The 62,886-nt window shown below is 55.7% G+C and overlaps 5 protein-coding genes across 10 annotated transcripts; 4 read left to right on the top strand and 1 right to left on the bottom strand.

Annotated features, from left to right (window-relative positions):
• Nucleotides 1-11,553: 11,553 nt before the first annotated feature.
• Nucleotides 11,554-20,207, bottom strand: PROM2 (prominin 2). The gene is given in 25 exon segments (XM_069877537.1): nt 11,554-12,064; nt 12,155-12,261; nt 12,450-12,539; nt 12,672-12,740; nt 13,016-13,096; nt 13,905-13,958; nt 14,071-14,163; nt 14,238-14,309; nt 14,398-14,544; nt 15,136-15,220; nt 15,304-15,395; nt 16,349-16,472; nt 16,810-16,962; nt 17,088-17,247; nt 17,348-17,411; nt 17,500-17,574; nt 18,223-18,422; nt 18,528-18,617; nt 18,702-18,765; nt 18,937-19,057; nt 19,173-19,375; nt 19,519-19,568; nt 19,746-19,992; nt 19,994-20,182; nt 20,184-20,207. Coding segments are annotated over 25 exon segments (2,703 nt in total). The 5' UTR covers nt 20,193-20,207; the 3' UTR covers nt 11,554-12,000.
• Nucleotides 20,208-22,079: 1,872 nt separating this feature from the next.
• Nucleotides 22,080-29,198, top strand: DUSP11 (dual specificity phosphatase 11). 4 transcript variants are annotated; one of them, XM_069877432.1, is made up of 9 exons: nt 22,080-22,136; nt 22,536-22,611; nt 24,046-24,177; nt 24,772-24,895; nt 25,408-25,468; nt 25,841-25,887; nt 26,350-26,425; nt 27,152-27,268; nt 28,871-29,198. In XM_069877432.1, the coding sequence occupies exons 1-9, from the start codon at nt 22,087-22,089 to the stop codon at nt 29,085-29,087; spliced, it is 900 nt and encodes a 299-aa protein (XP_069733533.1). In that variant the 5' UTR covers nt 22,080-22,086; the 3' UTR covers nt 29,088-29,198. The 4 variants fall into 4 exon arrangements, with proteins under 4 accessions (XP_069733533.1, XP_069733532.1, XP_069733531.1 ...); XM_069877431.1 differs by having other exon boundaries at nt 27,149-27,268; nt 28,874-29,198; XM_069877430.1 differs by having other exon boundaries at nt 27,149-27,268.
• Nucleotides 29,199-29,538: 340 nt separating this feature from the next.
• STAMBP (STAM binding protein) lies at nt 29,539-47,734 on the top strand. 3 transcript variants are annotated; one of them, XM_069877499.1, is made up of 10 exons: nt 29,539-29,572; nt 31,587-31,827; nt 39,342-39,417; nt 40,720-40,815; nt 41,564-41,897; nt 42,601-42,725; nt 43,719-43,856; nt 45,824-45,936; nt 46,874-46,973; nt 47,416-47,734. In XM_069877499.1, the coding sequence occupies exons 2-10, from the start codon at nt 31,625-31,627 to the stop codon at nt 47,470-47,472; spliced, it is 1,242 nt and encodes a 413-aa protein (XP_069733600.1). In that variant the 5' UTR covers nt 29,539-29,572; nt 31,587-31,624; the 3' UTR covers nt 47,473-47,734. The 3 variants fall into 3 exon arrangements, with proteins under 3 accessions (XP_069733600.1, XP_069733601.1, XP_069733599.1); XM_069877500.1 differs by lacking the exon at nt 29,539-29,572 and adding an exon at nt 30,935-31,149; XM_069877498.1 differs by lacking the exon at nt 29,539-29,572 and having other exon boundaries at nt 31,613-31,827; nt 41,567-41,897.
• A 4,829-nt stretch (nt 47,735-52,563) lies between these two features.
• LOC138731529 (actin, gamma-enteric smooth muscle) lies at nt 52,564-54,992 on the top strand. The gene is made up of 8 exons (XM_069877497.1): nt 52,564-52,761; nt 52,845-52,973; nt 53,058-53,168; nt 53,257-53,341; nt 53,445-53,606; nt 53,700-53,891; nt 54,451-54,632; nt 54,731-54,992. The coding sequence occupies exons 1-8, from the start codon at nt 52,636-52,638 to the stop codon at nt 54,872-54,874; spliced, it is 1,131 nt and encodes a 376-aa protein (XP_069733598.1). The 5' UTR covers nt 52,564-52,635; the 3' UTR covers nt 54,875-54,992.
• A 1,443-nt stretch (nt 54,993-56,435) lies between these two features.
• Nucleotides 56,436-61,189, top strand: DGUOK (deoxyguanosine kinase). Its single transcript, XM_069877439.1, has 7 exons — nt 56,436-56,524; nt 57,801-57,901; nt 57,989-58,170; nt 59,007-59,154; nt 60,091-60,206; nt 60,328-60,427; nt 60,614-61,189. The coding sequence occupies exons 1-7, from the start codon at nt 56,446-56,448 to the stop codon at nt 60,674-60,676; spliced, it is 789 nt and encodes a 262-aa protein (XP_069733540.1). The 5' UTR covers nt 56,436-56,445; the 3' UTR covers nt 60,677-61,189.
• Nucleotides 61,190-62,886: the final 1,697 nt, after the last annotated feature.

Genomic DNA, 62,886 nt, shown 5'->3' with positions numbered 1-62,886 from the left:
AGTGGGAGGTGTCCCTGCCCATGACAGGGGTGGAACTGGATGGGCTTTGAGGTCCCTTCCAACCCCACAGCCATGCCATATAGACAAAACCCTACGGAGGTTTCATTGATCGCAATAGCCAGGCCAGCTCTGACCATCCTGGCCGCGCTCCCACCCCTGAGCTGCAGAGCACATCTGGCCATAAAGAGGATTTCCACCCCGATGCTTCGTATGCTTGTTTATCCATCTGGCCTGAATACATTTTAAAAAACATAATAATTCGTCTGGTAGGGGTTTGCTGGGTGCTTTGGCTGCACTGGGGAGAAATCCGTATTAATTTCTGGAGGAGAAAATTAAATAATGGGGACAGGATTAAGGTCAGTGAGGCTATCAAAACGCTTCAATACACAGGCACATTTTATTTTTTGTGTGAATGTGCAGGTGGCTCTCGATTCCCTGGTTTATGTTCCAGTGGGCTTTCTAAAATCCAAACTCCAGGAAAATAAAGAAACAGAACACTGTGAACAGGTTCATCTGTGGCTTCTAAAAATCACAAGTTTTCCATAAGAGATATTTTATGGAGGAAGTTATAGCTATATTATGGAGGAAGCTTCTAAAAATCACAAGTTTTCCATAATAGATATATTATGGAGGAAGTTCTGGTCTTGTTTGGGGAATATAGAAGCTCCATTGGATGCCAGCTGCAAATCAAGCAGGAGCAGCCTATTGACTATGAATTAATCTTTAATTTATCAGGGAAGTTAGTAGTCCTAAACCCTCCTAAACCAGTTCATCCACAGAGCCGTGTGCCTCACGGTTTCTTTAGCATCTCAGGGTACAATTTTTCTCGGACGCAAGCCAGGAGCTGCATCGATCTCTGCTGGAGGTTTGACCCTTCTCCATCCGCAGAGGTGGGAAACAGAGGAAATAATGCAACGTTAAGTGCAGCGGGGGTTCGAAAGCATTAATGGGATGGGTTTTTCTCATAACAAATGGAAACCACTGCCTTTGGTTCAATGATGAGCTGGGAGAGGACCCAGATTCATCTGACCCTGATTCATTGCTTCTCATTGATTTGATTTAATTTTTTTTTTTTGCTTTAATTCACGCAAAACTCTTTTATTCATGTAACTCTGGACTTGTTTGGAGAATTAGCCACAGCTTGGGAAGGGAGTAAAATGGTTTGTGAGCAATTTATTGGGTTTTGGAGGCAAGCTGGTGGGGTTTGGAGGTAGGATGAAGTCCCACAGCCTGTCTCTGTCCCGATCTCACTCTGGAGCAAACAAAAATTCCGGGCTCAAGCTCACCCCATCTCAACCCACACTTAGCTCTAAACCCTTCAAAGGCAATTTTCATAAGTGGCGAGGGCTTCATTGCATGAATGGACTTGTGGCCCCGCAAACCCAGGATGGGCACCCCTGCTCTGAGAGAAAAGAAATGTTGGGTTTGACCAGTTTTTAGTAGAAAAAACTGTGTAGAAATCTTTCCCTGCCACATTATTCAGTGCAGGAGAGGAAAATGCAGCTCATGGATGGCACCTCTCCTCTGCTCTTGACAACCCTAAGATTTCCTGTAAAAAGTATTAAAAATAAATAAGATAAAAGGGATATATAAATGTTTTGGGGTTTGCCATGGGTGGAAACAGGCCAGGAGGTGAAGCTGGCAGGAGAAGGACATCGATCACGTGCTATTCAAGTGTCATCAGTGTCCAGTTACACAACTTGTGATGGAGGTGAAGAGAAGTCCCAGTAAGTCCTTAATACCGGAGGCACATAAGGGCACGACCAGCGTGCCAGGAGAAGAACCACAGAGAGGAAAAAGCAAGCAACCAACCTTCCCGTGCAAAGTCTTGCGTTGCTTCCGGGAGGGTTTGGGGTTTTATGGCCGGATGCAGCTCTGCAGCGAAGCCAAGGAGTGCAAAGCTAGCATGGAAAATACAAATCAGGTTAGGGCTGCTCCAGCAAATGAGCCTCATTGCAGCTGTGGGGCTGGGCAGGGGTTGCATTCCCCTCGTTGAGCTGCTTTCCTTGCCAGTGATGTCTTTCCACAGCGAGATCTCTGGGTAGATGTGACTCCTGGCCCAAGGGATCCTGCCAGCACATCCCTGCTGGTGGGAGGCTTCAGCGAGGGACTGCTCAGAGGTGGGTTTGCGGGAAGAAAGCAACAAATAAGGCAAGTTTTTTCTTCATAGAATCATCGAATCATAGAATCACCAGGTTGGAAGAGACCCACGGGATCATCGAGTCCAACCATCCCCATCAATCACTAACCCATGTCCCTCAGCACCTCAACCACTCATCCCTTAAACCCCTCCAGGGAAGGTGACTCAACCACCTCCCTGGGCAGCCTCTGCCAGGGACCAATGACCCTTTCCATGAAAAATTGTTTCCTAATGTTCAGCCTTGTGTTTCAAAGATAAAGTTGGATTCTTGAGAAAGCAGATTAGCCAAATTAACTTAACAGGAATTGCTCTTCTGCAGAGGGTGGCAAATTAAATGTAAAATATGGGAGGCTATACGCACCCACCTTCTCTTTACTATTAGACAACTGGCTTTAGAAGCTATAAATGTTCATCCAGCTGCTACAATCTGATTAGGGGTGTAATAACTTCTTCTGGTGTGCTGGCTGCTATTCCAGGCATGGGCACACGTAAGCTCCTTACGGATGGGACCCTCCCTGGCCTCAGGCTGATGCCTTCCCAGTGATGCACAGTGTCTTCAGAAGTTGGGACACAGCTCCTAAAAATGTGCCTCCAGCCTCTCCCGGGGTTAGTGGCATCACCCGGGTGCTAGAAGGTGAAATAACAGCTTTCATTAATAAATAAATAGACAAAATAGTGTTTAAAAAATATTTCTTCATTTTGGAATAAGCACTGATAATGAAAGTGCTCTGAAAGAGGAGAAAACATCAAGCTGGGGGATTTGAGCTTCCCTGCTGCTAACTGGGTTCATTTACAGGAGATGGGAGAAGTGAGAGGAAGATATTTGCTCACTGATCCAGTTTCAGCCCAGCATTTGGTTTAGAAATCATCCACCGCTGTGCCTTGGGAGCAGCCGCTGCGGGACATGCTGGGTTTGTGCCTCTGGGCTGAACAATTCCCTGCTGTGTCTGGGAGAATGAGCGAGGGGAGAGTCATAACCCCGAGCAGAAAGGGTTCGTTATGTTCTTTCCTATCAATAAACCTCCTGTTTTTCAGGGGCAGGACGACAGCCTGGTGTTCGGGCTCTTTTAAAACACGAAGCCCCCTCTGTAAATCTGTAGGAACAAATACTTCCAATGCTCCAATTCAGCTTCCCATAAAATTCTCCCTTTCTGGAAAAGCTGAATGTGAGTATTTTCTCCTCCCCGCAGCAGGACGAGCAATACATGACTCACCGAGAGGCTTTCCTTTGCTTCTCAAGCATTTATATTTAACTTGCAATCCCCTCTGAAGACTCTTTCAAGATAAGAGCAGAGGTATAAGCACATTGCGCGATGTCACGTGCCTGCACTGAGGTCACGTTCTTAAAAATAAGCCAGGGCACACCCGGGATGGGCGAAGGCACTCCCCTTTTCATCGTCTCAGCATCAATCATCCACGCCAGCTTCGGGGAACGGCTCCTGTCCCAAAACACATCAGCTGTGTGCCGACAGCTTGTTGGAGCGTGCCGAAACCCCTGCTGGCTTCTGGAAATGTTGCGTTCCCCAAGCCGAGCCAGGGCATGGAATCATGGAATCATGGAATGGGTTGGGTCGGGTTGGAAGGGACCTCAAAGCCCATCCAGTCCCAAACCTTTCCATGGGCAAGGACACCTCCCACTGGATCAGGGGCTCCAAGCCCCATCCAACCTGCCCTTGAAGCCTCCAGGGATGGGGCAGCCACCACTGCTCTGGGCAACCTGGGGCAGGGCCTCCCCATTCCCAGTGTGAAGAATTTCTTCCTAATGTCCAATCTAAATCTTCCCCCTCCCAATTTAAAGCTATTCCCCTCATCCTGTTACTAAACGCCCTCTTAAAAAGTCTCTCCTCAGCTTGCCTGGAGCCCTCTTCTGGCATGTAAGCTGCTCTAAGGTCTCTCTGGAGCCTTCAGCAAGCCCAACTCTCTCAGCCTGTCCTCACAGAAGAGATGCTCCAGCCCTCAGATCACCTCTGTGGCCTCCTCTGGACCCGTTCCAACAGCTCCATCTCCTTCTAATGTTGAGGATTCCAGAACTGGACACAATACTCCAGATGAGGTCTCACAAGAGAGGAATAGAAGGTGAGAATCTCCTCCCTCCCTGCTGGCCACGCTTCTTGGGATGCAGCCCAGGACACGGTTGGTTTCTGGGCTGCGAGCACACGTTGCTGACTCACGTTGAGTTTCTCATCAACCAGCACCCCAGGTAGTTTTCCTCAGGGCTGCTCCCAATCATGTCATCCCCCATCCTGTATTGGAAACACAAATTGCCCTGACCCGGGTGCAGGACCTTGCACTTGACCTTGCTGAACCTCATGAGGTTCACACAGGATCACTTCTCTGGGTCTTTCTGGATGACATCCCGTCCTTCCGGTGTGGCAACTGCACCGCTCAGCTTGGTGTCATCTGCAAACTCGACCTCGCTGTTAATATCATCAATGAAAAAATTAAACAGCACTAGTCACAATACAGACCCCTGAGGGACACCACTTGTCACGATCTCCATCTGGACATCAAACTGTTGACCGCGACTCTCTGGATGCAACCATCCTATCAATTCCTCCTCCACCACCCGTCCAATCCATCTCTCTCCAATTCAGAGAGCAGGATGTTGTGGGTAACCATGTCAAAGGCTTTGAAGAAGCCCAGATGGACAACATCCATTCCTTTTCCCCTGTCCACTGAGGAGATCCCCCCCATCCTAGAAAGCCACTGGGTTGGTCAGGCAGGACTTGGCTTGGTGAAGCCGTGCTGGCCATCTCAGGTCACCTCTCTGTGCTCCGTGTGCTTTAGCAAAGCTCCCAGGAGGATCTGCTCCATCATCTTCCCAGGAACGGGGTGAGGCTGACAGGTTGGCAATACCCAGATTACTTTCCACCCTTTTTATAAACAGGAACAATAATACCCATCTTCCAGTCACCAGGGGCTTCCCATGCATGATCTTCTTTTGAAGGTGTGATGGGGGAAGGGATAAAGTCGCAGTGCTTGGGACTCCTTGTGGATTCCTGGCTGTGGTGTGTTGGGAAAGGGGTAGGAGAATTGTGTTTTCCCGATGGTGAAAAAAGGTCATGGGGTGAGATGGGGAAACCCGACCCCAGCAACAGTCTGGAAGAAGGACCAAATCGGAGATGGAAAAATACTTGAAAGTACCGCTTTATTTTTCCCTCAGCTCTGTGTTTATAAGGTCTCCTGTTCTGGGAAGACCTTAGAGCAGCTTTCCTGTGCTGGAAGAAGCTCCAAGGAAGCTGGGGAGGGATCAGGGAGTGCAGGAAAAGGACACAGGGGGAACGGTTTTGAGCTGCAAGAGGGGAGATTGAGATGAAATCTTAGGAAGAATTGGTTCACTGTGAGGGTGAGGAGGACCTGCCCCAGGTTGCTCAGAGCAGTGGTGGCTGCCCCATCCCTGGAGGGGTTCAAGGCCAGGCTGGATGGGGCTTGGAGCCCCTGATCCAGTGGGAGGTGTCCCTGCCCATGGCAGGGTTGGAACTGGCTGGGCTTTGAGGTCCCTTCCAACCCAACCCATTCTATGATACTATATTTTCCTTTTATATACATAATTTTGGTCCAGGTCATTGCTTTGTTTATTTACATGAGAATGAATGGAGCTTTCACACCCCATGACCTGGTTTCTAACTCAGTGAGGATGAGAGGATTAAACTCAACTCACTTACAGGAATGGTCGTGCAAAGCCTCTTAGTTGAGCCAGTGAGTACGTTCCCACCCCAATTCTCCCCTCTCCCTCTGCAAAAAGGATTCCCAGGGACAGCGCTGCCCTTACGGGTTTTCATCTCTTTTTTCTCCAGGTGTAAATGAGAATAAGTAAAGATGAATTGGGCCTGGAAAATATGTGCCCACAGAGGAAATCAGGCCAGGTTTTTAGTCATTAAGATTTTTAATCTACTGAAACAGTTTCCCACATGATGTGTAGCTTTCCATCCATTTTGGAGCATCTTCCTGCTGCGACGTTGACCTAAAACCACGCATGACTTAGTCCAAAGCTTTTTGTTCCCCTAAAATAACAAATTAAGGCTGACATTATACACTACAGAGAGATTATATACCAAGTGTTCAGGCATTATATGCCAAATCTGCTCCATATATTTAATTTTATCTTGGAAGGGGAGCTGATGCTGCAGAAAAGCTTGACCATCACCTGTGGTGAGAGCAGCCAAAAATCAGTCTGACACAAGGAAAAGCCTGCGGAGAGACTAGACTGCTCTGAAGATGCTCAAGATGCTCACACAGGGTTGTCATGGGCACAATCTTCTCTGTAGTCATCTCCATGGCTACCTCAGCATCGAGAGAATGGGATGGAAGCGATGTAGGAACAGTGTCATTAGCTTAAATGCTGCTTGCTCGCTCTTGGCTGATGTAAATTGGTGATGCTTGGGCTCACCTCCAAGAGTTTTACCTCCAGGGATGACGGCTGGTTTTGAGCCAGAGCTTGAAGGCAGCTGAGATTGCAAATATTTCTATTTATGAAAAGCTGAGATGGGTAGCATCTCCCCTAAGGTATTTCTATGATGGATGCACTGGGGATGTACTCAGATGAAGCTCAGGTAGCCAAGATGATTGAAAAACCCTGTTAATATTCTTGCTTCTGACCCAAGATTATGCTATGGGAATGACTACCTGAAGAATTAAAGCTGTGTATAAGTAAAGAAGTTGAGTTTTGACCAGGATGTAGAGAAGGAAGCATTTTAAAATGAGTTTTTTCCTCCAGCTAGCAATAGGTTTTGTAAACAACAGCAAAGATCGTGCACAACAGGAACATCGAGCTAATGCACTCTGGAGTCGGGTGTGCTAGTTTTCGATAACAGAGCCAACAACTCCCCTAAAATGATTTCTCCTTCATTTTATCTCCTTTCCAAAGCAGCTCCCAATGGACTGTGAACGTCATTGCTTGCAGCCTTCTCGGAGAAAGCCAGAACAATAAAAGTCATGTTAAGTCTGTGCAGAGGGCTGGAATAAGAAGGGAAGAAGCCCACGGAGTCGCTGAGGGTCGTGGTTTAGTGATTGATGGGAATGGTTGGACTCGATGATCCGATGGGTCTTTTCCAACCTGGTGATTCTATGAATCTATGATTCTATTCTACAACTTTTCAGGGCTTGGGGTTGCCGTGATCTTCACCAAGACCAAAATACAGAGGTGTCAAGCGCAGGCTGCAAAGCATTTTACCCAGCGATGCTTCCAGAGGATGAAGGAAAATGGTTTATTAGATGATGAACCTTGCTATGATCCCACGTGTGGAAGCAGCACCGGAGGACGAACTCCGGCATTTTGCTCCAGTGAAAGGCAAAGAAATTTTATTTCTCTCTCTAATTCTCCCTGAAGCTGTGGCTGGTTGCACCGAGAAGCTCTGGTGACCTTGCCTCCCAGCTAGTTTTTCAGTTCATTTCTCAGCAAACCCAGCGAGGCCCTAGGGAGGGAAATAATGATCAAAGTACAGGAAGCGGAGGAAATTAGTTTTGCATTTATGGTGGCAGGTTGAGACCCGCTGTTTACCCTGAGCTGGGAGGCACCAAGCAAATAATTCACACTGGACTCAGAGCAAGGAGGCAAAGCCCCATCCACAGCCCTTAAACAGCAAATAATAAGCAGTGTTAATACTGCAACACAGCTTATTTCTCCCAAGGCGTTTTCTGGTCCTGAAATATCTGTGCTGTCCCAAATATTTTTGTGGTATTAATAATCCAAGGAGTTTGATGTGTCAAAAACAAAGGAAGCTGGAGCAAAGCCTCTGGGACTTGATTTCTCACAGAGCTGAGGCTCTGTGGAGCTTGGGTTATTCTGCAAAGGCTTCATTGGTTCATCTGCTGCTTGAGAAGAAAGGAAAATCTGATATAATTACGTCAACTCCTTGGCTGAGATTAAATTAAACAAAGCTGAGAATTGGGGTTTTGTTGCTCCCTCACCAACTGCTGGAGCATTAATGCAGAAATAGCTTTAAAATGAGCATCTTTGGGATGGGAACGAAGGTTTGAGCAACTCTTCGTGGCAGCTGGTTTGGATCTAGGCTTTCTGCTTCCAGGGAATGATGAGAAAAACAGATGGAAGAGGTCAGTGATCCTTTTTCTGGAGAAAAAAAAAGGAGGCTGGCATTCCTTGATAAAAGGAAGCAAAAAAAAATAAAAGGATAATGAAATAACAATAGTTACTGGAGACTAATTTAATTCCAGGAATAGGCTGATTCTGGCAGCATTGTAAGTGCTTTTCCCGTATTTCTCTTTAGTTTCGGGAATAGAGAAGAGCAATTTATGTCTTGAAGCAGCTGTTGGTGGGGAATCTGGGCTGAGCGGAGCTCCTGGCTCTCCGCCGCGGAGCCAGCCCAGCGAGGGAGAGGCGACAACGCCGCTGCCCCCCAGCCTTTGAATTATTGATCCTCTGAATATTAATTATAGACGCTCCTCGGGGTCAGGAGGTAGAGCCTGAGGCGTGGGTGCCGGGGAGGTGCTGCAAGAGTTGAATTTCAAGAGAAGAGGATACGAGAAGGGAAGCGATTTAATCAACAGCAGTTTAGTCCAGTCCTTATAAGTGCACAGAACACGGGTGCCAGGCAAGCTGAGGCAGAAAAAATCCCCTTTGATGGAGGAGATATCTACTTTTCATAGAAAAACACCACACCCAGGAGCTGGAAATGAGCTAGTTTCGGTCTTTAATTTATCAAAACAAGTAATCAAGCAGAGGGAAGGGTTGCCAGCCTCTGCATGGGGGAGGGATTGGGGGTTAATCATAAACCCTGACCCTGATTTAGGCAAAGAATCATTACCCAGCACATCTTCTCTTTGTATTATTATAAAAAATAAAGTGAACGCTGGTTTAGGACAATTTTCTGGATTATTCGTTGGTGATATACTATGAACTCAGAGATGCAACAGCTCAGATTTTAAATCCTTCGCCCCCCCCCAGGGATATGGCAGTGTTGAGCACACACTTTTGTAATTCACATCTGGTTTGGGGTGAAATCCTTTGTTATTCATTGCTTATCTCATGTGCTGGTCTGTTATTTATCGTGATCCAGCTATGAGAAATGACCTTAGGAAGAAGAGCCATCTGTATTATTTTTTAATCAATGTATCAGGTAAACATACATCACATATATAGAATTATAGAATCATGGAATCACCAGGTTGGAAGAGACCCACTGGATCATCGAGTCCAACCATATGTCACTGACCCTTTAAAGGAGATAATCCCTTTGCTCTTCTGCACCACATAGAGGGTGTGATTTTAATTAAAATGTAATGTTGAGAGGGGCTTATAAAAATGATGCAGACCTTTCCCTTTTAATTACCTCAGAATTTAATGATTAGACCCCTGCAAAACAAACCCAGCTGGGAGCAGAAGACTTGAGGATGTGTTTTCTACTTGAATCCCCAGTACCAACATCACTTTTCCCCACCACCAACCTTGCCTTGACTACAAACCACTCCATTTTTAAAGCTGGTTTTTGCAGATGACGCCATGGGAAAGTTTCCAGATGGGCTGAGGATATTCTTGGGCACTGGGGGTTCCTGCAAAAATCCCTCTTTGGCCCTCAGCTCCCCAAATCTCTTTTGCAAAAAGCCTTAATGATGCTGACATCTGCAGGCAAAGAGCATAAAAGCAGCTGTCTCTCGGCAGCGATAACTTAAATAATGCATAAAACAGGTATTTTCTGCGTTATTGCTGGCTGTGAGCAGGAACAGACTTTTAATAATGCATAAGAACGGGGCATTTCTCTGTCGGCTGGCAAACAGGGAGCGTTTCGGCGAGGGAAATACTGGGAAATCCTTGTTTGCTTTGAAGGGGCTGATCTGTGAACGCCTGTGTGCCTTCGTAAATTATTTGCTAGCAGGACGAAGCTCTTCGGAGTCAGGGGGTGAAATATATGAATGAAAAGCAGGGTTTCACGCTGTAAACCCATCAGTGCTACAAACAGGGAGCCAAAAGCCTTGCCTGCACATCCTGGGGCGGGGGGACAAGCAGAAGCCACCTGCAGCATCCTCTCTGTAATGTGCAGTTTTGCTTCTGAGAACTTGCCCCTAATTAGGCTTTAATTATCGTAGAATCATGGAATCAACAGGTTGGAAAAGACGCACTGGATCATCAAGTCCAACCATTCCCATCAATCACTAACCCATGTCCCTCAGCACCTCATCCACCCGGCCCTTAAACCCCTCCAGGGAAGGGGACTCAACCCCCTCCCTGGGCAGCCTCTGCCAGGGACCAATGACCCTTTCCGTGAAAAATTCTTTCCTGATGTCCAGCCTGACCCTCCCCTGGTGGAGCTTGAGGCCATTCCCTCTCATCCTGTCCCCTGTCCCTTGGGAGAAGAGCCCAGCTCCCTCCTCTCCACAACCTCCTCTCAGGGAGTTGCAGAGAGCAATGAGGTCTCCCCTCAGCCTCCTCTTCTCCAGGCTAAACACCCCCAGCTCTCTCAGACGCTCCTTGCAATCCTTGTTCTCCAGCCCCTTCCCCAGCTTCGTTGCTCTTCTCTGGACTCACTCCAGAGCCTCAACATCCTTCTTGTGGGGAGGGGCCAGAACTGACCCCAGGATTCGAGGAGCGGTCTCCCCAGGGCCGAGTCCAGAGGGAGAAGAACCTCCCTGGCCCTGCTGGCCACGCCGGGTCTGATCCAAGCCAAGATGCCCTTGGCCTTCTTGGCCCCCTGGGCCCCTGCTGGCTCCTGTTCAACCAACACCCCCAGGTCCTTCTCCTCCAGGCAGTTTCCAGCCAGACTTCTCCTAGTCTGGAGCTGCTCAGGGTTGTTGTGCCCCAAGGGCAGGACCCGCCATTTGGCCTTGTTAAACCTCATCCCGTTGGTCTCAGCCCATGGATCCAGCCTGTTCAGATCCCTTTGGAGCCTCCCGACCCTCCAGCAGATCCAGCTTCCACCCAGCTTAGTGTCATCCGCAAACTTGCTCAGGGTGCACTCGGTGCCTTCATCCAGGTCATTGATAAAGACACTGAACAGGGCTCGACCCAGCACTGAGCCCTGGGGAACATCACGAGGTGTTAACAGCACCACAAGGAGTTGGGTTATGTGTGCAGGTTATGTGAAACCCCCCAGCCATGTCCTCCCCTCTACCCCTGCAGGGCTGGACAACCCCCAGCCATCTCCACCCCACCACCCCAATGGGGTTGGACCCCCCCTAGCCATGTCCTCCCCTTTTTCCCTACAGGGCTGGAGACCCCCAGACCCCTCTGCTCCTGTGAGGCTGTAGCCCACCCAGCCATGGTGGCCCCTGAGCTGCACCCTGGGGCTTCCTCTGACCCTAGACCCGCTTGGCTATGGCATCTTCAAGGTCTCCTGCAAGAGCAGGTGGTCCAATCTCCCCTTTAGGGCTACCACCCACCCCCTTAACTGGTTCCCTGTGGAAAACAGGGGATGGTGGCCATGAAACAAAGCAGGTGATGCTCAGTTTGGATGGGAAGGATTTTAATGTCCCTGATGGGTGCTCAGAGCTCAAAGGCATCTGAGGAAGAGAAATTGGACTCTGTGCACAGGAAGGATGCTCAGGTACCAGGGAAGGGACATCAGAAGGACCCACAGCGCTACGAGACATCAGAGGGACCTGGAGCCCTGTGAGACGTCAAAGGGACCCAGAGTCCTGTGAGATGTCAGGAGGACCCAGAGCCCTGAGAGATACCAGAGGGACCTGGAATCCTACAAGAGGTCAAGGAGACCTGGAGCCATGTGAGACATTGGAAAGACCCAGAGCCCTGTGAGACATCAGAGGGACCTGGAGTCCTACAAAACGTTGGAGGGACCTGGAGCCCTACAAGATATCAGAGGGACCCAGAGCTCTGCAATTCCTGGATTCAAGTTTGATGGGAGCTCCTGGGGTGCAGGACACCTTGTCACACCCAGCAGACCCTCATCTCAGAGCTTCAGTGCTGTGACACGGGGGATGTGGAAGGGACAGGTCTCCTCTGACCCTGTAGAGCTGCAGGAGAAGGAGAAAACATCAGGGGGTCAAGGAGGAGCCCGCATCTTCCCTCCCTGTGTCCTCCCACCCACTCTGCCCATCGCTTACATGAGCCGGTTGCGGATGGGGCGGAAATGTTTGGTGAGCCTGATGGCAAAGATGATGTTGGGGATGAGAAAGAATGTGCAACAGCCCAGGCTGAACCAGAAAGCGTTCTGCAAGGAGAGAGCACGGGGTCCCCACTGAGATGCGCTGGGGGAGGCATCTCCCAGGCTCTGGAGAGGTTTGGGGAGCTGCTGTTGGCCCTGGCTGCTCTGATTTCATGCTCCTTGGTGGTGGGATGCTGCATGACGAAGGTCCTCACTGGACCTCCTCCCCAGAGGGACAAGGATGTGATTCTTACCCAGGGGTCAGCGATGCGGTCGCACAAGATGACGCGCCCGTTGTCCAGGGCGGTGGCAAGTGGCTGACATGAAGCCACGTCCTCCCTTAGCTGGAACAAGAAGTTGGGTTGAGGCATAAACACCTTCCTGACTGGAGGGATGTATTTTGCTGCCTCTGCCCAGCGAGGGGCTTGTGTGCAGCATCCGTGGGAGCTCCAAGGAATCCAAAGGGGAGCACCTACCGTCTGCCCGACCCAGTTCAGGTACTGAGCGAAGTATCGTAGCTCCTTCCTCGTGAAGCAGCCAATCTCCTGGGTAGAGGGAAGGCGGCATGAAGAGTAGTCACCACGCTTCCCATCATGGCTCCAGCCCCACTCCAGCCATCTCTGAGCTAAGGTTGGGCTTGGAAAGAAGGGCTGGAGGCTTCTAGGTACCCCTCTTCCTCTTGCAGCACCCCCTCATCACTCATAGAATCATAGAATCACCAGGTTGGAAGAGACCCACCGGATCATCGAGTCCAACCATTCCTCTTGTTCTGGCTGTGGGGAATTTTATACCTTTGAGGACTAACCTAGCCCCAGCTCACCTGCCGGAGGATCTGCTGGGCTTGCACGGGCAGACGGGCTTCCACCGAGGCCGTGGTGGCCAGTGTCTTCTTCACCAGCTCCTGGAGAAGCACAGGAAAGGCAGAGCATCCTTAGAGCACTGAGCAGCAGGACAGGTACCCAGGGGATGTCGGGAGTGGGGTTTGCAGCGCTGTGCACGTGCTGAGCTTCCAGTTGCTGGAGTGCAGAGAAAGAGCGACCTGCACGGAGCTGAGAAACCTCCTGGCAGGGAGGTGACACCCTGAAGTGGCTCTGCTGGCGACACCGAACACCCTGAGCGCTGCGGGAGCGATTTCTGATCTGCAGCAGCAAATCTCATCACTAAAGGAGACCAATCCTCCCCAGAGGGCATTTTTCCTGGCTCTCCCACCACCCTGTAACTGGCTTCCTGGGGCACTGGAAGGCAGGATCCAGAGAAGATCCAGAGAAGAGCAACGAAGCTGGGGAGGGGGCTGGAGAACAAGGATTGTGAGGAGCGTCTGAGAGAGCTGGGGGTGTTTAGCCTGGAGAAGAGGAGGCTGAGGGGAGACCTCATTGCTCTCTGCAACTCCCTGAGAGGAGGTTGTGGAGAGGAGGGAGCTGGGCTCTTCTCCCAAGGGACTGGGGACAGGACGAGAGGGAACGGCCTCAAGCTCCACCAGGGGCGGGTCAGGCTGGACAGCAGGAAAAAATATTTCATGGAAAGGGTCATTGGGCAGTGTCCGAGGCTGCCCAGGGAGGGGGTTGAGTCCCCTTCCCTGGAGGGGTTTAAGGGACGGGTGGACGAGGTGCTGAGGGACATGGGTTAGTGATTGATGGGAATGGTTGGACTCGATGATCCAGTGGGTCTTTTCCAACCTGGTGATTCCATGATTCTATGATTCTAAGTACCTGTAGGTGCGGTGCCAAGCGGGAGAGGAACTGGACGCTTTCCCCCAGCTTCGCCTGCGGGACAGAGAGAGTGAGAAGACCGTAAAGCCCCGTACTCCCTTTTCACGTGGACACCACCAGGCACATGCTGGCAGTTGCACGAGCCACCAGCCCAGCGCACACTCACCACCAAAGCCTCCTGCGCTTGCACCGTGGAGTTTTGCATGTCCCAGAGGGCCTGGGCTTCAGCGGCCAGCCGCTCTGCCACTGTGCTGTTCCTCTGTGAGGGGACAGTGGGGTGAGAACATCCCCACGGGCGAGTACACAGCCCCCACTGCCCACCCCACTGCTCACCTGCATTTTCTGCAGCCCCTCGAGGCTCCTCGCCAAGCCGGGGAGGCTGGTCTGCACCACAGGGTTTTTCATCTGGAGGGAGTTGGAATTAGCCACTGCGCAAAATCCAAACTTGGGAGCCTCCTGCAGCGGGATCCGGCTCCCCCGAGCATCTTCTCACCTCCTCCTGGAAGCGCCCATAGTCCACCTCATCCACACCGCTGCGGGCGAAGGTCTCCAGGTCCTGCCTGCCCTCGCTGCGGAGGAGCCGCACGTCCCCCAGGTGCGTCGTGAAGTCTCCCAGGCGTTTTTGGAAGTCGGCTGTGTACTGGGGGATGAGACACAGCGGATGCTGCAGGGTTGGGGCCAGGCATCTCCATCCCAGTAACCCCAGTAAAGCTCAGAGCTTGAGGCTCTGGAGCGAGTCCAGAGAAGAGCAACGAAGCTGAGGAAGGGGCTGAAGAACAAGGATTCTGAGGAGTGGCTGAGAGAGCTGGGGGTGTTTAGGCTGGAGAAGAGGAGGCTGAGGGGAGACCTCATTGCTCTCTGCAACTCCCTGAGAGGAGGTTGTGGAGAGGAGGGAGCTGGGCTCTTCTCCCAAGGGACAGGGGACAGGACGAGAGGGAATGGCCTCAAGCTCCACCAGGGGAGGGTCAGGCTGGACATTAGGAAAAAATATTTCATGGAAAGGGTCATTGGGCAGTGTCCGAGGCTGCCCAGGGAGGGGGTTGAGTCCCCTTCCCTGGAGGGGTTTAAGGGACGGGTGGACGAGGTGCTGAGGGACATGGGTTAGTGATTGATGGGAATGGTTGGACTCGATGATCCAGTGGGTCTTTTCCAACCTGGTGATTCTGTGATTCTATGATTCTATGGTTCATGCATCCTTGCACCATAACCAGAAGCTATAGCCAGCCCTCACCTTGGGGGTTTTCAGGTGCTCATCCAGGTCATAGGACCTGTTGAGCTGCAGCACCTCCCAGAGCCCCGCGCCATTCTTGCATTCCCTGAAAAGCAAAGGGACGTTGGTGCTGGTGTGACCCTGAATGTCCGTTGTCTAGAAGCAGAGGTGGACGCCTGTGGCACGCACCGGTACGTGGCACTGAGATTGGAGTCCCTCCTGAGGTTGAGGTGGTTGGTGAGGTTCATGGCTGGTGGGAGGTTCCCAGGAGTGTCGATGAACTGCGCCGGCCGGGAGGGAAAAGAGGGTCAGGGTCGGGCACAAACATTCCCACCAGCAACTTAACAGGCTGAGAGAGTTGGGGTTGTTCAGCCTGGAGAAGAGAAGGCTCAAGGGACACCTTAGAGCAGCTTCCAGGGCTGAAAGGGGCTCCAGGAAAGCTGGGGAGGGACTTTTTACAAAGGCTTGGAGTGATAGGATTGGGGGAATGGCTTTAAATTGGAGAGGGGAGGATTTCGACTAAATATAAGGAGGAAATTCTTCACAATGAAGGTTGGGAGGCCCTGGAACAGGTTGCCCAGAGCCGTGGTGGCTGCCCCATCCCTGGAGGGGTTCAAGGCCAGGATGGATGGGGCTTGGAGCCCCTGATCCAGTGGGAGGTGTCCCTGCCCATGGCAGGGGGTGGAACTGGATGATCTTTATAGTCCCTTCCAACCCAAACCATTCCATGATTCTATGATTCTATGACTTTTGGGGGTGTTCTGCCCTCTCAGGAGAATCCTGGGATAACTGATCCCAGCCAGAGCTCATTTATTTGTCTGATCCCCACTGCAGAGCCTCACCAGGTGGTGTTGGGAGGGAAAGCAGGGGACAGCCCCATGTGGGGACCTGCCCACGCATGCATGGCCATGGGACAAGCCCTGATGCCAATCCTAACCCTGCTCCCATCCCCATCACAGGTGCCACCAGCCCCAACCCCTCCAGGGATCCCCAAACAACCAGAGGATGAGGGGACCTGCAGGTGGGAGCATCATCACCTTGAGCAAATTAACAGCACAAGGTCAATCCCCCAATTCTCCCTTCCGATACAAATCCAAGAACCTGATCCTAAACTTAATCTTCTGGTTCAGGGTGAGGCTTTTCTTCACGGGTTTTGGATGCGGAGCGTTTGTAGGGATTTAAGTGCATACAAGAAGACATTTATGGAGTAATATGTGGACGCGTGGCCACCCACCTTATAAATCTCCTGGTTGATCCAATTCCTGCAAATCAGCGTCTGGATGTTGCCCCCGACCAGGAAAGTAGCGAAAACCAGGAGGATGAGGAGCCAGGAGAACAAGAAAGACAAGCCCACGCCGCTGAAAGAGAGAGAGGAGGCGCTGGTGGCGGCTTCGTAGACCCGAGTGGGCAGAAGGGCTTGTGGGGACGTGCCGGGGCAGCTGCAGCCCTGCGGCTCCATCGCGGGCACGCCGGGCATGCCCATGGGAGTGCAGGGTGTGCCGGGCAGAGGGGTTGAGTTGCGGGAGCTGCTGGGTCCACGGGAGGAGTCGCATCTCCCAAAGCCGCCGGCACAGGCGGTGGCTTCAAAAGACTTTCCGCTCAGCCAGCTCCCAGCTCCTCCCTTGGCTTCGCCCCGCTGTTCGGGGGTGGTGGGTGAGATGGCACCACCCCTCCAGCACCCCAAGACATGCTTACACCAGGAGGAACTTGGCACCGGCTTCTCCTCGGCACTCGTAGTCGCTCGGATCCTCCCTCTTGGAGAGCCCGTAAGCCCCCAGGGCCATCCCGGCCACGTTGCAGGTGAGGATGAGGAGGATGATGGAGCACAGCACGGTGCCCGTGATCCACCTGGAGGGGAGAGCAGCAGGACACAACCTCGAGATAGGGAGCTGACGAACCAGCTGGGGCTCGAGAAGGGCTCAGCACCCACCACTGCTGTTGCCCCTACACCCCTTCGCGCTCCCCAGCGTCACCTGTAGAGCTCGAAGCGCTGCACCTCCTGGAGGTACGGCCGGCTCCTGTCCTCCGCCTTCATCAAGGCTTCGCTGGTGGGACGGGTGTAGTCATGGAGGGGGAACCCGTCGGCAATGGACTGCACCTTCTCTGCTATTCGGGACATCTCATCCTCCAGATCTGTGGAACCGAAGACGTACTGGGGGGCTGCATGGTGCCAGCACCCCACCCTGTGTCCCTAGGTTGGGATTTGACCCACGGAGAGTGTCTCCTCACTCACCCTGGATGACCTGTGCCATCCTCTCCACGGCCAGCTCCGGGATGGAGTTGAAGGTGCCGTTGCCCTGTGAGGAAGGAGAAGGTGCTGAGCTAGCTCGGCCGGAGCTGCCCATGGGTGCCAAACCACCTTGTGTCACCCAAACCCCCCTCAACCTGACGAATCATCTCTGCAAAGTCACTTCGGGGCAGACCAGCCAGTGCCTTCAAAACCTTCTCCACCGATGGCACCTTGGAGTGGAAGAAACAAAACACTGTGAGCCTCAAGGCTGCAGGAGAATCATAGAATCACCAGGTTGGGAAGGACCCACAAGATCGCTGAGTCCAACCATTCCCATCAATCACTAAACCATGTCCCTCAGCACAGGGGTGATGATTGATGGATGTTGAGGCTCTGGAGCGAGTCCAGAGAAGAGCAATGAAGCTGGGGAAGGGGCTGGAGAACAAGGATTGCGAGGAGCATCTGAGAGAGCTGCGGGTGTTTAGCCTGGAGAAGAGGAGGCTGAGGGGAGACCTCATTGCTCTCTACTAGTACCTGAAAGGAGGTTGTGGAGAGGAGGGAGCTGGGCTCTTCTCCCAAGGGACAGGGGACAGGACGAGAGGGAATGGCCTTAAGCTCCACCAGGGAAGGTTCAGGCTGGACATTAGGAAAAAATATTTCGTGGAAAGGGTGATTGGTCCCTGTCCGAGGCTGCCCAGGGAGGGGGTTGAGTCCCCTTCCCTGGAGGGGTTTAAGGGACGGGTGGACGAGGTGCTGAGGGACATGGGTTAGTGATTGATGGGAATGGTTGGACTCAATGATCCAGTGGGTCTCTTCCAACCTGGTGATTCTATGATTCTACGATTCTGTGATGGTGGAGGACCAACACCCCGTCCCACCTTGCCGTAGTCGGCACCCAGCTCCAGGCTCTGTGCTCTGCCCAAGACGCTGGCACAGGACGTGCAACGCGGGTCGTCCAGCAGCGCGACCACGCGCCGTCGCCGTTCCCGCAGCAGCGGCTCCAGCTCGGCCCGTGCCGATGCCAGCGCCCGCGCCGTCTTGTTGAGAATCTGTAAATGGTGCAGCGAGGTCTGTAGGTCTTAAAGAGAAAGCCCAGGGCTAGTTCGCGCTGCTCCACTCGGCAGCCCCGGCTCTCTAACGAGGCTTCGGCACCGACCTCGGGGAGAAGCGTGCTCGGCCATACCTCCAGACCTGTCCTGCAGGTCTGCCAGTGCCGTGTAGGTCATGGCCTTGAGCTGCGCGTGGATGGAGAGCCCCACGCTCCGGCTGAGCCCTGCAAAGCATCGCGTTCCCCGTCAGTGCCTCATCCTGATGGGAAGCTCAGGATGGTGCCCCCAGCACCCAGCACGGTGCTTACCCCCGAGATCGCAGATGATGCGCTGGCGGGGCACCTCAAACTGGTCCACCACCATCTGCACCCCCTGTCAGGAGAGAAGAGCCGGTTGGTCATGGGTTGAAGCCATCAGAGGGAGCTCCGTGTCGCCATTCAAAATCCATTTTTAATGCAGCCGAGCCACCTCGCCTCCCAGGGAGACGCAGCCCTACCTGGGCTGCACCCCGCGCCGCGGGGAGGACACACCTGGGGGACGTACCTGGGGGACGTTGGCGATGTGCTGCCGTAGGGTGCTCAGAGTGCCCGGCACGACCAGCAGCCCCAGCTCCATCTGTCCCTTCACCCTCTGGCTGGTGACGAAGGCGCAGACGACGCTGATCCTGCCACGGATGAGCGGACGGTGACGGGGCTGCCCTGGTAGAGCCTCCCAACCCTGTCCCCGTGGGACACGGTGTCCCCATGGGATGGTTGAGGGGGTTTTGAGGGACTACTCACAGGATGACGAGGGAGGTGAGGGACAGGGAGACCAGGAGGCAGTGGCGGCGACAGCCCAGCGAGCGCCGGTGGGCACGCAGGCGGCCCCCGCACCGCCGGCGGCTCCGGCAGTAGCAGAAGCACATGCCGGCCACCGGCACGGCCACGGTGAAGAGCAGAGCCACCGCGGCACAGACCACGTAGCCCAGCTCATACTGCACCACCTGCGCGACGAGAGAAGCTGGTTGGCACCAATGCATGGAGGGGTTGGTTGGCACCAACGGACCCAGCTTTTGGGGGGCTCTGGGTGCCCCTTTCTGGGTGGGCACCGTCCCCGTGGGGTCCCCAGCTCCACGTCACGACTCACCTGCGATGTCCGCACCGAGCGAGGGTCGTTCAGGGCTGCCCGGAGCAGCTCTGCAGAAGAAACCGCGGCACCAATAAAAGAGGTTCCATCCCAGGAGCCCCCAAACTTCTATGGTCAATGGGGCCAGGATGGAGGCAGCATCCCCTTCAGACCACACGGAGCAGCTCTGGAGATGGGGACCCAGCATCCCGGCTCACCTGGCAGCGGGATCCTGGCTCGGGACTCACCTGTGGGCAGCGGGTTCTGCTGGATGAGGTCCAGGCAGCGCCGGACGAGGCCGTAGAGGGGATCGAGCGAGCTGGGTACCCGGTGCAGCGCCGGCACCCGGATCTCGGCGTGCGTGTCGGTGAAGAGGAGGACGCCCGCGGGCTTGGCGAGGTGGCATTGCTGGGTGCCGGCGGGACGCAGCAGCACCCAAACCAGCAGCAAGCCAACCGCTCGCATGGCTTCGTTGACAAGGAGCGAGCCGGGAGGGCTCCGTCAGCCTGCGAGCAGGCGGAGGGGCATGCCTGGCGCTGGATGATTCTCTCCGGCTCGGTTCCTTGCTCTGGGAAACCTGCCTGACGGGTCGGCCGCTGCGCAAAGCCCAGACTCTGCCTTGGCTTGTTCCCCCAACGGGCTCCCCGGGGCGGCTGGGCTTGGCGAGGCTGCACGGAGGCGTCTCCCCAAACCATCCCAGGCCTGTTTCGCAACGCCCAGCATCCCTGAGTCACCGCCGTGGGGTCCCCACGGTCCACGATTTTCCCATGCAAAGAGTTCTAGGGAAAGGGGCCAAGTGGCAACCCCCGTGTCCTCGGGCTGGAGCTCGTGAACCCTTCAGCTGGTGCTCATCCTCCCCGCGGCCACCTTGGAAGGAGGGATCCGGGCTTTGGGCGCCGCTCGGGGGGTGCTAAAGCCCTTGGGGGTCTCCGTGGGGCAAAATTACCCTTTGCAAAAGCATCCTAGACACAATGAGCTGAGAAAGAGAAGGGAGAACAGGGGGAGCACATGGGAGACGGGTGGCGAGTCCCACCCGGCGATGCCAGCTCACTGGCCACGTGTGACATGAGTTTTCCGGGCTCAGCTGGTCCCTGTCTCACACCCCGAGGCTGCCTCGGCTCCTTCCCAGGGACGGATCCTGCTCGCCGGCATGGGCCGAGCGCTAATTACAGGGTTGGCTGGAAACGAAGGAGGTTCGACCTGATTTCCCCTGCGCGGGGGGAGCAGCCCCCGTGCGCCCAGACACCTGCGGGGCTCCCCGAGAGCCGGGACCCTGCTCAGCGGGGCGAGTCGAGCCAGAATTTCCCCACCACCTGCTGCCGACACCTCAGCCCTCCCGGCATCGATGCTAATCCAGGTGGTTTCCTCGCTCTGGAAAAAGGGGCTTTGCTCCCAGCTGGAGGTGGCAGGAGCATCTTTCCACAAAGTGCCCCACTGTCTTCTTGGGAATGAGATCCACACACTGGAAAATTCTGCTCTGGGTTGGCTGAGACCCCATCCCGGAGCCAAACTCCGGAGAACAAGGATTGCGAGGAGCGTCTGAGAGAGCTGGGGGTATTTAGCCTGGAGAAGAGGAGGCTGAGGGGAGACCTCATTGCTCTCTGCAACTCCCTGAGAGGAGGTTGTGGAGAGGAGGGAGCTGGGCTCTTCTCCCAAGGGACAGGGGACAGGACGAGAGGGAATGGCCTCAAGCTCCACCAGGGGAGGGTCAGGCTGGACATTAGGAAATAATTCTTCACAGAAAGGGTGATTGGTCCCTGTCAGAGGCTGCCCAGGGAGGGGGTTGAGTCCCCTTCCCTGGAGGGGTTTAAGGGACGGGTGGACGAGGTGCTGAGGGACATGGGTTAGTGATTGATGGGAATGGTTGGACTCGATGATCCGGTGGGTCTCTTCCAACCTGGTGATTCTGTGATTCTATGATCCCACCCCAGTGAGGGGGAGAGCAAGGATTTTGGGGTACTTTGGGGCAGGTTTGGTCCTCCTCCAAGGGGCAACCGCTGCTCCCCGCTGTGGTTGAACCATCCCAGTTCTGTGTCACCATTTCCATGGCCCAAGGAGGGGCCCCGAGGTGGTGTTTTGGAGGGGGTGGTTGCTCCTACTGGGACCGTGATGCTGATACTGGGACCGTGATGCTGGTACCGGGACAGTGATGCTGGCACTGGGATGATGATGCTGGCACTGGGATGATGATGCTGGCACTGGGACGGTGTTGCTGGTACTGGGACAGTGATGCTGCTACTGGGACGGTGATGCTGGTACTGGGATGGTGTTGCTGGTACTGGGACAGTGATGCTGCTACTGGGACGGTGATGCTGATACTGGGATGTTGATGCTGATACTGGGACGGTGATGCTGCTGCTGGGACGGTGATGCTGGTACTGGGATGGTGATGCTGATACTGGGACGGTGATGCTGGTACTGGGATGTTGATGCTGGTACTGGGATGTTGATGCTGGTACTGGGTCTGCAGTACCGCTCATCGCCGCCAGGGGGCGGGGCTGCCCCGGCGCTGTGGGGCGGGGGCGTGGCCTATAGGGGGCGTGGCCTCGGGGCGCCTTCGCCTGCGCTGGCGGAACCGGAACCGGAAGCATGGGCGGAACCGGAAGCGGCGCCGCGTTTGCGGTGGAGGCGCCATCATGGTGGGCAAAGGGGCCTCCCGCGTACCGGAGCGGTCAGTGCGGTTCCCTCCCCACCCTGATCCCAGCCCGGGGCCTCCCCGGAGCTGCCGGCAGCAGCGGGGCCCGGGAACCCGCGGCGCTGCCCGGCCGGGGGTCACGGGACAAGAGGGGGATGAGGGTCCCGGAGCGGCCGGGGTGGGGGGGTCCCCCAAACCGGGAGAGGGATGCGGGTTCCCCGAGTGGGGAGGCTGCGAGGGCCTCGAGGGTTGGAGGGTGCTGGGGAGTCCCTGGGGGAGGGGGAATGGGGTCCCCGCGGCAGCGGGGGAAGGAACGAGGGTCCCCGGGGCAGTGGGGGAAGGACGAGGGTCCTGGGGCGGGGGCCTTGGTTACCGATTAACGCCCCCGCGCTGTCGGGTGCAGGTGGACTGACTACATCCCGCTGGGTAGGAGGATATGGGGCACCCGCTTCATCGCCTTCAAGGTCCCCCTGAAGGAGGTAAGTGCGTGCCGAGGGGCTGGGGGAGGCTGGGGGAAAGGGTGGGTTTGTGGGAAGTCGTGGAGTGAATTCCACCCACTGTGGAGCAGTGTGATAGCAGGACTTATTGCTGTTTGTGTCTGGGAAGCGGGTTATAACCCTGCTGTTTGTGCAGAGCTGTGACAGAGTTTCACGCCAGGGGGGCCCAGGAGCAGCGTCTGGGGCCTGTTGGCAGTACTGGGTGCTAGAATCATAGAATAGGGTGGAAAAGACGCACTGGATCATCGAGTCCAACCATTCCCATTAATCACTAAACCATGTCGCTCAACACCTCATCCACTCATCCTTTGAACACCTTCAGGGAGGTGTCTCTGCCGCTCTGTGCTGGGGCTGAGCTCTGCTCCAGAGGGTTTGAGCACAGCAGTTACGCCTAAAACAAACACTGTGAGTCACAGCCATGGCTTGTGGAGCTTGTGACAGGGAACAGTGCTGTTGGTTCATCTCCATTCAAGCTGGAATCACAGAATCACCAGGTTGGAAAAGACCCATGGGATCATCAAGTCCAACCATTCCCATCAATCACTAACCCATGTCCCTCAGCACCTCATCCACCCGGCCCTTAAACCCCTCCAGGGAAGGGGACTCAACCCCCTCCCTGGGCAGCCTCGGACAGGGACCAATCACCCTTTCCCTGAAATATTTTTTCCTGCTGTCCAGCCTGACCCTCCCCTGGTGGAGCTTGAGGCCATTCCCTCTCGTCCTGTTCCCTGTCCCTTGGGAGAAGAGCCCAGCTCCCTCCTCTCCACAACCTCCTCTCAGGGAGTTGGAGAGAGCAATGAGGTCTCCCCTCAGCCTCCTCTTCTCCAGCCTAAACACCCCCAGCTCTCTCAGATGCTCCTCGCAATCCTTGTTCTCCAGCCCCCTCCCCAGCTTCGTTGCTCTTCTCTGGACTCGCTCCAGAGCCTCAACATCCTTCTTGTGGGGAGGGGCCAGGACTGACCCCAGGATTCGAGGAGCGGTCTCCCCAGGGCCGAGTCCAGAGGGAGAAGAACCTCCCTGGCCCTGCTGGCCACACTGTTTCTGATCCAAGCCAAGATGCCACTGGCCTTCTTGGCCCCCTGGGCCCCTGCTGGCTCCTGTTCAACCAACACCCCCAGGTCCTTCTCCTCCAGGCAGCCTATTTTACAGCTTTCCCCAAATGAAGACTGTGGTTTCTGGGGATGTTTGTCCGGCTGCAGAGTGTTGTCACAGTATGGAGTCTTCAGTCACTCCTGGAAACCCCTAGCGGGGCAGTCCCAGAACACTGAGGGTCTGAATGTCATCAGGGTTGACTCCGGGTAATTTGCGTGCCTACATCTTTCAATTTTGAAGGGACAGTCTGCAGAACGGGCCTTCTCCCACCAGTCACAGTGCACCAGGTCTTAATGTCTGTTCTTTAACGCTATCTCCCCTCAGAGCTTTGATCTGAACCTTCGTCCGGAAGAGAGATTTTCGCCTCGCGACCTCATTAGGAAAATCAGGGAGCAGAAAGAAGAGCTGGGCCTGATCATTGACCTGACACACACAACTCGCTACTACAGGCCAGAGGTCAGTCCTGGCCTCGCTGCCAGGGAAGTGAAGCTCTGTGTAAGCTCTGATGTTGCTGATAAAGTAGATGTTTCTTACAAGGAGATAATTCTAAAGAGCGTGAGGCACTCGAACCCTCTGGGAGAGTGAAGCATGGTAGGTCCATCGTGGTGCAGTCTTCATCCTTGATTAAGTATAAACCCAAGGTCTTCAAACCCCAATCGTGCAGATCCTCTCGGTTCCAGCCAGCAGGAGGTTTGGGATGCCCCAAGAGAGGATCCTGTGGGCTCTCCTGGGTGAGGAGCTGATCAAAACCAGCTTTTGCTTGTGGTAGCAAACAGGTGGATGTTGGCTTGGGAGGGCGTTACGTGCTCTGCGTGTTCTTCCTCTTCCCCTGGGAGGAGGGAGCACAGGCGCAAGAAATAAAACCACAGACAGGCTGCACGGGGATTTTGAGGCTTTGTTGAGGGAATGAAGTGGAAGTTTTTTCACCTGAAACTGTGTTGCTGCTCCTTTGGGCTGAGTTGCAAAGCTTGGCTTCTTCTGACTTGTCTACGGTTCCCTACTGATAAGAATCCTGCTATTCCTGGAAATTACTGACTTTCTTTCTTGTAGGAACTCCCAGCCACACTCTCCTACTCAAAGATCTCAACGGTGGGACATGAAATTCCGAACAGACACACCATTTTTCAGTTCAGATGTGTTGTAAAGAAGTTTTTGAGAGACAACAAAGATAACGGTAGGTGCGGATTTCCCTTTCACTGCAGACTTGGAGGGCGGTGATGTTTTAATGAACAGCAGGAATTTCTTTCCCTTCTCTTGGCACGTGAATGTCAAGGCAATAATATCGATTTGTTAAAGTAAAGGGAATCACACTGGCGCTCTGATAATTTGGCAGCGAGTAGAATTTTCCTTGAGTTTGGGATTCCATCTTCACGCTGGCTGTAAATATCGATTGCATCTTGGTAGCAGCGTGAGCAGCAAGCTGGTAGCGCTGGGGAAACGCGGGGTGGGTGGTCATGGAGCTTTGAAAACCCTCTTCCCTGCAGGGATTTGTGTGAATGTGCAGGTCACCTCACAGGTGAAGTGAGTTGATGAGTTGAGTCAGTGGCGCCGAGCAGATTTAAATACGATGGTGATGTTTTATGGTCATTTCTGGTGTTGCTGTTCGAGGACGAATGCAAACGGGCTCGTTCTGGTTGGATTTGGGGAAAGAGCGCTTAAAGAGAAACGGATTCTCCTGTGTTACAGATAAACTCATCGGAGTTCATTGCACCCATGGCTTAAACAGGACCGGCTACCTGGTCTGTCGGTGAGTTGAAGCTCTGGCACTGCCTGCTGCTGCAGGAGGAAACTGTGCTGCACGCTAAAACCCGTGTGACCTGCATAATCCCAGCCTCGCAAGGATTTAAAGCTGTTTGGCTTTGAGAAGTAGTTGTTAGAGGCACTTTTTATTCCCAGCTTCAGCAGACCACGTGCTGATTTTCCATTCTGGCCTGTAAAGAGAAGCTCTCAAAACTTCCCGGTGACTCTTTTCTTTTTTGAATCGTCACTAACCTCTCCGTGTTCCCATAGTTAATGGTCTAATTGGAGCTTTCTTGCTGATTAGTGATTGATGGGGATGGTTGGACTCAATGATCCAGTGGGTCTTTTCCAACTTAATGATTCTGTGATTTTTTTTAAGGTACTTGATCGATGTTGAAGGCATGGAGCCAAACGCTGCCATCGAGTGTACGTATGCAAACATTCTCCTTGGACAGATGTGAAATGTTTTCCTTGACCTCGAGGCTTTCGACGTTCAGGGGTCTGGGTTGGCTCTGGGGAACTGACTGTGTTTGCTTTCCTGCTGGATGGAATGGGAGGTGGAGATGTTGCGCGGGCTCTGAGAAGCAAATAGGAAGAAGGAATTAAGTTTCTGGCCCGGCTTTGGAGCCAAGCAGGGCTGGGTGAGCCTGGGGGCAGCGCATGCAGGTCAGAAAGGGCTGCGCTGCCTGCGTCTCACGTGTCACGGGCTGCATGTGAAGGGCAGGACGCTGTGTGGAGTTTCCACCGTGACCGAGTCTGGGCCTGGTGGCTGAAGGGGTTAAAATCCTTCTGAAGGGGTTAAAATCCTTCTGAAGGGTTTCACTGCTCTGCAGCTCCAAAGGCTCTGCGTGCAGGGTGTTGTTTTAACTGGGACCTGTCTCTCTCCAGTGTTCAACAGGGCCCGAGGGCATCCCATAGAGAGAATCAACTACATCCAAGATCTTCAGAGGAGGTCTCCCCAAAAGTAAGTCTGAGCGTGGTGAGGGAGCATGCGTGTCAGGTTAAAAACAACGGGCACGGGGGAGGGGGGCAGCTGGAAGTCCTGGGTTTAACACTCACAGCCTTGCTGTGCTCCACTTTTCGTAGAATCATGGAATGGTTTGGGTTGCAAGCGACCTCAAAGCCCCTTCAATTCCACCCACTGCCGTGGGCAGGGACACCTCCCACTGGATCGGGGGCTCCAAGCTCCATCCAGCCTGGCCTTGAACCCCTCCAGGGATGGGGCAGCCACCCCTGCTCTGGGCAACCTGGGCCAGGGCCTCCCCACCCTCACAGCAAAACATTTCTCCCTGAAATCTCATCTCAATCTCCGCTCTTTCAGCTAAAAACCGTTCCCCCTCATCTTATCCCTGCATTCCCTGATCAAGAGCCCCTTCCCAGCTTTCCTGGAGCCCCTTTCAGCACTGGAAGCTGCTCTAAGGTCTCCCTGGAGCCTTCTCCAGGCTGAACAACCCCAACTCTCTCAGCCCATCCTCATATGGGAGGTTCTCCAGCCCTCGGATCATCTCCGTGGCCACCTGTGGATTCACTCCAATAGCTCCATGTCCTTCCCAGCCATGGAACCAAATGCTGGACATGGATTTTTGGAGTGATGCAAAGTAGGGAGGAGTTTAAATGTAAAAGAGCTCTTGTATCAGTTGGTGAATGGTTTGTGGACACGATTGAGACGTACAGCATTCTTTTTAAGCAGCTGCGGACAAAATAATTTGGGCTCAGATCCCTTCAGAGAAAGAGCCGGTGCTACACCAAACCTTATGGCCAGACTTCACCCTCATCGATGGGATCCGGCCCCCTTTGCGATGTCCAGGTGGGTGTTTGCCATGTGTCTTGCAGCCAAACAGACAGAGAAAGAGCGGCTTAAAAACATGAAACTTGTTTTTTTACAAGCAGCAGCTCGGCGGGGGTGGAAAGTCTCCCTGAAACTTGTCTGGAGCCTGCACGTTAGTGTTGAAGCATTCCCTGTGTCTGCGGCACAGAGCTCTTTTCCCCCTTAATGACACATTTGTGCCTGTGGATGTGGAATACAGCAACCAGCACTGCTGGTGCTAGTTCCCAGCAGGGCTGAAAGTCCCAAAGCTGTCCGAGGGGTTTCAGGGACAAGAGGAGTTTGAATCAGGTGCCCAGCGAGGCAGCTCTTCCCTGAGCGAGGCGAGAGCTCTCTGTTCCTAGGCTGCTTTCGTCTCCGCAGGATGGTGGGGAGCAACGTATGCAGAGCCTCCTTTTGACCCAGAGCTAACGTCTGCTGTGGGGAGACAACCACAGGCAGCTCTGAGCTCCCAAACTGTCCCAGGAGCAGAGGCCTGGTAGCCAGCACCTGCTTCTGCTGGAGCAACGGCTCCTTCAGCCCCGTTCCTCAGGGACATACAAACTGTCTCCTGCTGGGAACTTCCTGTGCTGTAAGAAATCAGCACATAGGGAACAAACTGCTGGGCAGGCGCTCTCCCCAGGTGTCACATCGATGCGGCTGCAGCAACAGGGACGCAGTGAACGTGGAGGGGATTCACAGCCAGCCCTCCGGAGCTCTGCGTGTTGGGAGGCTGGACAGGGCTGTGACTTCTGGCACTGACTTAGAATCACAGAATCACCAGGTTGGAAAAGACCCACCGAATCATCGAGTCCAACCATTCCCATCAATCACTAACCCATGTCCCTCAGCACCTCATCCACCAGCCCCTTAAACCCCTCCAGGGAAGGTGACTCAACCCCCTCCCTGAGCAGCCTCGGACAGGGACCAATGACCCTTTCCGTGAAACATTTTTTCCTGCTGTCCAGCCTGAACCTCCCCTGGTGGAGCTTGAGGCCATTCCCTCTCGTCCTGTCCCTTGGGAGAAGAGCCCAGCTCCCTCCTCTCCACAACCTCCTCTCAGGGAGTTGGAGGTTGGACTCGATGATCCGGTGGGTCTCTTCCAACCTGGTTATTCTATGATTCTATGAGAGAGCAATGCGGTCTCCCCTCAGCCTCCTCTTCTCCAGGCTAAACACCCCCAGCTCTCTCAGACGCTCCTCGCAATCCTTGTTCTCCAGCCCCCTCCCCAGCTTCGTTGCTCTTCTCTGGACTCGCTCCAGAGCCTCAACATCCTTCTTGTGGTGAGGGGCCAGGACTGACCCCAGGATTCGGGGAGCGGTCTCCCCAGGGCCGAGTCCAGAGGGAGAAGAACCTCCCTGGCCCTGCTGGCCACGCCGGGTCTGATCCAAGCCAAGATGCCCTTGGCCTTCTTGGCCCCCTGGGCCCCTGCTGGCTCCTGTTCAACCAACACCCCCAGGTCCTTCTCCTCCAGGCAGTTTCCAGCCAGACTTCTCCTAGTCTGGAGCTGCTCGGGGTTGTTGTGGCCCAAGACATCGAACAGGGCTGGACCCAGCACTGAGCTCTGGGGCACCACTTGGCACTGGCCTCTGTGTTTTCTCCCAGCAGGCGAGGCAGTTGGGCGCAGACGCAGCCCCCGGCGATGATGGCTGAGGAACGGTGGCCCCACGGTCTGGCAGCCAGGAGCTGTTGGCTCTCCTCGCCTGCTCCCGAGTGGCGCACTGGACTCTCCTGTCCCCCCCACAGCCCCCGGCTCTGCCTGCCCCACGAAACCCCCGTGACCCACAGACGCCGGCGCCGGAAACCTGCTGGGACGGAGTAGGGAACGCTGTGTGGGGCTAGGATTGCCCTAAGGAACATCCTCAGGAGCAGCCTCCGCTAAAAAAGGGCTTTTCTCTGATTTACTTAATACAGAAGCAGAAATAGGACTCGATCCTGATCGTTTCCCTTCTTTACTCCACCTGCTAGTGCTGTGGGAGCCCAGAGTCTCGCAGAAGACATCTATCGTGATGGGTCCTGGGGGATCCGAGCTGGTGCTGGGGGGCACGCAGGGTTGTTTTTGGGGAGTGGAAAGAGCCAGGGGGCTGGAGTTGGGGCTCTGGGGGGTTTGGAGCTGACGGCAGGGCAGGGATGGGGCGCGGCCCCTTTAAGAGGCGCGCGGCCCCCAGATGGCGTCACGCTAGAGGCAGTGGGGGCGGTGGGCGGGGCTTGCGTGGTGCCCGGATGTTGCGGCGCCTCCCGATTGGCTGCGGGGCGGGGGGCGGGGCCTGCGCTTGGGGAGGAACACGGAAGCGGCGGCGGGAGGCGGTGAGCGGGGATCCCTGGGGGGGGCTGCGGGAATCGCCCCTCGGGGAGGGCCCGGGGCGGGGCTGCCCGGGAAGGGCTCTGCCTGGGGTCCCTCTGCGCTGTTCGGGGGGGCTGGAGGTCTGGGAGCGGGGGCGTGGATCTGCTGGAGGGTCGGGAGGCTCCAAAGGGATCTGAACGGGCTGGATCCATGGGCTGAGACCAACCGCAGGAGGTTTAATGAGGCCAAATGGCGGGTCCTGCACTTGGGGCACAACAACCCTGAGCAGCTCCAGACTAGGAGAAGGCTGGCTGGAAACTGCCTGGAGGAGAAGGACCTGGGAGGGTTGGTTGAACAGGAGCCAGCAGGGGCCCAGGGGGCCAAGAAGGCCAAGGGCATCTTGGCTTGGATCAGACACGGCGTGGCCAGCAGGGCCAGGGAGGTTCTTCTCCCTCTGGCCTCGGCCCTGGGGAGACCGCTCCTCGAATCCTGGGGTCAGTTCTGGCCCCTCCCCACAAGAAGGATGTTGAGGCTCTGGAGCGAGTCCAGAGAAGAGCAACGAAGCTGGGGAGGGGGCTGGAGAACAAGGATTGCGAGGAGCGTCTGAGAGAGCTGGGGGTGTTTAGCCTGGAGAAGAGGCTGAGGGGAGACCATATTGCTCTCTGCAACTCCCTGAGAGGAGGTTGTGGAGAGGAGGGAGCTGGGCTCTTCTCCCAAGGGCCAGGGGACAGGACGAGAGGGAATGGCCTCAAGCTCCACCAGGGGAGGGTCAGGCTGGACAGCAGGAAAAAATTTTTCACAGAAAGGGTGATTGGTCCCTGGCAGAGGCTGCCCAGGGAGGGGGTTGAGTCCCCTTCCCTGGAGGGGTTTAAGGGACGGGTGGACGAGGTGCTGAGGGACATGGGTTAGTGATTGATGGGAATGGTTGGACTCGATGATCCAGTGGGTCTTTTCCAACCTTGTGATTCTGTGAAATCCCACAGCCCTTATTTCAGGCAAGAGGCCCATGAAAGCTCCTCCAGGATGCAGGCTGGGTGGTGGGGCCCCGCCTGCCTCAAACAGTGGCTTCAGCTCTGAGCTGACTCCAGAAAGGCAGCTCCTGTGCTGCTCGGGATCCTCGAGCCGTGCTTTGCTCTGCTCAGGATCTTTCCCCTGTTTAGGGAGGTTCCACAGTGAATCATGACGTCGAGTGTGTGAGTGTCACGTTGCTGCAAGGCTCATGAGGTGTTCTGGAGTCACAGGGAGTTTAATCCGTCTGCTGCTCCGGGGTGGCTTTTCCAGGGAAAACTGCTTTTGCTGTTGAGGAAGAACATTGTGGAGGCTTTCTGGGCTCCCTGCCACTCAAACCACTTCAGCTTTGAGTTAAGCAGCTTGTACCCTGGGTTTGTGGGTGAGAAGGGGTTTGTTTGCAGTCACCTGGATTGAGTTTCAGTGCATTCCTGGGGCGATGGGTGTGCCTCCCGCAGCACCGGGGAGAGAGACACTGCGACCACGCTCGGGCAAGAGCAATTTGGGTTCAAGCTTGTTGGGTGCAGGTGGATCTGCTGAGCAGCAGCAGCTGGAAGGGTGGCCCTCGGCTCCATCCTCGTCGCGTCGCTGTGTAAGCAAAATAGTGAAGGCTGCAGCGATGAAACCTTATGTGAAGACGCTCCTGCTCGAGCCTGAGTGAAACGCTTCGGGTAGCTCACCCCAGACTGGTGACCGGAGCTAGTTTTGCATGTGGAAACAGTTGGGAAGGAAGTGTGACTTGGGGTGGGATGAGGATGGGTCAAACTCTCATTTGAAATCAATTCAGAAGGATGGGTCTTGAATTTGTCGTTGTGTTTCAAGTCACAAAGAGAAATATCCAAGCTCTGTGCTTTAAGAGAGATGGATTTCTCCCAAGTTCCTACCTCAGGACCTAGCTTGGCCCACTTATTTAATACTTTTTCTCTGAGGGGGGGATGATTTCTGTCAAGGAAAGCCATTCCTGAGGAAACCGGAGGAGTTACCTGGTTCACACTGACTTTGATGCGCTTGACTTTTCTCCTCCCACAGAGTTCGTCGGCCTCACGGTAGCTTTGATGTGATTTGTTATGCCCGACCACGCCAACATCAGCCTCCCGCCGGAGGAGCGAGTCCGGAGACTGATCCAGGTGGGAAGCGCTGTGGAAGTGAACGAGGACATCCCGCCGCGACGCTACTACCGCTCCGGAGTGGAAATCCTCCGCATGGCGACCATTTACTTGGAGGAAGGCAACATCGAGCATGCCTTTATCCTCTACAACAAATACATCACGTAAGAGCAGCGTTGCTTTGTTTGCAAGTAACCTGCGTCTCCACAGGGGGTTGTGGGTTTGGCATTGTGTGTGTTGAGCATGTTTAGACACCGTAAGGCCTTGCTGAGCTGGAAGAACTGGGTTCTGTGCAGAGCTTTTGGGTTTCGGCCACCTCAGAGGTGAGAATACGACTGGTTGGACTGACCAGGACATTTTTTTATAGGCGAGAGGCACCCGTCCATAAATTTTGTTCACTTCTTTGCGGGTTTGTAGAATTATAGAATCACCAGCTTGGAAGAGACCCAGTGGATCATCGAGTCCAACCATTCCCATCAATCACTGACCCATGTCCCTCAGCACCTCGTCCACCCGTCCCTTAAACCCCTCCAGGGAAGGGGACTCAACCCCTCCCTGGGCAGCCTCTGCCAGGGACCAATGACCCTTTCCCTGAAATATTTTTTCTTGATGTCCAGCCTGAACCTCCCCTGGCGGAGCTTGAGGCCCTTCCCCATCGTCCTGTCCCCTGTCCCTTGGGAGAAGAGCCCAGCTCCCTCCTCTCCACAACCTCCTTTCAGGGAGTTGGAGAGAGTTGTAAAAATTCTTCTGGAAACCAGGCTCATCTTGTATCCTGTCAGCAAAAGGGAGACTTTGTCTCTCTGTCTGAGCGTCTTGGTATTTTGTCACTGCAGAGTGGCTAGATTAGTCTTGATTGTCACATGGACTGACAAGGATCCATGCTTAAGGATCTCAGTATCGGGTGTCTGCCTGGAACGGATCTGGGCTGGTTGGTGGCTTCTCTAATGACCCACATTCACAGGAGAAGTGTGCTGTACACTTAAGTTACTGTGGCAGCGAGGGCCTGCTTCAGGTGCAAGGGCCAGCTGTAGGTTTAGTTTGACCTCTCAGAAAGATTATAATCCCCCCCACCTCAAAATACACACGTGTACACCCAAGCCCTTCTCAGGAGACGTGCAGGGGAGAGTCCTAGGTCCAAAGAGCTTGACTCCAATCAACTGGTGGGACCCAGAGAGTGGTGCTAAATGGTGTTAAATCCAGCTAGAGGCCAGTTCCAAGAGGTGTCCCCAGGGCTCAGTGGTGGCTCCAGCCCTGGTCAGTGTTTTTATCAATGACCCAGATGAAGTCATCAAGTGCACCTTGAGCAAGTTTGCGGATGACACTGAGCTGGGTGGAAGTGTGGATCTGCTGGAGGGTCGGGAGGCTCCAAAGGGATCTGAACAGGCGGGATCCATGGGCTGAGACCAACGGGATGAGGTTTAACAAGGCCAAGTGCCGGGTCCTGCACTTGGGGCACAACAACCCTGAGGAGCTCCAGACTAGGAGAAGTCTGGCTGGAAAGTGCCTGGAGGAGAAGGACCTGGGGGTGTTGGTTGAACAGGAGCCAGCAGGGGCCCAGGGGGCCAAGAAGGCCAAGGGCATCTTGGCTTGGATCAGACACAGCGTGGCCAGCAGGGCCAGGGAGGTTCTTCTCCCTCTGGACTCGGCCCTGGGGAGACCGCTCCTCGAATCCTGGGGTCAGTTCTGGGCCCCTCCCCACAAGAAGGATGTTGAGGCTCTGGAGCGAGTCCAGAGAAGAGCAACGAAGCTGGGGAAGGGGCTGGAGAACAAGGATTGCGAGGAGCGTCTGAGAGAGCTGGGGGTGTTTAGCCTGGAGAAGAGGAGGCTGAGGGGAGACCTCATTGCTCTCTGCAACTCCCTGAGAGGAGGTTGTGGAGAGGAGGGAGCTGGGCTCTTCTCCCAAGGGACAGGGGACAGGACAAGAGGGAATGGCCTCAAGCTCCACCAGGGGAGGTTTGGACTGGACATCAGGAAAAATTTTTTCATGGAAAGGGTCACTGGGACCTGGCAGAGGCTGCCCAGGGAGGGGGTTGAGTCCCCTTCCCTGGAGGGGTTTAAGGGACAGGTGGATGAGGCGCTGAGGGACATGGGTTAGTGATTGATGGGAATGGTTGGACTCGATGATCCAGTGGGTCTTTTCCAACCTGGTGATTCTATGATTCTATGACTTTCTTGGGTGCTGAGCACCTTTCCAGAAAGTCCTGGGTCATGTATAAACCCAGCCAACACCCTATTGGGTGTTTCGGCCGCTGGGTCTCCAGCTGCAGAGTCAACATTCCATATAGAAAAGTGCAGAGCCGTGTATTCTTGTCATCATCTCTGCAGCTGCCCCGAGTCGAGCCATCTTGGGTCTGAAACCCCCTTGCCGAGCTGGAGCGTGCACTGCGCTGACGTGGTGACGTGGTGGCAGGTCTGGATTGTGTCTGAGCATCACGGAGTACGCACGGAGCCAACATCTGCCTCGGCGTAGCTGTGCCCATTGGTGTTTAAAGGGCTGAAATCTGTGATCCTCAGAAATCATCCCGATGGCACAGTGACCCATTCCTGTAGGTTTTCAGGCCAAAAGCCTGTCGCTCCCACTTTCACCTGGTGCCACTCGGATATGGCCTTTGCTGAGCCCACGTTACCCGCTTATCCAGAATGTGGTTGGCATCTCCATGGGCATTTTCTGTTCCTGCCCCTTAAATCCAACGCATTTTTCTCTGATTAGCTTTTCTTCCCGCTTTGCACTTCCTGAGCTTTTATGGGCATCTTAGCGAGTGCCCTTGGAGGCTCACGGGGAGCTGGGAAGTGTAAAACCCTTGGGAAGGTTTCCAGGCTGGTTACGTAGCTGGGTCGAAGGAGAAACTCTTCGACTAAACAAAGGAACTAAGAGCACCTTCGCTGTTCCGTGTGGTGCTGGTGTGTTTTCTCTTGTGGCGTTTACGTTAGCTGGCTTGCCAGGAAGGTGAAGGTGAAGGAACTTGTCCTCCGTGGTGTGATTTCTCCAGTGCTGGTAAATACAAGCTGTCGAGCTGGATTATCTGAAGACGCGAGCTGAATGTCACCATCTCATTTCTTTAAATGCAGATATGAAGTTGTAGCTGAAATGACAGGCTTGAAGTGTTTCCCTCCCCAAGGGCCTGATCCAGGAGGCAGGAGCAGGGCACTGGTAACTGGAGCCTTCCGTGGGCCTTGCGCTGCTCCCCTCTTTCTGAAAATGGGACCCAAATTCTTCCTGCGATGTTTCAGCCCACGTCTGCAGTCAGGGCTGCCCTTTCCCAGAGCCCAGCTCCCTCCCAGAGCGTATGGCCCAGCGCAGGCACTTGCCATGTCAGGATGCGCCTTCAGGAGCAGGAGGATTCCAGCCCCAAGAAGGATGCGAGAGGTTTTTAGGTGGGCTTGTTTGGTAGGAGTGAGTACATCGTCCTCGGGAGGGCGGCATGGTCTGTGTGGCTCCAGGAAGCTGGATTTCTCTTTATTTCCCTATACAGCTCTTCTTCTGGCTGATCTTCAGGCCTGAATTATGCGATGAGGTCTGTGATCATAGAATCACAGAATCACCAGGTTGGAAGAGACCTGCTGGATCATTGAGTCCAACGATTCCTATAAATCACTAACCCATGTCCCTCAGCACCTCGTCCACCCGTCCCTTAAACCCCTCCAGGGAAGGGGACTCAACCCCCTCCCTGGGCAGCCTCGGACAGGGACCAATAACCCTTTCCCTGAAAAATCTTTTTCCTGATGTCCATCCTGACCCTCCCCTGGTGGAGCTTGAGGCCATTCCCTCTCGTCCTGTCCCCTGTCCCTTGGGAGAAGAGCCCAGCTCCCTCCTCTCCACAACCTCCTTTCAGGGAGTTGCAGAGAGCAATGAGGTCTCCCCTCAGCCTCCTCTTCTCCAGGCTAAACACCCCCAGCTCTCTCAGACGCTCCTCGCAATCCTTGTTCTCCAGCCCCCTCCCCAGCTTCATTGCTCTTCTCTGGACTCGCTCCAGAGCCTCAACATCCTTCTTGTGGTGAGGGGCCAGAAATGATGTCGAGAGCCATTGGTTTGGGGAAAATCCTGACTAGACACAGGGTGATCTCCAGACTGAGGTTCCCATTGAAGCAGCGGGTACCTTCCTTGGCCTTCAGCTAAGCTCCATCTCCTTCTCCCTCCCCCCTGTAGAGGTGAAGCTCGATGGGCAGCGTGGGCATCTCTTGAGAATAACCAGGCTGGACTTGCCTGTGTCTTGATGCTTTGTAAGGGCATCTGCTTGCTTGTCGTCTTGAACAGCTGCTTGGAGAACAAATCTTACAAGGAGCTGCTGAGAGAGCTGGGAGTGTTTAGCCTGGAGAAAAGGAGAATGAGGGGAGAACTTATCACTCTCTACATCTACCTAAAAGGAGGTTGTAGAGAGGTGGGTGTTGGGCTCTTCTCCCAAGTGACAGGCAATAGGATGAGAGGAAATGGCCTCAAGCTGCATCAGGGCAAGTTTAGATTGGACATGAGGAAAAATTTGTTCACAGAAAGGGTTCTCGGGCACGGGAACGGCTGCCCAGGGAGGTGGTGGAGTCCCCATCCCTGGAGGGGTTTAAAAGGTGGGTAGATGAGATGCCTGAGACGATTTAGTAGTGGACAGGTACAGTTGGAGTTGATGATCTCAAAGGTCTTTTCCAACCTTATGATTCTATGATTCTGCATCAAGTGGAGTGGATGCTTTCCTTCAATCACCATCAGGCCCACTAGCCTTGATTTTGCTGGAGAGAAATAAGAAGGAGCGAGAGAGACGTGACTTTCCCGTGGTGTTTGGGCTCCTGGTTTGCCTGCTAGGATTGGCTGCAGGGGTTTGCGGGCGGCGTTGCAAGGGACTCGAGAGATGCCGGCTTGGCGTGCGAGCCGTAGCAGAGCTTAAAAATAGTCTGTGCTGTGGTTGCTCAGTGCCAAGCAGCTGCTGCCGTAGTGGACTTGGGAGCAGGCGGAGGTTTGGACAAGCCCAGAACTCCTGCAGGGCTCAGTCTTGCCAAGCCTCAGCTGGGCCCTTGATAGGAACCACAGACTGTTTCTGCTTGTCCTCTGCCTCATCCCTAGCCTCCCGCTGCTTGGTCTTGTCCCAGAGTTTTCCTCTGGCTGCCCAAGTCCTCCTTGCACCCCGCTTCCCACTTTTCCCCCTTTCTTGACTTGTGGAAACCCAGCTGTCTCTGCTGTTTTTTCCATCCTCCCCAGGCCAGCATCTGCTCTTAATCCTTCTTAATTAATCCCTTCCGTTTTCATCTGCTAGCTGTTGGCAATGATCACAACCTTGTTTTGTCTTCTCGACACAGTGACCTACTTTGCAACCACCAGCCGGGAGCGGGGACCTTGCTGGGTGTTTTGGATGGAGTGATGGCTTCTCCGTGGCTCCAGGCTGTGGCGCAGTTATTCTGATCCTGTGGTTTCTGGCGAGAGCATCTTCGCGCTCTCCATGGCAACCAGAAGCATTTGGGGTTGCAAAAAGTCCTTTCTTTTCCAAGAGGACTGAGGGTTTGAAGCAGCTGGATTTATTTACTACACACACTAGGGCTTCTCAGCCTGAAGAGCAGTCTCTCTGTCCTCCTTGGGTTTCACCCGCTTGGCTCTTCTTGGCTGGTTTGTGCTGCTCCTTGGGACACAGTTCCGTGCTGTCTTAGTACCCTTCCTTGTGACTGGGCACGAGGCTCTCTCCAAAGGGGCTGAAGAGCATAAAATCATAGAATCACCAGGTTGGAAGAGACCCACCGGATCATCGAGTCCAACCATTCCCATCAATCACTAACCCATGTCCCTCAGCACCTCGTCCACCCGGCCCTTAAACCCCTCCAGGGAAGGGAACTCAACCCCCTCCCTGGGCAGCCTCGGACAGGGCCCAGTGACCCTTTCCGTGAAAAATTTTTTCCTGCTGTCCAGCCTGACCCTCCCCTGGTGGAGCTTGAGGCCATTCCCTCTCGTCCTGTCCCCTGTCCCTTGGGAGAAAAGCCCAGCTCCCTCCTCTCCACAACCTCCTCTCAGGGAGTTGCAGAGAGCAATGAGGTCTCCCCTCAGCCTCCTCTTCTCCAGCCTAAACACCCCCAGCTCTCTCAGACGCTCCTCGCAATCCTTGTTCTCCAGCCCCCTCCCCAGCTTCGTTGCTCTTCTCTGGACTCACTCCAGAGCCTCAACATCCTTCTTGTGGTGAGGGGCCAGGACTGACCCCAGGATTCGAGGAGCGGTCTCCCCAGGGCCGAGTCCAGAGGGAGAAGAACCTCCCTGGCCCTGCTGGCCACGCCGGGTCTGATCCAAGCCAAGATGCCCTTGGCCTTCTTGGCCCCCTGGGCCCCTGCTGGCTTCTGTTCAACCAACACCCCCAGGTCCTTCTCCTCCAGGCAGTTTCCAGCCAGACTTCTCCTAGTCTGGAGCTGCTCAGGGTTGTTGTGCCCCAAGTGCAGGACCCAGCATTTGGCCTTGTTAAACCTCATCCGTTGGTCTCAGCCCATGAATCCAGCCTGTTCAGATCCCTTTGGAGCCTCCCGACCCTCCAGCAGATCCACACTTCCACCCAGCTTAGTGTCGTCCGCAAACTTGCTCAGGGTGCCCTCGATGCCTTCACCCAGGTCATTGATAAAGACACTGACCAGGGCTGGAGCCACCACTGAGCCCTGGGGACACCACTTGGAACTGGCCTCCAGCTGGAGTTCACTCCATTTCCCACCACTCTGGTTCCTCCTTCGGATGCTGAAGTGCTATAGCCAAGAGCCAAGAAGGAGGGCAGGTTTTTTGTGTTATGCCCACAGGCTTTGTGGGTGCTCAGAGCAAGCTCAGCTCCTTTGCAGGATACTAGGACCTAGTTAAGCTCCCTGTGAGCTCACCTTGAGTGTGCGGTCTGCTAGGGCACCACTGAGGACTGGGTTGCAGTGCTATCAGGGGACACCTCAAGCCTGGGGAGGAGCCTCACTGGGTCAAAAGCCCGTGTCTTCAGGCTTTTTTGCCTTGTTCTAGTGCTCTCTCTGCGTCCTCACCCCTGCATCCTACAGGGCTCCCTGGAAGGTGGGGACGTTTATTCTGTCAGCAGAGATGGACCTGTTCATAGTTGTGCTGGGAGTGGGGTGATGTTGAGCCCAGTTTTGATTTCCTTCCTAGAAATCTGCTTAGAAACAACCCTGTGGCCTGAAATCTTGTCCTGATCTTCTAGAGAGCCGTCGGGCCATGGAACCAGAAGGCTTCTGATGATGCAGCTGGGGATGCTGGGAACTTGCTTTTAGCTTACCTCTGAGTTTTCTTTTTCAAGGTCTGAGTTAGTTTCCTCGTCTCTTGCAGCTCTTTATTCCCCGATGTGAGCACTGAGTCAGCCGAGTCCTTGAGCTCGTCTGTCGTCCCCTTGGATGCTCACAGAGGTGCCTGCAGGTGCCCAAAGAACGTTCTGAATCGCTGCCAGCATCCTTGGCGGTTTAGACCGGCTTATTGATATTTCTGTTCAGAACAAATGTATTTATCCTTCAGGATCATCTTCAAAGTCCAGATGGAATAAAATCCTCCTGTGTGCAGTACTCTCCTGGGACTGAGTGAGAACTCCTGTGTGCCGTGGACTGCTCAGGGCCCCGGGAGGCGGTGGAGCAAGGGGACAGTGCTGGATGATCCATACCCCCAAAATGCTACTTACTGTCCCCTGCTTGTCCTCCCTTTCTGCTGTGATTCTGAAACACAGTTCCTTTCCTGTGCTTATAGGCTCTTCATCGAGAAGCTGCCACAGCACCGCGATTACAAAACTGCTGTCATACCTGAAAAGAGGGAGACGGTGAAAGTAAGTAGTGACATTGCCGAGTCATTAATGGCTGTTGTCAGAAGCGTTTTGGGGTTATCAGCCTTGGCTTTTTATGGCTCTGGGATGAGATACACACTGAGAAGCATTGGCTTGACCAGGCAGTCCTGACCCCCTGGGAGTTGTAGTTTGGGTTCATAGAATCATAGAATCACCAGGTTGGAAGAGACCCACTGGATCATCTTGTCCAACCATTCCCATCCATCACTAACCCATGTTCCTCAGCACCTTGTCCACCCATCCCTTAAACCCCTCCAGGGAAGGGGACTCAACTCCCTCCCTGGGCAGCCTCTGACAGGGACCAATGACCCTTTCCGTGAAATATTTTTTCCTAATGTCCAGCCTGACCCTCCCCTGGTGGAGCTTGAGGCCATTCCCTCTCGTCCTGTCCCCTGTCCCTTGGGAGAAGAGCCCAGCTCCCTCCTCTCTACAACCTCCTTTCAGGGAGTTGGAGAGAGCAATGAGGTCTCCCCTCAGCCTCCTCTTCTCCAGGCTAAACGCCCCCAGCTCTCTCAGATGCTCCTCGCAATCCTTGTTCTCCAGCCCCTTCCCCAGCTTCGTTGCTCTTCTCTGGACTCGCTCCAGAGCCTCAACATCCTTCTTGTGGTGAGGGGCCAGAACTGACCCCAGGATTCGAGGAGCGGTCTCCCCAGGGCCGAGGCCAGAGGGAGAAGAACCTCCCTGGCCCTGCTGGCCATGCCGTGTCTGATCCAAGCCAGATGCCCTTGGCCTTCTTGGCCCCCTGGGCCCCTGCTGGCTCCTGTTCAACCAACGCCCCCAGGTCTTTCTCCTCCAGGCAGCTCTCCAGCCAGACTTCTCCTAGTCTGTAGCACTGCACAGGGTTCTTATCCTGGTGGCTGTGGTTGTCCAATTTCCTTTCCATTGAGTGCTGGGGTGTGCTTTGTTTCCCATTAAACTCCTTGCTTTTTAAATACCACCTGGCTTTTCCATCTGTGGTAGCTGGATGCCCAACGTGGTGGTCCTCAAGGGATTTGGAGATTGCTCACAGTTATAAGCTACCGCTGCTCTGCTCCAAAACAGAGCAAAGGACAATGCTGCCAAAGCCCTTGCTCAGTGTTGTTTGCGATGCTGTCTGTGCCACCCGGTTACAACGTCCACACGTGATCGTGGAGCTTCTTGGCCCTTCCAGCATCGGGAACAAGTGGATGTCTGGCTTATAGTCTCTAGGTCCTTCCTACACATCCATTCAGTCTCCCATCTGTTCAAGTCTTGTTTTTCTTGCCGTGGGGGCAGACGTTCTCATGACTGTTTTTTCTCCTTCAGAAACTCAAAGAAGTAGCCTTCCCCAGAGCTGAGGAGCTCAAGGAGGAGCTGCTAAAGAGGTACGCCAAGGACTATGCGAAGCACAAGGAGCAGGAGGTGAGTGCGAGGAGGCTTGGAGGCCTGTGCTCCCCTCAAGATCCTCAGACCCAAAGGGTTTGGAAGAGGGCAGGTCTCCAGGGCTTTACCTGGGGGCTCTGAAACGTGAGGTCTGGGTCGCCTCAGCTTGCAGGGTGCAGCCTCGTCACCTCACACGGGCCTGTCCCGACTGTGTCTGCTGCCAAAAGTAGGTGAATCTGTCACAGGCATCCTTGCGATTCTTTTCATTGCGCATCCTGGATGCAGCTGAGCTGGGACTGTTATTTGTTTGGTTTTTCCCTTTGTCTCAGCATGAGCTGTAGGTTTTAAGATCCAGAAACTCGGCACGCAGCTGGTGACGGTGCGGGTGGGGATCTGGGGTTCTCTTGGCAAAGCAGAGAACTCTGCAGTCAGTTTTGCTGCAGATAAGTGTGATTTTGGAGATAGGATAAAGGGAAATCAACCTGGAATGACATATCTCTGAGGGAAGGAGGGCAAGGCAGCAGTTTTACTGCCCTGGTCTAGCTGGCTCTTCTTATGGAAATGCAGGTCTCTATTTTGCAAGCTGAAGCTTCCTTGCAGGGAGTGGTGGTTGCTAATTACCTTTTCAGACCCTTTAGAGGAAGCCTGGGGATTGCAGAGGGTCTGCAGTTTGTAGGCTTTGTATTCTGCCTCAGGCTTGTGTTCCCCTCTTTGCTGGTGTCCCGTGGCATTTTATTCCTTGGAGAAGGAGGAGAAAGAATAATTTGCACACAATTTGGCTTTGCAGCAGCAGCTGGAAGAGGAGAGGAACCGGGTAGCCCTGATGAAACAGCAGCAGGCAGAGCAAGAGCAGTTTCATGCCTTCGAGGAGATGATTCGACGGCAGGAGCTGGAAAAGGAACGTCTGAGAATAGTGCAGGAATTTGGAAAACCGGAGCAGAATCTCGAGTCTCTGGACGGACCTCTCGTTCCTGGTGTGGAAAAGCCCCCAACTGATTTGATCCCAAAGGTTCCCGTCTCTCCAGTTCGCCCTGCAAGTCCGTCAGCAGGGACTGTCTCATCCAAACCTCCTGTTGTGGACAGGTCCTTGAAACCTAGTGCTTTGGGGAGCACGGAAAACAGTTAGTACCTTCTCCCTTGCTGGGGCTGAGCCTAACGCAGCTGAGGAGCTGATAGGTCTGAGGCTCTTGGAAGTATCTGCTCATGGCTGGATCCCTTCCGAGGGGTTTGGCCTTCCAAGTCACTGGATGTTCTCCCTGTTGTCCAGTAAAGGTTTGCAGGGCTGGGGAGAACTGCCTCCTCTTGGGAATCAGTCACACGCGCTTCTCCAGCCCAGTCTGTCTGCTGAGCTAGAGTCTCCAGCCTGTTTGGTTTTTGATCTTCCAAGATCCAAATACTTGTTGCTGATCAAGGTTTAGTTCCTGGCTGGGCTGACCCAGTTCTCCTCTTCTGCTCAATATGGCTCCAAAACACCAATCTGGACATTTCCAAATGGCTGGTTCTTTGCCAGTGACACATTGTGCTTTAAGTGGCATTTTCTAATTGTTTGTGGTTTCATTTTAATTAACAAAATACCAGGTTTTGGCAAACCGCTAAAGGTACCTTTCTCTCTGTCTCCCTGTTTTGAAAGAGGTAGTGACTGTGCTTTGAGTGTCACAGTGACCTCGTCTATCTGTGACTGACATGGGGAGGGGAGGCATTGGAGAGGAATTAATGTTTCCAGGCTGGATTTTTTTCAGTCTAACCCATTCAGATACCCACCTGAGGGAACATTTCTCCCGTCTCCTCAACTGTCGCCGCTCATTGCGCTCCCGTTCTCCGCAGATGCGAGCACAGAAATCCTGCGTCAGGTCATCGTTCCTAGGGAGCTGTGCCAGAAATTCCTCCAGCTGGCTGATGCCAACACAGTCCGGGCTGTGGAGACGTGTGGGATCCTCTGCGGTAAGCTGGTAAGGTGATAATCCTAGTTAACTCCCTGGAAGTGGCGCAGGGACCTTTTGTCAAGGTGCAAGAGCTCTGGAAATGGCTAGAGGATTCCGATTTCTCTCGCAGAAGTGCTGTCTCACTGATGACTAGGATTTCATAGAATCATGGAGTGGTTTGGGTTTGAGGGGACCCCAAAGCCCATCCAGTTACACTCATGCCATGGGCAGGGACACCTCCCGCTGGATCAGGGGCTCCAAGCCCCATCCAACCTGGCCTTGAACCCCTCCAGGGATGGGGCAGCCACCCCTGCTCTGGGCAACCTGTTCCAGGGCTTCCCCATCCTTATGGTGAAGAATTTCTTCCTAATGTCCAATCTAAATCTTCCTCCTTCCAATTTAAAGCCATTCCCCCTCATCCTATCGCTGCCCAGGGAGGGGGTTGAGTCCCCTTCCCTGGAGGGGTTTAAGGGACAGGTGGACGAGGTGCTGAGGGACATGGATTAGTGATTGATGGGAATGGTTGGACTGGATGATCTGGTGGGTCTTTTCCAACCTGGTGATTCTGTGATCCTGTGATTCTGTGAAATGAAGTTGTTTGATGTAGCAGCTTTCTGCAAACCAGCTGCTTCCAGAGACTTGGTGACTAATTATGTTGCATCATCTCCTAGTGAGTGAAGAGATTCACTTTGATGGGTGTCCAGGAGTTCTCTGAGCTTTTGTGGGTGTTCTGCACGGCAGGGTAGTGAAATAGGAAGCTGTGGATCATGCTTGTACTCAATCCTGCAACTCTTCCATCAATAACTCGCAGTTACCATTTCTATGACTTGTAAATGGATGGTTGATGCATCCATGGTTTGTTTCCAGAGCTGCTGCTCTGCTGACTGAGCCTCTGAGTGGTGAATGCTTCTGTACTGCTTTCCCAAAGCTTAGAAAATCACCTTTGTGCCAGTGGGCAGCAGGATTGCCTCCTACCTGGGGGTGCCCGGTGGGTAACAGCCTCCCTGTGCCTCCTTGCAGATGAGGAACGAGTTCACGATAACCCACGTCATCGTTCCCAAGCAGCACGGAGGCCCCGATTATTGCAACACGGAGAATGAAGAGGAGCTCTTTATGATCCAGGATCAGCACGGCCTTGTTACGCTCGGCTGGATCCATGTGAGTCTCATTATTTTTCACTTCCCAACTAGTTGTGCATTCAGGCAGGAGGGCAAGGGGTGCATGGAGCAAGGCTGGCGGAAGGGAATTTACTGGAGGAGGTGACATGGAGCAGAGAGCACACCCTGGTTAGATTTCTACCTCTGGTACAGTCTCAGTCATTACTTTCAGCGCTGGAGAAATCCGTGTCCGTTCTAAGTTTGGTTCCCTTAAAGCATCAGGCCCTTTAAAAGTGGGATATTGGGTGTGTTACTCGTTTAGTCCAGCTAAAAGCTGACTCCAGGAGCACTGTCAGGGCATCCCCAGCTCCTGCTGCCAGCGCAGGGTGTCTCCCACCATGCGTCCCTGTAGTAGTGCTGCTTTTTGCAGCCAGCCGCACGCTGCTCCGCGCGGGATGTGCCAGTTCCAGATTCCTCCGCTGGCTTTAGCGCTGCCCTGCTGTCCCCGCGGAGCCTTTGGCACTCGGATCGGTGCCAAGCAAAACGTTTCGGTGCTGCTGAGTAATCTCTCGAAAGCAGCAGCTGCCTGCAAGCTTTGAGAAATCAATGCCTGCTGCGTGTGCCTGATGTGTTCGGGTGTCTGCTCCGGGTGTTAACTCTTCAGTGGCGGCCCTGACACAGCCAGGGACGTTCAGAATCATAGAATCACCAGGTTGGAAGAGACCCACTGGATCATCGAGTCCAACCATTCCCATCAATCACTAACCCGTGTCCCTCAGCACCTCGTCCACCCGTCCCTTAAACCCCTCCAGGGAAGGGGACTCAACCCCCTCCCTGGGCAGCCTCTGCCAGGGACCAATGACCCTTTCCATGAAATATTTTTTCCTGATGTCCAGCCTGACCCTCCCCTGGTGGAGCTTGAGGCCATTCCCTCTCGTCCTGTCCCCTGTCCCTTGGGAGAAGAGCCCAGCTCCCTCCTCTCCACAACCTCCTCTCAGGGAGTTGCAGAGAGCAATGAGGTCTCCCCTCAGCCTCCTCTTCTCCAGGCTAAACACCCCCAGCTCTCTCAGACGCTCCTCGCAATCCTTGTTCTCCAGCCCCTTCCCCAGCTTCGTTGCTCTTCTCTGGACTCGCTCCAGAGCCTCAACATCCTTCTTGTGGTGAGGGGCCAGGACTGACCCCAGGATTCGAGGAGCGGTCTCCCCAGTGCCGAGTCCAGAGGGAGAAGAACCTCCCTGGCCCTGCTGGCCACGCCGGGTCTGATCCAAGCCAAGATGCCCTTGGCCTTCTTGGCCCCCTGGGCCCCTGCTGGCTCCTGTTCAACCAACACCCCCAGGTCCTTCTCCTCCAGGCAGTTTCCAGCCAGACTTCTCCTAGTCTGGAGCTGCTCAGGGTTGTTGTGCCCCGAGTGCAGGACCCGGCCTTTGGCCTTGTTAAACCTCATCCCGTTGGTCTCAGCCCATGGATCCCGCCTGTTCAGATCCCTTTGGAGCCTCCCGACCCTGCAGCAGATCCACACTTCCACCCAGCTTAGTGTCATCCGCATTCAGGAATCCCTTTGACCTTTCTGCTGGTCTGGGCAACAAAAACCTAGTGAGCAAAAAAGGAAAGACCTTCCAGCAAGGGTTAGGCTGTGAAACCTGATGGTCAACGGGGCTGGGGAAGGTCTGTGACCACACAGCCCTTGGCTGTTGTGTTGGAGGGTGGGATTTTGAGGTGTCTTGGGAACTTCAGGAATGTGTGCATGGAGACACACATGAAAGCAAGGACAGCATTGAACCTTAAAATGTGACTTTCCCTGGGGTATGGGCAGGAACGTAGAGCTCCTTCTGTACTTGCTCTGAACGGAAAAGAGAAGCCCATGTTTTGGGGCCATCCAAAACCGCTTTCAGTGTGTTTCTGTGATCTCTGTGCCATCCAAGGAGCTGCATCTCTTCCCTGTTGCAACTTCTCTGAGTGGTTGGAGTCTCTTTGGCTAATCCTGGCCCTGCTGTGGCTTCCTCTCTTGTATTCTGCTCTGTGTTTCAGACTCACCCCACACAGACGGCGTTCCTCTCCAGCGTCGACTTGCACACACACTGCTCCTACCAGATGATGTTGCCAGAGTCCATTGCCATTGTGTGTTCTCCAAAATACCAGGAGTAAGTATGAATTTGGGGCAGGGAAGGCCTTTCTGGCTCTGGCTCTGCCTGTGCTGCTACCCAAAAAAGTGAACAGCAGGTCTAGCCTCTCCAGAAGGGCTGTTAACCACCACCCCTTCCTCTGTCGGATTCCTGGGGTGGGAATGAAAGTCAAAAAAGAGAAGTTTTACAAAAGAAGGCAGGAGGGTCATGTGTGATTTGACAGCTTTCCTGAGCTGGAGCAGGGCTTGTGTCTGGACAGTGGTTCTCAGACCAGTCTGCAGCCACAGGGCTGGTGAGAGGAGGGTCCTGTACAGAGGAGTTTGCATCTGCACTGGGGAGCCCGCTCCTCGAATCCTGGGGTCAGTTCTGGCCCCTCACCACACGAAGGATGTTGAGGCTCTGGAGCGAGTCCAGAGAAGAGCAACAAAGCTGGGGAGGGGCTGGAGAACAAGGATTGTGAGGAGCGTCTGAGAGAGCTGGGGGTGTTTAGCCTGGAGAAGAGGAGGCTGAGGGGAGACCTCATTGCTCTCTGCAACTCCCTGAGAGGAGGTTGTGGAGAGGAGGGAGCTGGGCTCTTCTCCCAAGGGACAGGGGACAGGACGAGAGGGAATGGCCTCAAGCTCCACCAGGGGAGGGTCAGGCTGGACATCAGGAAAAAATATTTCATGGAAAGGGTCACTGGGCACTGTCCGAGGCTGCCCAGGGAGGGGGTTGAGTCCCCTTCCCTGGAGGGGTTTAAGGGACGGGTGGATGAGGTGTGAAGGGACATGGTTTAGTGTTTGATAGGAATGGTTGGACTCGATGATCCAGTGGGTCTCTTCCATCTGGTTATTCTATGATTCTATGATCTCTGCTTGCTCAAGATGAGCAGACTCAAGCGTGCTCCTTGATACACAGGAGGTGCTTCTATCTGCAGAGGCTTCAGCTACACAGAGCTTGTGTTTATTTGCTCTAGGACGGGTTTTTTCAAGCTGACAGAGCATGGCCTGGAGGAGATCTCTTTGTGCCGACAGAAAGGATTCCACCCGCACTCCAAAGACCCCCCTCTCTTCACTGTAAGTCCCCCCAGGAGGCAGCAGGGGCTGTAGGAGCGCGAGTCAGCATCTTAGACGCTTCACTTGGATTTATACCGATGTCGAGGTGTGAGGCTGTGACCCAGGACAGGAGGAGGAGGGTCAGCCTGGCAGGGGCTTCTCCCTCCTAGAGTTGAGGTGCAGAAGCTTTCTGACTTCTTGACATGTGTTGGAGGTTCAGTGTAGGACACTTGTCTGCAGAAACGGGTCAAGACAGCAGCAAAAGTTTATATTTGAGAGAGAGGGGGATTTGTCTGTGTGTCCTGCTATGGCCTCTGCGTGGCAGGGCCCTGGTTCCTGCTCCGAGGGGCCTGTTTGGTGAAGGACGCTGAGTGCAGGTTGTGTCAGGAGGCAGACACTCACCCGAGCTGTGGGAACATCTGAATAACCCCCTGTCCCCTCTTTCTCTTCTCTTTTCTTCCAGACCTGCAATCACGTGTCGGTAGTCGAGAGAGACGTGGTCCTGCTGGATCTCCGATAGGCCTCTTGCCTTAACCATTTACACAAAACCATCTACCTTCCCTCTAGGCCTAGGGAATTTGTTGTCCTCCTGTAGCAGATGATTTCTACCGTGTAGTGATCCTTCCCCTTTCTCCTCCAATAATCGCGGTGGAATCGGTACCCTGACCTCAGCGGGAGCTCGTGAAACCTCAGTGCCAGCTGCGGGGCTGGTGAAGCGGTGCTGGGGTTCACGGTGTGGGGAAAAGCTAACTGGAAACTCAAAGCCAGGAGTTAACACTGAAGCAATTGTTTAATACTCTAATCTGTAGCTTGAACAGCTTGAGAGGGTTCCCCGTGATTTGCTGCAACCGTGGGGTATGGAAACCTCTTCAAGTGCTTTCCAAAGCGGGGCTTGCGCAGATTAACACATGTTTTGGTTTGCCTCTCTCTCTGGGCTGCTGGGTGTTCCCTAGAGCTGCTGGCTGGAGTAGACGAGTCTTTAAGACTAAACCTTCTTAACCTCTCTTATCCCGTGCAAGAGTTACCGCCGCTGAGCCGGGCTGAGGCCTGCTTGCTGGTGTTGGGGTGGAGGCCTGGTGAGGTGAGAAAGGGCCCAGCCTCCTTTGGGAACCCCTTTTTCAGCGGAGAAGGTCCTCGATGTGACGCTGCTTTGCACAAGCTGCTTCGTCCCAGAAGTGGTGAGGGGCACGTCTGGTTCTTTCATGCCTTTTTCTGGATGGGGGATTCGCTCCGGCCCAGCGAGGGTTTGGGTTTTGCTTGTTGCTGCTGTTAGCGTGGAGGAGACTCTTGGTCTCTTGGCTGCAGCGCTGCCCCGTGAAGGCTCTGCGAGGCCTCTCTGAGACAGGATTCCAGCACCTTGCGCCGCTTCCATCCGATCATCCCCACCCCTGATTTCCTCCGCGCTTCTCGAAGCGATGTGAAGCCTTTCCTTGCCAAAACCAAGCACTCTTGACGTTGCCGTTATGCAATATAACCGGGAACGTCCTCCAAAATCCTCTCATGGGACACCAAGCAGTGGTTTTCCTTCCCTGTGTTTTCCATGTCAAGCATCCTTCCTCGCCTCTGCCGGCGTTGAGAGGGAAGGAGCCGAGTGGAAAGGTGGAAGGTGTCTGGTCTCCGTGGGCTGAGCGTGACCCACCAGCTCCATCTCCTCTCTTGGGACGCTGTGATGATCCCCACGTGGCCGTGCAAGGAAGGAGTTGGAGCTGCCCTCTGCCCCCACATGTGTACATGCATGTTCTGTGTTCTACACACAAAATCCCTTGGTGTCCACTTAACACCGGGGGATTATATCACCTTGGCTAGGTTTCTTCTCCACTTGTGTTCTTCAAGCTGGCTCAGGGGGTCGGAGTGGTCCAGCGTGGCCGAGAGCGGGGTGGGAATCGTTTCATTTTTGGGGGTGTGTTTGTTTCTAACAGCCACCTCCTTGACTCCTGCCTGCGAAACTGCTGCTGCCATCGTTTTGGTGCTCGGTTTGGGAAACCAGCCTGGTCCTGGTAGGGCAGCGAGGGCACCTCGGGGCGGCTGCAGGAATTAAATCCTAATGGATTTAAACCATGCAGGGGGTCTAGGGGTGTTCATCCCCCAAATGGAGCAGTCTGCATATGTGGGGACATAAAGGATAAAAACCTGTCTGGCAAAGCAGCAATTCCTTTATTTTAGGGGTGAATATCACAACGGTTTCTCTGCTCCCCATCGTGCAGGGAGAGGAGCTGATGGCAAAGTCTGTGAGTTGGCCTAGTGACCAATAAACCCTCGAGGGGAATTTTCCAGCTGCCTCCCCGCGTGGCCGTATGGAAGGGCTGTTTCTCATGCCAGTGTCCAGCTGCTGCCCTGCTCTCCGAGGTGGCACCTTTTTATTCATATTTTTTTCCCTTAAAGTCTCTGTGTCACCAGTTTGTGAGTGGGGAGAACGCTGCTACCCTGCCTGTGTCCCACTAACCCAGCCCTCTCTCCAGCTGCACCAGATGTGACTCTTTTTTTTTACCTTAAAACCACTCGAAACAGGGTTCGTTGTTCAGGGTTAGCTCGTGCCACAGACACTACGCTTTGCAGGAAGAGTTTTATTTTCCGCAGCGATGCAGGGTGTGTGTTTGAGGGGGCGTGGTGGGGTTTTCACGGGCAGCGAGTGATGCTTCGTTCTGCTTTAGGGATGGGAACAGCCCCAAACCCCTACCAGTTCGCCCATCCTCAGCGGCAGCCCGAGAGGTTTAAAGTGCGAATGTTACCCTTATAGGGAGGTGCCGGTGCACGAGGAGGTTTGAAATCCATAGCAAAACTGGGATTGCTCCCCTCCTCGTCCCACGTTCAGTCCAGCCCCAGCCTGCCTTGCCTAGACCATGGGATGCTTGGCGTTCCTGCAGCATCTCAGGCCATCGGCCACGCTCCGAGCGCTGGCAGAGCCGGCAGCTGGATTGGCTGTGGTGGCCAAACCTTTCCTTTTTAGGCTGCACGCCTGCTCGGGCTCCAGGCTTTGCTGCTGTGGTCCCAGCTTCAAACCACCCGTGCCCGAGCATCGCCACCCGGCCGGCTGCGGGGTCGAGGGGAGCTTGGAGCCAGCCCAGCTTTGCAGAGCTGTCAAAGCTCTGGATCTGGGGCTGCGGCGCGAGGTTTTGCACCAGCTCAGGGCTCGAGGTGGCTCTGGGTTCACCCCACGCTGGGCTGGGACAAGCTCCTGGGCAGCTCCACGCTCTGCTCTCTCCACCCAGGGTTCTCCCAGCACCGACACGAGCCGCTGCCTCCATCCAATCCCTTCTGTTTTGCCCCGTTCTGGGGTTGGGGTTATGTTTTTTTCTTTCGCAGCATGTCATATATGGCAACCTTTATGCCTCGGTGACCTCATGGTTGGCGGCGGCCCAAGGGAACCGGGATAGGACGCGAGGCAGCAGCGTCCCCAGGGCTTGGGGTGTGTGGTGGGGACACCAACAAGTGCACAGCCAGGGGCCAAATCCAGTTCCCGGGCGCTGAGGTTTCTCCAGAGGGAATGGGAGGGTTGGGAAGAGCCTGGAGACCTTGCTGGAGGTGCAAGCAGGCTGGGGACACCGTGTCCCTGACCGGCCACATGGGGTGACACTGGGATTCGAGTCCCTTCTGGTGACAGGTGGGTTCCCTGCAGCTTTTGATCCTCATTGCTGCGCCAACGTCTTGATGTAGGACAGTCATGCACCCCGTGCCTCAGTTTCCCTCTCTGCACCGCAGTCCTCATAGCTCTGAGGGGCAGCTCCAGCTCATCGCTCCTGCCAACCCCTGACCTGGCGCTTGGGAGGGTCCACGCTGCAGGATCGCTTCCTTTAAAAAGTACTTGGCACTGGGGAGACCGCTCCTCGAATCCTGGGGTCAGTTCTGGCCCCTCACCACAAGAAGGATGTTGAGGCTCTGGAGCGAGTCCAGAGAAGAGCAATGAAGCTGGGGAAGGGGCTGGAGAACAAGGATTGCGAGGAGCGTCTGAGAGAGCTGGGGGTGTTTATCCTGGAGAAGAGGAGGCTGAGGGGAGACCTCATTGCTCTCTGCAACTCCCTGAGAGGAGGTTGTGGAGAGGAGGGAGCTGGGCTCTTCTCCCAAGGGCCAGGGGACAGGACGAGAGGGAATGGCCTCAAGCTCCACCAGGGGAGGGTCAGGCTGGACAGCAGGAAAAAATATTTCACGGAAAGGGTGATTGGTCCCTGTCCGAGGCTGCCCAGGGAGGGGGTTGAGTCCCCTTCCCTGGAGGGGTTTAAGGGACGGGTGGACGAGGTGCTGAGGGACATGGGTTAGTGATTGATGGGAATGGTTGGACTCGATGATCCGGTGGGTCCTTTCCAACCTGGTGATTCTGATTCTATGAAAAAGGCAGCTGGGCAGTTGGCAGCCGCCAGTTGGCCTCTGCGAGGGCCACGAGCCCTGTGGCTCCACTGCAGCCATGGGGCTGGGGGGTCTCCAACCCCCATCGCTGTGCTCAGGTTGGGGTCCTGGGGGCATCACCCACATGGACCTGGGCTCCTGCCTCCAAAATCCTCCTGGGGAGATGGCGAGAGCTGCGTGCTACCCTGGAGAAGGGAGGCTGGGAGGAAGCGATGCGCCAACCCAGTGCCTTCCCAACATCTCCAGGCTCTGGGGTGTCCCCCCCGGCACAGCCTGACCCCCACGCTCTCCCCAGGACCCGGAGATGCTTCCACCTCATATTCCCCGAGATCGTCACTTATAAGGACTTGTGTCTCACTTGTTTATTGGAGCGTAAAAGGAACAGAGTCATAACTGGGGTGTTGCCTCCCAAGCATCCTCACAGAGATTTTTTCTTACAATAATTAACCGTGCTGGGTCCTACCATCAGTCCAAGGTCAATTTAATGAAATAAAACACCTTATATGGCCATATGGCCACCACACCATCACTTAGCCTATTTAGGGTCTTTGTTTAGAGAGGATCCGCCTCTGAGGTTTCACGGGCTCGCTGGTATTTATACCAAAGGCGCATCGGGACTCGGTCCCAGAGGAAAGGAGCCCTCGCCGCTGCGGTGAGTACTGCCCAGCCCGGCTTTCCCTATTTTTTTTTTCTTTTTTGCAGGACAGCGGGAAGGAAAAACACCCCAGGGGGGATTTGGGGTGACCCAGAGCTTATGGGGCGGCTCAGGGTGGGCGCCAAGCCCATCGTGACCTCGCAGCCAGGAGCTTCCGCGGCGGCGACGCGAGCTGGGTTGCAGCCAAAGCGGGTCCTGCTTTTCCAGAAATCCCCGCGATTTAGGGGTTTCTTCTTTTTTTGGGCTCCTGCGAGGTTTCTTTCGCCAGCTTCGGGAGCGCATCTGCCAGCAGAGCGGGGGCGACCCCCCGGGGAAGGGCTCGCTCTTCCCATTTTTGGGAAAGGATGCGAGGGCAGAGCCGCAAGAGGTTGCTGAGCTGAGACCAGACGAGAGGGCATCGCTTGACGAGGGGTCAGCGATGCTCCCTGGGTTTCGGTTCCTCCGTGGGATGGAGAAGCCGCATCGGTGTGAGCAGAGCCTACGGGGGACGAGCCTCCCCTGGCATCGCCGCAGCGGGACCAGCGCCCGCGGAGGATTTTATGGGACTCCAACCAACCCTGCTACCATCCAAAGGCGGACACGGAGCAGCGAAACCCTGTTCCCCACCCAACTTTTCATGCTGTTTTCCCCCTACACCCCAGCTTTTCCCCCAGGTCCCCCTGAACACCAGCAGCTCCCGGTCCCACCATGTGCGAGGAGGAGACAACAGCCCTGGTCTGCGACAACGGCTCCGGGCTCTGCAAAGCCGGTTTTGCCGGGGACGATGCCCCCCGCGCCGTCTTCCCCTCCATCGTGGGGCGACCCCGGCACCAGGTGGGTACCAGCCCCCAGCCACCCCCTTTCCTCGTTTAATCGCCGGGATGAGGCTAACGAGGCCGTGTCTCTCGCCGGGTTAGGGGGTCATGGTAGGCATGGGGCAGAAGGACAGCTACGTGGGCGACGAGGCGCAGAGCAAGAGGGGCATCCTCACGCTCAAATACCCCATCGAGCACGGCATCATCACCAACTGGGATGACATGGAGAAGGTGAGACCCTCGCCGGGACGCCCTGGGGCGGGGAGCGGGTGCTGCCCCGGCTTCGGTTTGGGTTGAGACGCTGATTCCCCTTAGATCTGGCATCATTCCTTCTACAACGAGCTGCGCGTGGCCCCCGAGGAGCACCCGACGCTGCTCACCGAGGCGCCCCTCAACCCCAAAGCCAACCGGGAGAAGATGACCCAGGTACGGCGCCGCGGGACCCCTGGGCTTGGACCTTCTGGGTTGGGGTGGAACGTCCCGTGACCCTCTGTCCCTCTCGCCTTCCTCCTAGATCATGTTTGAAACCTTCAACGTCCCCGCCATGTACGTCGCCATCCAAGCCGTCCTCTCCCTCTACGCCTCCGGCCGCACGACCGGTGAGTAGGACACGGTTGAGTAGGACATGGACCAGTTGTGATGGGGACAGGGCCAAGAAGACGGCTTGAAGCCCCATCCCTCACCTTCTCCCCCTCTTCCCAGGCATTGTCCTCGACTCCGGGGACGGCGTCACCCACAACGTCCCCATCTACGAGGGCTACGCGCTGCCCCACGCCATCATGCGTCTTGACTTGGCCGGCCGCGACCTCACCGACTACCTCATGAAGATCCTCACCGAGAGGGGCTACTCCTTCGTCACCACCGGTAGGTGGCCAGGGAGGGGGAGATGGGGCGGCGGGGGACCCTGCGCGGCTCCCACGGCACCGGGTTGAGCCTGTTCGCTGTCTTCTCCTGCAGCCGAGCGGGAAATCGTGCGCGACATCAAGGAGAAGCTCTGCTACGTGGCTCTCGACTTCGAGAACGAGATGGCCACGGCCGCCTCCTCCTCCTCGCTGGAGAAGAGCTACGAGCTCCCCGACGGGCAGGTCATCACCATCGGCAATGAGCGTTTCCGCTGCCCCGAGACCCTCTTCCAGCCGTCCTTCATCGGTGAGTCCGCATCGAATTGTCCTGCCAGGCCCTTACATGGTTGCCCCCCATCCCCACCAGTGGGAAACCACAGAATCATAGAATCACCAGGTTGGAAAAGACCCATCGGGTCATCGAGTCCAACCATTCCCATCAATCACTAACCCATGTCCCTCAGCGCCTCGTCCACCCGCCCCTTGAACCCCTCCAGGGAAGGGGACTCAACCCCCTCCCTGGGCAGCCTCAGACAGGGCCCAGTGACCCTTTCCATGAAAAATTTCTTCCTAATGTCCAGCCTGACCCTCCCCTGGTGGAGCTTGAGGCCATTCCCTCTCGTCCTGTCCCTTGGGAGAAGAGCCCAGCTCCCTCCTCTCCACAACCTCCTCTCAGGGAGTTGGAGAGAGCAATGAGGTCTCCCCACAGCTCCCATGGGTGCTCTGCTTCGGTGTTTTGGGGCTCCCCCAAGTGCTCTGCACCCCAACCGAGGGAGACAAACCCATGGGTGCCCCCAAGGTTCTTCTGGAGAGCCCTGCGGAGGGAGAGTTGGGGGTCAGGATGCTGACAGCCCTTTCTCCTCCAGGCATGGAGTCAGCCGGCATCCACGAGACGACCTACAACTCCATCATGAAGTGCGACATCGACATCCGCAAGGACCTCTACGCCAACAACGTGTTGTCGGGCGGCACCACCATGTACCCCGGCATCGCCGACCGCATGCAGAAGGAGATCACGGCGCTGGCTCCCAGCACCATGAAGATCAAAGTAGGTGCTGGAGGTGGTGGAAACCGTGGCCACCAACCCCCCGAGTCCTCTCTTGGTGGAGCTTTTGGGTTACGTCCCAACGCCTCGTGTCTCTGCAGATCATCGCCCCGCCGGAACGGAAATACTCGGTGTGGATCGGTGGCTCCATCCTGGCATCCCTCTCCACGTTCCAGCAGATGTGGATCAGCAAACCCGAGTACGACGAGGCCGGACCATCCATCGTCCACCGAAAATGCTTCTAAGCCCCGTCCCTGCCCCGCGGCCTCTCCCTGTCCCCGGGTCGGGGCGCCCCCCTCCTCCTCCTCCTCGGCCCCCGCTGCTCCTCCCTGCTGCCCACTGCGCATTAAAGCCTTTTCTCCAGGCTCTGTCCCTCTTCTGGAGGATCTCGGCCACCGGAGGGTGGGAGGAGGTGGGGAGAAGCTGGTGGAGCCCCAGCCCCGTGGCCGTGCCCTTGACCCCGGCTCTGGTCCCAACCCCTTGCTGATGCCTCCAACCCTGTGTCCGTGCCCTTGACCTCACGACAGTGTCCCCAACCCCACGTTGACACCGTTGAGGCCACGTTACTGCCTCCAGCCCCACGTTGATGCCCTCGACCTCATGTTCAGGCTGCCCGTGTCACATCAATGTCCCTGACCCCTTCTTGTTGCCACCAGCCCCATGCCGATGCCTCCAACCCCAGGCTGATGTCCTCAACCTCATGTTGATGTCCCCAACCCTGAGTCAATGTCCTTGACCCCAGCCATACCCCAACCCCAGGCTGATGTCCTCAACCCCATGTTGATGTCCCCAACCCTGAGTCAACGTCCGTGACCCCAGCTGTCCCCCCAACCCCATGCTGATGTCCTCATCCCCATGTTGATGTCCCCAACCCTGAGTCAATGTCCCTGACCCCAGCTGTCCCAACCCCACACTGACGCCTTCAACCCCTGTTGATATCCTCAACCCCATGCTGATGCCTCCAACCCTTGTTGATGTCCCAACCCTCTGTCCATGACCCTGACCCCAGCCGTCCCTCTAACCCCATGCTGATGTCCCCAATCCCTGCTGATGTCCCCAACCCTGTGTCAATATCCCTGACCCCAGCGGTCCCCCCAACCCCATGCTGATGCCTCCAGCCCTATGCTGATATCCTCAGCTCCATGTTGATGCCTCCAATCTGTTGATGTCCCCAACCCTGTGTCCATGTCCCTTACACCAGCTGTCCCCCCAACCCCATGCTGATGCCTCCAAGCCATTGATGTCCCCCTCTGTCCATGTCCCTGACCCCAGCTGCCCCCTCAACCCTACGCTGATGCCTCCAACCCACTGATGTCCCCAACAGTGTCAACATCCCTGACACCAGCCATGTCCTCCAACCCTACACTGATGTCCCCAACCCTGTGTCCATGTCCCTCAGCCCAGCCATCCCCCAACCCCACGCTGATGCCCCCAACCCCTTGATGTCCCCAACCCTGTGTCCATGACCCTGACCCCAGCCGTCCCCCAGCCCCACACTGATGTCCCCAACCCCTTGATGTCCCCAACCCTGAGTCAATGTCCTTCAGCCCATCTGTCCCCCAACCCCTGTTGATGTCCCCAACCCCTTGATGTCCCCAACCCTGTGTCCATGACCCCAACCCCAGCCATCTCCCAACCCCACGCTGATGTCCCCAACCCCTATTGATGTCCCCAACCCCTTGATGTCCCCAACCCTGTATCCACGTCCCTGACCCCAGTCGATCCCCCCCCGCCCCCCCCCCCAGCATCTCCCGCCAACTTCCGCGGCGGTTCCCCCGCCCTTTCCCGCGCGCTGACGTCACGCGCTCATTAGCATATGACGCGGGAAGGAGGGAGAAGTGGCGGGATGGGGCGGGGCGGGGGGGCTCTGCGGCTCGCGCTGGAGGGGAACATCGGTATGGGGGGGGGGGGGGGAGAGGGAGAGGGAGAGGAGGGAGAGAGGGGAGGGGGAAAAGGAAGAGGAGGGGGGGAGAGAAGTGAGGGAGAGGGGAGAGGGAGGGAAAGGAGGGGGAAAGGGAAGGAAAGATGGAGAGGAAGGAGAGGGATAGAGGGGAGAGGAGGGAGAGGAGAGATGGAGAGGAGGATGGGGAGGGGGAGAGAAGTGAGGGAGAAGGAGAGGAGAAGGGATAGGAGAGGGAAAGGGGAGGGAGGGGAGTGGGAGAGGGATAGAGAGAAGAGGGAAAGGGAGACGATGGGGGAGAGAGGGATTGAGAAGGGAGAGGGAAAGGGAAAGAGAGAGGGAGGGGAGGGAGAGGGAGGGAAGGGAGAGGAGGGAGAGAGGATAGGGAAAAGGATAGAGAGGAGAAGGAAAGGGAAGGAGAGAGGGAGAGGAAAAGAGGGGAGAGGGAAAGGGATAGAGAGGAGAGGGAGAGAGGGAGAGGATAGGGAGAGAGATAGAGGGAAGAAGGAGAGAGGGAGAGAGAGAGGAGAGGCAGAGGGAAAGGAGAGATAGGGAGGGAGAGGAGGAGGGAGAGGAGGATGGAGAGGGAAAGGAGGAGAGGGGAGAGAAGTGAGGGAGAGGGACGGAAGGAGAGGAGAGAGGTAAAGGGATAGAGAGGAGAGAGGGAGAAGGAAAGGGACAGAGGGAAGAGAGGAGGGGAAAAAAGAGGAGATGGGGAGAGAGGGAGAGGGAAAGGAGAGATGGAGAGGAGGAGGAGGATGGAAAGGAGAAAGAAGAGGTGAGGGGAGAGGAAAGATGGAGAGGAGAGGGAGAGATGGGAAAGAGGAGAAGGGAGAGGAAAGAGATGGAGAGAAGAGGGAAAGAAGGGGAGAGGAGTGAGGGAGACGGAAGGAGAGGAGAGAGAAAAAGGGAGAGGAGAGGGAAAGGGGGAGAGGGAAAGGGAAGGGGGAGAGAAGGGGGAAGGGAAGAGGAGATGGGTGAGAGAGTGGGGAGAGAGGGAGAGGGAAAGGAGAGAGATGGAGAGGAGAGAGGAGGATGGAGAGGGAAGACGCAGCGATGTGAGAGGCCAAGGGTACAGTTGGAGAGGCAGTTTGGGGAGAGGGTGCTGCCCAGCGAAGGGCTGGGGGGCAGAGCGTTTGGGGTGCGGTGGAGGTGGGGGGTTGAGTCGGGGGCACCCTGCAGCCTGCCTGTAATTATGTCTGTAGTTAATTGCTTTTACTGCCTGACTGGGGGGCCCTGAGGCTCACCCTGCGCTGTCCCCGCTCCTGCAGCCGTGGGCAAATCCACCTTCCTGAGGCTGCTGGGCGCCACCTTCCCCGAGTGGCACTTGGTGACGGAGCCCGTGGCCCAGTGGCAGAAGGTGCCAGCACAGGTAATGGTGAGAACCGGCCGCTCGCGGCACCACTCGGCACCTCACCAGGTTGGGGAAACCACATTCCCTCGGTGCTTCCTTCCGCAGGCGTCCGTGGGCTCCACCAACCTTCTCCAGATGATGTACCAGCAGCCGGAGCGATGGTCCTACACCTTCCAGACCTTCTCCTGCCTCAGCCGGCTGAAGGCGATGCTGGAGCCACCACCCGAGGGGCTCCCCGGGACTCCCCACCCTGTGTGGGTCTTTGAGCGCTCGGTGTACAGCGACAGGTACCCAACACCCCGAGTTAAGGCAGGGGATGAAGGGTTGTTCAGCCTGGAGAAGAGGAGGCTGAGGGGAGACCTCATTGCTCTCTGCAACTCCCTGAGAGGAGGTTGTGGAGAGGAGGGAGCTGGGCTCTTCTCCCAAGGGACAGGGGACAGGACAAGAGGGAATGGCCTCAAGCTCCACCAGGGGAGGGTCAGGCTGGACATCAGGAAAAAATATTTCACAGAAAGGGTGATTGGTCCCTGTCCGAGGCTGCCCAGGGAGGAGGTTGAGTCCCCTTCCCTGGAGGGGTTTAAGGGACGGGTGGACGAGGTGCTGTGCATCGCTCAGCCCCAAATTAAGGTTTTCCATCTTAGAATCATAGAATCGTAGAATAACCCGGTTGGAAAAAAAGACCCACCGGATCATTGAGTCCAACCATTCCCATCAATCACTAACCCATGTCCCTCAGTGCCTCACCTACTCAATTTTTAAACCCCTCCAGGGAAGGTGACTCAACCCCCTCCCTGGGCAGCCTCTGCCAGTGCCCAGTGACCCTTTCCCTGAAATATTTTTCCTGCTGTCCAGTCTGACCCTCCCCTGGTGGAGCTTGAGGCCATTCCCTCTCGTCCTGTCCCCTGTCCCTTGGGAGAAGAGCCCAGCTCCCTGCTCTCCACAACCTCCTCTCAGGGAGTTGGAGAGAGCAATGAGGTCTCCCCTCATCTTAATTAACACCTGTGATTCCGAGTGGGTGCAAAAAAAAAGGGGAACAAATGGCAATGGAGCCCCTAGGGGTGGCTCAGAGGTCTGGATGCCGGTGGTGCTGGCTGCCCTGTCCCCTCTCTCCGTCCCTTCCCAGGTACGTCTTTGCCAAGAACCTCTTTGAGGCCGGGCACCTGCAGCCGCTGGAGTGGGCGATTTACCAGGACTGGCACGGGTTCCTCCTGCGGCACCTGGGGCCTCGCACCACCCTCCACGGCTTCCTCTACCTGCGCGCCGCCCCGCAGGTGGGTGCGTTGAGAGACCCTTGTGCAGCGGGGAGGGGGCTGCGGCCGCGTCGGCTCGGCTGGGAGCCCAACCAGCTCCTGGAGTTGCCCAAACGTTGGGTTTACACCACAAGCGCTGGCCCAGAGGAGCAGCGACCAGTCCTGTTCCCGTGGGAATGTCACTGAGAGCTTTGCTAGGGATCCTCTCATCTCACTGCATCGCGTTAACCTCTGTCTCCCGTTGACTTTCCATCTCCCCTTGCATCCCACTCTGTACTTAGCCCTGGTGAGCCCGCTCCTCGAATCCTGGGGTCAGTTCTGGCCCCTCACCACAAGAAGGATGTTGAGGCTCTGGAGCGAGTCCAGAGAAGAGCAACGAAGCTGGGGAAGGGGCTGGAGAACAAGGATTGCGAGGAGCGTCTGAGAGAGCTGGGGGTGTTTAGGCTGGAGAAGAGGAGGCTGAGGGGAGACCTCATTGCTCTCTACAACTCCCTGAGAGGAGGTTGTGGAGAGGAGGGAGCTGGGCTCTTCTCCCAAGGGACAGGGGACAGGACGAGAGGGAATGGCCTCAAGCTCCACCAGGGGAGGTTCAGGCTGGACATCAGGAAGAAATTTTTCACGGAAAGGGTGATTGGTCCCTGTCCGAGGCTGCCCAGGGAGGGGGTTGAGTCCCCTTCCCTGGAGGGGTTTAAGGGACGGGTGGACGAGGTGCTGAGGGACATGGGTTAGTGATTGATGGGAATGGTTGGACTCGATGATCCGGTGGGTCCTTTCCAACCTGGTTATTCTATGATTCTATCCTGTTAACCTCCCATCTCCCTGCATCCTGTTAACCTCCTTCTCCTGTTGACTTTCCATCTCCCCTTGCCTCCCGTTGTCCTCCCTCTCCCGTCTCTCCCATCAACCTTTCCTCTCTGCCTGCATCCCGCTATCCTGCTGTCTCCCCTGCGGGCGCAGACGTGCCTGGAGCGGCTGCGGCGTCGAGCGAGGAGCGAGGAGGGGGGCATCCAGCTGGGGTACCTGCAGCAGCTCCATGCCCAGCACGAACAGTGGCTGGTGGAGAAAACCACGGAGTGAGTCTGAATCCATCCCCCTGTGCTTCCTCCATCACCTTTACCAGCCTTGGTTTTGGGGCAACTCCCCTGTAGTTTGGAGTTTATGTGGTTTAGCCCCTTCACTCTCTCTCTTCTTCAGAGTCCACGTTGAGGACATGAAGGACACGCCTGTCCTGGTGCTGGATGTGGACAAGGACTTTGAGCACGACGCGGCTGGGCAGAGCATCCTCATGGCACAGGTGAGCACGGTCGCGGTGGCACAATTCAGGATCATCCCACTTCCAGGAGCTCCAGGAGTCGTGCTGCCCTCTGAGCCTCCATCTCCTCCTCATTTTTCCATGGAAAAATGATTTCCACCCTTTTGGTCCAACCTCAGCACCATCTGGCGCCGTTGAGGTGTCCCAGTTTCAGTTGGATTCTTGCAGGTGGAGGCTTTTGCGGCCGCGCTGCGAGCCGAAGCTTTGCCGTCGTGCCCTGACCCTCGCTGAACGCCGTGCTGGGTGACAGAGCTGGGAAAGGGACGTCACCACCGGGAGCTCCAGCAGCGAGGCCAAGGGACAAATCCGGCTCCCCACCTGCCCTTTTATTTCGGGCGAGGGGAGTGTTGAAGGCGCCCACAGCGCAGGATGGTTTGAAGGCGAATAATGGGAGGGGTGAGGGGCTTCAGGGCAGTGGGGGCGCTCCCGCTGGCCCCAGGGCTCTCCTCATGCTCCCAAGGCACCTCCAACGTGGTCCCCGTGCCCCTAACACCCCCAATTCACTCTCCCTGTGTCCCCAACTCTTCCCCCTGTTGTCCCCAACTCTTCCCCCACGCTCCCAGCTCTTCCCCCATTGCCCCCAACTCTTCCCTCGTGCTCCAAACTCTTCCCCCTGTGCCCCCAACTCTTCCCCCTGTGCCCCCAACTCTCCCCCGTTGCCCCCAACTCTTCCCCCGTTGCCCGTAACTCTTCCCTGTTGCCCCCAAATCTTCCCCCTGTGCCCCTGACTCTTCCCCCTGTGCCCCCAACTCTCCCCCTGTGCCCCCAACTCTCCCCCGTTGCCCCCAACTCTTCCCTCGTGCCCCCAACTCTTCCCCTGTTGCCCCAACTCTTCCCCCTGTGCCCCCAACTCTTCCTCCGTTGACCCCAAATCTTCCCTCGTGCCCCCAACTCTTCCCCACTGCCCCTAACTCTTCCCCCTGTGCCCCCAGCTCTTCCCTCGTGCCCCCAACTCTTCCCCACTGCCCCTAACTCTTCCCCCTGTGCCCCCAGCTCTTCCTTTGTGCCCCCAACTCTTCCCCGTTGCTCCCAACTCTTTCCTGTTGCCCCCAGCTCTTCCCCATTGCCCCCAACTCTTCCCTGTTGCCCCCAACTCTTCCCTCGTGCCCCCAACTCTTCCCCCGTTGCCCCAACTCTTCCCTGTTGCCCCCAACTCTTCCTCCGTTGACCCCAAATCTTCCCTCCTGCTCCCAACTCTTCCCCATTGCCCTTAACTCTTCCCCCTGTGCCCCCAACTCTTCCCCGTTGCCCCCAACTCTTCCCTCGTGCTCCAAACTCTTCCCCCTGTGCCCCCAACTCTTCCCCCTGTGCCCCCAACTCTCCCCCGTTGCCCCCAACTCTTCCCCTGTTGCCCGTAACTCTTCCCTGTTGCCCCCAAATCTTCCCCCTGTGCCCCTGACTCTTCCCCCTGTGCCCCCAACTCTCCCCCGTTGCCCCCAACTCTTCCCTCGTGCTCCCAACTCTTTCCTGTTGCCCCCAGCTCTTCCCTATTGCCCCCAACTCTTCCCTGTTGCCCCCAACTCTTCCCTCGTGCCCCCAACTCTTCCCCCGTTGCCCCAACTCTTCCCTGTTGCCCCCAACTCTTCCTCCGTTGACCCCAAATCTTCCCTCCTGCCCCCAACTCTTCCCCATTGCCCCTAACTCTTCCCCCTGTGCCCCCAACTCTTCCCCGTTGCCCCCAACTCTTCCCCATTGCCCCCAACTCTTCCCTGTTGCCCCCAACTCTTCCCTCGTGCCCCCAACTCTTCTTCCGTTGCCCCCAACTCTTCCCCATTGCCCTCAACTCTTCCCTGTTGCCCCCAACTCTTCCTCCGTTGCCCCCAGCTCTTCCCCATTGCCCACAACTCTTCCCTGTTGCCCCCAACTCTTCCCTCGTGCCCCCAACTCTTCCCCGTTGCCCCAACTCTTCCCCCGTGCTCCAACACTCTTGTGACCCCAACACGCTCCCCGTGTCCCCAAGAATTCCCTTGCTCCCAACGCACTCTCCTTGCTCCTGATGCTCTTCTACGCACTCCAACTCTCTCCCCCTGTGCCCCCAGCGCTCTCCAGGCTCCCAAACATCCTGAACTCTCCCCCTGTGCCCCCAAAACGTCCCCAACGCTCCCCCGTGCCCCAAACGCTTCCCTTGGGGCACCAAGCTCACGTCTACGCCCCGCTCCCCGTCCACTGGGCTCTTCAGCCGGTGGTGCCAGAGCCAGGGATGCTGATTTCCCACAAAAAATCCTCGAGGTTTGTGTTTTAAGTTCCTCCAACCCCCAGATTTTACTGGTTTTATTTATTTTTCACTTAAATGAAGTCCAAGTGGTGTGGAGCCCTCCTGAACGGCGGGTTGAGGGGCGAGGGGCTGGGAGGAGGCTCCTGCGGGCGGTTCCTCTGATTTTGGGGGGTTTGTGGCTGGGGAAGGGGGGTGACCCGGGGCGGGGGGCACCGGGGGGGGTTTT

The sequence above is a fragment of the Phaenicophaeus curvirostris genome, chromosome 27, assembly GCF_032191515.1.
Source record: "Phaenicophaeus curvirostris isolate KB17595 chromosome 27, BPBGC_Pcur_1.0, whole genome shotgun sequence".
NCBI lineage: Eukaryota > Metazoa > Chordata > Aves > Cuculiformes > Cuculidae > Phaenicophaeus > Phaenicophaeus curvirostris.
This window is presented reverse-complemented; position numbering and strand designations above follow the sequence as displayed.

Excerpts from the sequence above, each read along its gene's own strand:
- DUSP11 (XM_069877430.1), top strand. The coding sequence starts at position 22,087 with ATGGGCGGAACCGGAAGCGGCGCCGCGTTTGCGGTGGAGGCGCCATCA. Across the intron at positions 22,612-24,045 it reads TCAAGGTCCCCCTGAAGGAG|AGCTTTGATCTGAACCTTCG; the intron begins GTAAGTGCGTGC and ends ATCTCCCCTCAG. Across the intron at positions 27,269-28,870 it reads GCCCCCTTTGCGATGTCCAG|CAGGCGAGGCAGTTGGGCGC; the intron begins GTGGGTGTTTGC and ends GTTTTCTCCCAG.
- LOC138731529 (XM_069877497.1), top strand. The coding sequence starts at position 52,636 with ATGTGCGAGGAGGAGACAACAGCCCTGGTCTGCGACAACGGCTCCGGG. Across the intron at positions 53,607-53,699 it reads CTACTCCTTCGTCACCACCG|CCGAGCGGGAAATCGTGCGC; the intron begins GTAGGTGGCCAG and ends CTTCTCCTGCAG. Across the intron at positions 53,892-54,450 it reads CTTCCAGCCGTCCTTCATCG|GCATGGAGTCAGCCGGCATC; the intron begins GTGAGTCCGCAT and ends TTTCTCCTCCAG.
- STAMBP (XM_069877499.1), top strand. The coding sequence starts at position 31,625 with ATGCCCGACCACGCCAACATCAGCCTCCCGCCGGAGGAGCGAGTCCGG. Across the intron at positions 42,726-43,718 it reads GGATCCTCTGCGGTAAGCTG|ATGAGGAACGAGTTCACGAT; the intron begins GTAAGGTGATAA and ends GCCTCCTTGCAG. Across the intron at positions 45,937-46,873 it reads TGTTCTCCAAAATACCAGGA|GACGGGTTTTTTCAAGCTGA; the intron begins GTAAGTATGAAT and ends TATTTGCTCTAG.
- DGUOK (XM_069877439.1), top strand. The coding sequence starts at position 56,446 with ATGACGCGGGAAGGAGGGAGAAGTGGCGGGATGGGGCGGGGCGGGGGG. Across the intron at positions 57,902-57,988 it reads GGCAGAAGGTGCCAGCACAG|GCGTCCGTGGGCTCCACCAA; the intron begins GTAATGGTGAGA and ends TTCCTTCCGCAG. Across the intron at positions 60,207-60,327 it reads CTGGTGGAGAAAACCACGGA|AGTCCACGTTGAGGACATGA; the intron begins GTGAGTCTGAAT and ends TCTCTTCTTCAG.